This window comes from Coffea eugenioides, chromosome 6 (genome assembly GCF_003713205.1).
Source record: "Coffea eugenioides isolate CCC68of chromosome 6, Ceug_1.0, whole genome shotgun sequence".
NCBI classification, from domain to species: domain Eukaryota; kingdom Viridiplantae; phylum Streptophyta; class Magnoliopsida; order Gentianales; family Rubiaceae; genus Coffea; species Coffea eugenioides.
The window spans coordinates 6,076,418-6,146,705 of record NC_040040.1 but is presented as its reverse complement, the minus strand read 5'-3'; the positions used below and the strand labels follow the sequence as shown (position 1 = coordinate 6,146,705).

General features: G+C 37.8%; 5 protein-coding genes and 1 long non-coding RNA gene across 10 annotated transcripts; 3 read left to right on the top strand and 3 right to left on the bottom strand.

Annotated features, from left to right (window-relative positions):
• Positions 1 to 6,292: 6,292 nt before the first annotated feature.
• On the bottom strand, positions 6,293 to 11,587 carry LOC113775324 (cytokinin riboside 5'-monophosphate phosphoribohydrolase LOG1). Of its 2 annotated transcripts, XM_027320151.1 has the most exons (7): positions 11,148 to 11,587; positions 9,958 to 10,055; positions 9,769 to 9,799; positions 8,869 to 8,968; positions 7,324 to 7,394; positions 7,071 to 7,214; positions 6,293 to 6,706 (listed from the first exon to the last, which is right to left on the bottom strand). In XM_027320151.1, exons 1-7 carry the CDS (start codon positions 11,265 to 11,267, stop codon positions 6,614 to 6,616), a joined length of 657 nt encoding a protein of 218 aa, XP_027175952.1. In that variant the 5' UTR covers positions 11,268 to 11,587; the 3' UTR covers positions 6,293 to 6,613. The 2 variants fall into 2 exon arrangements, with proteins under 2 accessions (XP_027175952.1, XP_027175953.1); XM_027320152.1 differs by lacking the exons at positions 9,769 to 9,799; positions 9,958 to 10,055; positions 11,148 to 11,587 and adding an exon at positions 9,264 to 9,495.
• Positions 11,588 to 26,741: 15,154 nt separating this feature from the next.
• On the bottom strand, positions 26,742 to 29,702 carry LOC113772982 (29 kDa ribonucleoprotein A, chloroplastic). Its single transcript, XM_027317495.1, has 5 exons — positions 29,153 to 29,702; positions 28,664 to 28,765; positions 28,044 to 28,346; positions 27,320 to 27,425; positions 26,742 to 27,105 (listed from the first exon to the last, which is right to left on the bottom strand). The coding sequence occupies exons 1-4, from the start codon at positions 29,561 to 29,563 to the stop codon at positions 27,363 to 27,365; spliced, it is 879 nt and encodes a 292-aa protein (XP_027173296.1). The 5' UTR covers positions 29,564 to 29,702; the 3' UTR covers positions 26,742 to 27,105; positions 27,320 to 27,362.
• A 612-nt stretch (positions 29,703 to 30,314) lies between these two features.
• On the bottom strand, positions 30,315 to 34,651 carry LOC113772827 (synaptotagmin-3-like). Of its 2 annotated transcripts, none has more exons than XM_027317306.1 (12): positions 34,538 to 34,651; positions 33,887 to 33,988; positions 33,732 to 33,782; positions 33,459 to 33,582; positions 33,024 to 33,142; positions 32,726 to 32,827; positions 32,556 to 32,630; positions 31,988 to 32,064; positions 31,487 to 31,736; positions 30,930 to 31,295; positions 30,529 to 30,657; positions 30,315 to 30,443 (listed from the first exon to the last, which is right to left on the bottom strand). In XM_027317306.1, the coding sequence occupies exons 1-12, from the start codon at positions 34,649 to 34,651 to the stop codon at positions 30,315 to 30,317; spliced, it is 1,638 nt and encodes a 545-aa protein (XP_027173107.1). The 2 variants fall into 2 exon arrangements, with proteins under 2 accessions (XP_027173107.1, XP_027173106.1); XM_027317305.1 differs by having other exon boundaries at positions 33,887 to 34,006; positions 34,547 to 34,651.
• Positions 34,652 to 42,096: 7,445 nt separating this feature from the next.
• LOC113776145 (ethylene-insensitive protein 2) lies at positions 42,097 to 49,431 on the top strand. 3 transcript variants are annotated; one of them, XM_027321241.1, is made up of 9 exons: positions 42,097 to 42,332; positions 43,274 to 43,417; positions 43,807 to 44,120; positions 44,768 to 44,854; positions 44,938 to 45,048; positions 45,139 to 45,351; positions 45,551 to 45,736; positions 45,835 to 48,516; positions 48,846 to 49,431. In XM_027321241.1, the coding sequence occupies exons 3-9, from the start codon at positions 43,845 to 43,847 to the stop codon at positions 49,224 to 49,226; spliced, it is 3,936 nt and encodes a 1,311-aa protein (XP_027177042.1). In that variant the 5' UTR covers positions 42,097 to 42,332; positions 43,274 to 43,417; positions 43,807 to 43,844; the 3' UTR covers positions 49,227 to 49,431. The 3 variants fall into 3 exon arrangements, with proteins under 3 accessions (XP_027177042.1, XP_027177041.1, XP_027177043.1); XM_027321240.1 differs by having other exon boundaries at positions 43,274 to 44,120; XM_027321242.1 differs by lacking the exon at positions 42,097 to 42,332 and adding an exon at positions 42,374 to 42,543 and having other exon boundaries at positions 43,274 to 44,120.
• Positions 49,432 to 50,469: 1,038 nt separating this feature from the next.
• On the top strand, positions 50,470 to 51,740 carry LOC113773032. The gene is made up of 2 exons (XR_003468740.1): positions 50,470 to 50,809; positions 51,038 to 51,740. It is a non-coding gene; the product is annotated as an uncharacterized LOC113773032 (long non-coding RNA).
• A 5,274-nt stretch (positions 51,741 to 57,014) lies between these two features.
• Positions 57,015 to 60,595, top strand: LOC113773031 (phenylalanine ammonia-lyase). The gene is made up of 2 exons (XM_027317549.1): positions 57,015 to 57,661; positions 58,710 to 60,595. Exons 1-2 carry the CDS (start codon positions 57,276 to 57,278, stop codon positions 60,457 to 60,459), a joined length of 2,136 nt encoding a protein of 711 aa, XP_027173350.1. The 5' UTR covers positions 57,015 to 57,275; the 3' UTR covers positions 60,460 to 60,595.
• The last annotated feature ends 9,693 nt before the right edge of the window (positions 60,596 to 70,288 follow it).

Genomic DNA, 70,288 nt, shown 5'->3' with positions numbered 1-70,288 from the left:
TGCGATACCAACCGTCATCGCTAAAAAGCCGCAATCAGTCTAGTTTGGTACAACCGTTGTCCGTTGTCGCTGTATAATTACATTCTTATTGTACAAATATATTTATATTAAACAAAAAAAAAACAAATGTTATAGTAATCAAAATTTTTATAAACACAAATGTCATTTTGTCGAATAGTGTAAGTAATCAAAATGTCCAAGCGAAGCATACAAAATTATTTAATTTTTTAAAAATAATACTGTAACATTTTTATGATGTGATTTAAATAAAATATATATTTCGAATAATGGCCTGTTGTTTGTCGAATAAGCAGATGAGACGGTAAGGGATACAAAAGACAGAGTGCGCGCGACGGAGGGGAGTAGCAGCAGAATGGTGGTAGTCTGGTTTTGTTAGTCCACCAATAAGCACAGGCTGAGTTGACGGCTACAAGACAAGGAGGAGGAGGATGATGGCGGTGGGGGTGTTGGGCAGTTGGCAATTGCCGTATTGTCAGGCAGTGGCAGTAGAATGGGAGCGGAGTGCAAACGACGTTGACATCCTTTTTACTTTGGAATCCGTGGTAGGCTAGAGAGGTGGTTAGTTACTGGGCTGCTGCTTCTGCAGAGTGCGCAGAGAGGGAGAGTGGCTCCCATAATCGGTAAATAATAAGGCGTGTGGGTCATCTGATGGCCGGACGTGAGTGGTGGTGATGTCTGGTCCCTTCTTGCCGTGCCCTTGCTTCCAATCTCTGTCGCTTTGCTCCGCCGTTTCTCCCACCACAACCCATCTCTACTCTTGGATTTTTTGGATCGAGATTCATACATACTGAACTCTGGGCCTTTTTTCAATTAGGGAAGCTTTGGATCCGTCCAGGAACTCAGTGGTGGGTTTTGTCTATAGGCTCCATTCTTCTCGGCCCAGACGATCCAAGCCCATCACAAATTGGGGATTTAACATCATCATATGGGGGATTCAAAATACTTATTGGATTTCCACTTCTGGGCATTTGCAGTTTGTACTCTTGGTCCCGTTTAGGCACAAGATACATATTGGATTTACCGCATTGAATGTGCAAAAAACCTATTCCAGCTTCTTTTTCTTTTTTTTTTTTTTAAAAAAATTTTGGGTAAGTATCAAAAGGAAAATAAAAAGAAAAAGAAAAAGAAACCTGTTTACTGCATTGAATATCTGAATGTATCAAAAAAGAACCTATTCACAAACAAAAGCCGTACAAAATCCAGTTTAGTAAAAACACTACTGCTGATCCGATGGATTTATCATTTATTTACTTCTTGCTCTTCAAGTGTTGATTTTGTTGGATGCGTTTAGACTGTGGAGGATTTCGATTATTAGAAAATCAAACCTCAAAAGCATTTGATTCTGCTTTTTTCTCGTAGCCAATGCAAATTGCAAACCCTCCCCCAACCCCGCTTCTCCTTCTTCCCCCAACAAAAGCAGAAAAGAAAAAAAGAAAAAAAAAATGCACCTTGAAGATCACAATCTACAATTACTTGCTTAAGATGTGCACGAGGATTGATGGCTTAGTTACTCTGAGTTGATTGATGGCTTATGTACTTTGAGTTTTCAACAATAACATTGCCAACAAAATAAGGGAAAGAAAGCTGATGATGGGACTGTAAAAGATTTGCCCGCTCGCGAAAGATTTGATTGGATCGCTCTTGAGTTTGTTTGTTTACAGAGTTTAATTTTTGGATATATTCCATGATTTGCATCAACTCAAAGCTAATTCTGTTTAATCCTTAATTTCCACATCACATTTTAGCAAGCTGCAAGAATATATATATATATATATATATATATATAATTACAAGGGAAGATTTTGACAAAAAATAATAATAATAATTACAAGGGAAGAAGAATGTAGACCAACTGAGTGGACTTGCCAACTAACAAACGCATTTGAATTATTCCAGACCCGCAATGCACAAAACCAAAAGACGGCCGCGAAATGAACAAAATGCAGTTACAGGTAGGACGAATAATAATATGAAAGTAGTGGATTTGGCCATATCTGTAGTTGCTTTTGGTGGGGCGGGGGAAGGAGAGACCAACATCATCATATTCATAGTGGCTCACAATTCCCAGGTTCACGTGTAGCATTTGGCCCCTCACCAAACAGGTGAGTGAAGAAGGAAAGGCAGTGGGGAAGAAGAGGACTTGTGCCGCTGTCCTATTAATTTGTCGAGCAGGCATCTCTTATGCATTTCGGCCTGCGTTTCAGTCCCTCAAAAGTGATCGACCCGGTTATGAATGATCCACATTGCTGACCTTTCTTCGTTTCTTTTACATAATCATTCCCACGAGTCGATTCTGTATTATGTTTGTCTGTAGAACTGGAGACCAACGTTGTATCCTCTGTTGCCCTAGTGTATTCCCACCTTAACCGCAGACAACTATTTTATCTTTGGTTCGGACATGTCCCTCCCTTGGGTTCCCTCCTTTGCTAAGTTTCAATAGATTCTCTTCTTAAATGATGGTGAAAGGGGGAAAATATTATGGTAATTTAAACCCAAACTCTTGCCTGTTAAAATGTGCTATAAACTACAAAAAACTTTCACTCTGCAAAATACATTTGTACTGGCATGTTATTTGTTGGAATATGAGATGAATGAGACAAGAAACTGGAATGTATAAAAGGTCCTCACTTTAATTAATATGCCTTTCAGCCCTTTTCTCTACGATATTTCTTTAAAATAAATTCTTGTACACTTCCAGATATAATATCTACAATACTCCACAAAGAACGTTCCCTTCTCTTTATCCTCCAGAAATGTTGAGCTCCACACATTCTTGCACAATCTATGGCGATCAATTTCGTAGACAACTAGATCAGCAAATGTTAATTCATAGAAATTTGCTTGTCAGACCGTCAATTCCATTGGAATTGGTGTGTATCAAATGGAATTTGCCTTCCATGCTGTATTGATAAATTCATCACAATCATTTTTTTATTTTTTTTTTTGTAAATTCTGCCCGGAATGAGAAATCTTGTACTACCATACCACAAACCAAAGTACTCGAGCAGAAGACAAAACTAACGTTACCCGATTTTTCTTCGGCTTGGTTGATTGATGATTACGCAATTTTTGGCAAAACTTAAAATGCTGTTTAAACTGGTATAATTATGATTGTGTTGGCTCGACTCGACTTACTTGCTCGTACACTTTCATTTTATAATTCTTTTCTCATAACCCAAAGAGTGAAATGTGGTGGAAGTTTGACTCGGCTCGGCTCTAATTGGCTTCCTCATGCACTTTCATTCTTTTTTTCTATTTTTTGTGGAATTAAAAGGTCTACAGGGGCTGTGTTTGCACGAGAACGAGTATTTGCTACAGAGACTTAAAGATACTTTCGGAATCTTTAAAATCAATTATAGGATCAAAGTTTGAGATCAATTTCATGCAACGGACAAGTGTCACGACATCAGCATTATTATAATGAACTTATCTCCAATTGCGGACTCTTTTTTTTTGTCGAGAGATAAAATCACACACTCCCAATTGGATTAGAAATACTTGAGAGTTAGTAGTTAGAGGACCCAATTAAAAGTAATATAAGGAAATCTACAACAAACCCACGTCCGACCAATTGGTAACTGGACGAGGGTCCAATTGCGGACTCGTTGCCCCTATTATTTACGCTTTCAAATTTAAAAAGTTCGTCAATTAAATTGCGAGAGAATCGGACCACACATCACATGGTCCTTCTTGCACAATCTAATTATTGCTTTGCTTTGCAGAGGAAAAATTTAAATGGGTCAACGTTATTGGCGGCTATACACGGAGGATATCAAGACGTCGAGAGTTACACAAAATGGCCAGACCAGACCGCATCGGAAGATGAGTTGATTAATTATCCACATCTCCTTTTCCATTTCTGGATTCTCCTTCGCATGTTCGAGGACTCTTCCCTTGTCACGATGAAGATGGACATGGAGACCAATTTCTAAATTTTCCTCGCAGACAGAAATCAGAAACTGGGTAAATCCGGAAATCCCATGTCGGAATATAACTCGGGGACAAAAACATCATTGAACCGTCCCTTCAACCACCAAATCACAAAATTGCTTGGGCAAATAAATGGGCATTAGGGGCATATGGATCAGCAAGAGTAGCTGAGCAACCGACTGACCAGACCCATCAGCTAAGCCTACTACGCCCATATATGAATGACATTTACCACAAAAAGGTGTATGAGATACAGTGGCAAGTACGAAGTAGTTTTGGAACAGGGACCAGAGCAAGGCCAAGGCCAAGGCATATTACTAATGCCTATGATTTTGTCACCAGGCGGGCACATGGTTGCTGCCTGTTTCATCCACGGCACCTCCCCCTCCCCACCTCATATGACACGTTTTATCCACCCACCATTTGTCCATCAATGTACGGACGTGTCTTTGATTTCCTTTTCTGCTCAATTTTTATTAGAAAGAACATAAAAGAACAGTGGAGAATAGTGCTGACATGTGGGCGAAAGGAGAACACTCGCTCCCACCCATTGTTACAACAAGACAGGGACCCTTAATTAGTAGCGGAGCCACACACAAGTGTGTTGTGGTGTGGTGTGGTGGGGTAAAAATTATATAATGGTTTTGAAACCTTTTTCGAGATTTTTAAATTTAAACCATATTTGCATCCCCTGAACTTTATAAAATTCCCTCCTCATTCTGCATTGCATTGGCGACACTTTAAAAAGGAATTTTTTTTTTGGCATTCCAAATTGAAGGATGCACATGTTATATTTGTTATATAAATAAATATAAGAGTATGATTTACGTTGAAATTGATCCATCGTTGCACTCTCTCTCTCTCTCTTTGTATTATAAGTTCTCACTGCAGCACTAGCCATATTGTAACAGAGCCACGTTCGACTTTTAATATGCCGAGTGCCCACACCCTTTTGCATATATATATATATATATAAAATAGTAGTCATATAAGAAGAAGAAATCAATATTGTTGTTGTGAGTTTTCTCTCATCATATATAATTTTTTTTTGTCAACACAGGGAGTATTCTAACTTTTTGCTGGACTAATCTCCCTGCGCTTGTGCACCCGACCCTCCAAGAATACACAAGTAAACGGTAGAGAGATGATTCGAACACGCGACCTCAAGACCTAACTAAACTAACCCAAAATCTTCCGAGCCAACTCTAAGAAGCTTTCTCTCACCACATATAATGATCTAGTCTCGCCTGTAGAGAGTAAAATGGGGTTGCCTGTCCTGAATTGGATCAACTTTTGTCTGTTGGCACTAACTTAAACCTTAACAGCAAAACAGGGCATCAGGCCCCTGAAATCGGCTCCAACATGTTTCTAACAAGACAGATTGGTCCCCCACCCCCCTCCTCTCTGGCTCTCTCTCTAGTTTTTTGTGGACTACTGCTAACGCTGGCCCATTTCTTTGGGGATAAGGAGCAATCGAAATGTAAGGTCCCCAACAACGTGTTGTTTGGAATTAATACTACTAGTACTGTAGCTAGCTACTGGTACTAATCCTCCTTTTCTTAAAAACTGCAATGATAATAATAACCTGTCAGAGAACTTGAAGACTGAAAACGTAATTGGAATGTGTGAGGCAATGCTTCTTTTTCCATTTATAGGGGAAGATCATTATTATTGTTCAACCTCGTGGTGAATGTTTGTCTGATAAGGAGGAAGGACGGTGAGTTGTCACCATCTTTTCTTTTTTCCTTTATGAATGTGATCATCGGAGACCTCTCCTCTCGCTGTTACATTGACCACACGCCATGGGTGACTTAGCTGTATCTCTAGTCTGGTACAATGTCTCTGATGATGCTCAAAGGACTTCGTACTTGAAACTGATCAACACTACTGTTATTCATTCATTCATCTCTCTCTCTCTCTCGCACACAATTTTCCAGGTCCCCTCCCTTGACTCATGGAAGCTAGTCTCTTTTTTTCATTTTTTTTTTTTTAAATTTTTTTGTTAACCAGATTTTGACTACATATGATTGATTAGTCATCGGATAAGATGAAACATGGCAGTCGGCGTTCTTTTGTCAACAAAATCCATTAATTCCACATTTTAAAGTCTTTACACCATCAAGTCAAAGCCAAATGGGGCATGGTACGAGCTTAACACCATCAAGTCAAAGAATTAGCAGAAACATGAGATTCAGGGTTTGACATTCATCTTTTTTAGGGTCCTACATTTTTTTTTTTACCCAGACGGTGAAAGATAAACCTCGTTCACACGCTCTAGGTTCAGCCATAGCTACCTATCTATACTCAACCCAACCCAGCCCTTTAATCCTCTAGTGTATGATTACAAGAAACTTTAATTGCTTATATTGCATAGGTAAATGCAGCCCACTATGAACTTTCTTAAAGACAGGAGGATTATACGACAATTCCAGAGTTTTCTTTTCCCTACTTACTAGTTACAACTTGCAATGAAAACTATGCGAAGGGAATAGAAAGATGTCAGCATTGAGGTCACTTTCATCTCAAAATTTACAAAAGAATTCCCCTCGCAACAAAAATTCCAAGAACCCTCCAGTCAGACAGACCCTTTTTTTTTTTTTTAAACTGCTGCCATAAATTTAATAATCTAACAGCTCCCTCGAGTGCAGCAAATCCCAATTTTTCACCTTGAGATATCATAGTTTGGAGGATAGCCAAGCTGCTCCATCTCCCAGCTCAACTTTGAAGCAACTCCCTCGTGGCGAGGAACATATTCCTGAAAAAAATGACGAGAAATTCACATGAACAAAATGTTTGTCAAACTATTGCATTGCCTGCACTAGTTTGGGTTACAAGTAGCAGCTGCCAATTCAGCCCCCAAAATTAAATGGCGTGTGCATGCGCAGTTCCATCTACTTTCATAAAAAATGAACAAATAAAATTTTACATCACTTGTTTTGAAACTTAACTCATAAAGTGAATGCAGAAAACTTGTTGACTAGTTTAATTTCCCAAGGTTTTGCTCTTCTTCTTTTTCAAAATTGTAGAGTGACTGGATTTCATTTTGCTTACACACACGACAATTCAGAAGAAAAGTGCTCAACATTAAAAACTAATGCTTAGCTTTTAAAAACATTTACCTCCAATTTCTTGACCAGCTCCTGAGCTGTTGGTGCAGAAATAATGATATGGCGCGCACTTGGACTGATGAATCCTTCCTCCACAGCTTTGTCGATGAAGGACAACAATGAATTGTAATAACCATCAACATTCAGCAATCCCACCTGCAAAATGTTTACCAGCGTTTACTGTCGGAGGGTTGTCTATTCAGATCCCATACATAACAGCTGAGCATGTTGATTAAATATGTAAGAGTTGAATATCAAAAACTACCGGCTTATCATGGATACCAAGCTGAGCCCAGGTTATCACTTCAAGCAGCTCCTCAAGAGTCCCATAACCACCTGCGTGAATTGACATGGTCCAATGAGCAGTTAGTATAATATACCTTTGCGTGATCGGAATGATGCTAGGATACGCATTGGCAGTTGAGGATCATATAATCATGTCAAGTACAAATTTTAATGAGAAAAGAGATGTATGCGTTGAGCTGAAGACATCAAAAGGTAATTACTTGCAACCAGAAGAAGGTCAAATGCACCTTTGACAAAGAAAAGATAGGGATGATGAATTATCGCTTGCTACTCTAGCGTCTAAAAGTTGACTAATCAATCAGTAGAGTGCGTCCTTGATTTGAGGACTGAATCTGAGTCCCACAGGAAATGAGCATAAGACCATCTACATATTACTACAGGTAGTGAGACAGAGCCACAGAGGAGAGAGCTGTAGCAGGCACAAGCAGTTACGGCAACTGTGCTACTTTCTTCTCCTCTACCTCGCAATGATAATTTGCTAAGGAACATCCGTGAGGTGGCACCAGAGGGCATGACCACAGTAAAAGCTTTGTTTCATGAAGTAAAAGGTCCCACACATTGTGGAGCCCATTGAATGTGAGAGGACTTCTATGGATTCGCAGAGCAAGAGGTACTTAGTTAGATCCAAGACTTGAACACACAAAGTGAAAGTGAGTTTATTTCACAATTAGAAGCTCTAATTTTCAGTGCAAGATGTTGATAGGTCAACAACTAGGGTTTGAAGGGTTGCTCTCTAATCATGTGTCTCGGGGTTCGTGACAAGCTACAGAAAGCAGCAAGTTTGTGATCATTTATTTACACTTGGACAGTGCTTTCATACCATCACAACAGCCTTTACTTAGTCAATATCAGAAACGCATATCCATTTTACCAAAAAAATGCAAAAGATGCAAATCCACAATGGAAAGCTTTCTTTTAGTATTCCATTTCCAATAGGAAACGTATTTCCTGATGAGGAACATAACAGATGGCCTCATAAACGCCTCTATTTTAGCACGTACTTCTATTTTGACAAAATAGTAGCAGTTGAAGAAAATCCCTGAAAAAGAAATAAATAAAGTAAACCTTCCCACCCCTGATGATGCCCCCCTCTTGAGAGAGACAACCAAGACAACGGACACTAAGCCGTATACAAGGCAACTCCTCGTTCTAGTTTCTTAAACCTGTTTCTTGATCCAGGAGTGTTATTCAAGTTAATTTTCAGCAATGAGTGTTCCTCCACAAAAAATATAAAATATAAAAAGGGCACGACCATCAGTATGGAAAGGATTATTAATAAATAGTTTCTTCTCTTTTTCTCCAGTTTAAAGTAAAAATCAAGCAAGGGGTGGTTCAGTAAGTAGGACACTTGATTTACTGTGAAAAGAATCATAACATGAGAGATGTGGTAAATCCAGGGTGCCAAAATTAGAAAAATAAAAGCACCTGGATGCTCTATCTTTTCATTAATCTGCCTTGAGATTTTAGTGCAAATACGAGAGTTTCTGCAAAGTTTTACACCAACCTGGTAAGGCAATAAAAGCGTCTGAGTTCCTAGCCATCTCTGCTTTTCTTTGATGCATGTCTGCCACTGCTTTCACTTCCCCTACTGGTTCACCAGTTAACTGAGAAAAAGGTACCCATTCCCAGGAAGAAAATTATTAATTTCCGAAACTGAAATGAAGAGAGAGAGAGATTAAAGTTTGTACAGGGGTGCTGTGCACTTGTGCAGTCAAGCAATGATGAGGCATGCAGGAATGGTGGACTTAATCCAGAACACTTTAAAGTCTCCAGAGGCCAGAGACAGTAGTCATGCACCACTGGATATAGATAATTTAAGACTTATTTACATACATAAATCGAGAACTTCAGCCACAGAAAGAGACGACGTAAAAAATTTACAGGGAAGCAAATACTCACAGCCAAACAATGTAAACGAGAGACGGGGAGACAAAAGGCAAAATCAGAAAAAATTCTTCGAACCCAAAAACTCATACTACTAGTAGCTGTTTCGAAATGCAAGCTATTATAGTACACCAAAAAGATAAGGCCACGGAGGAGGCAGGGAGAGATAAACTCTACTGAGTAGCCAAAATGAAAAAGAGATATACGTAAAAAATGCCCAGATAAAAGCAACATTCATTTAAATTAACAAGTCTGTAAACTATTATTCTAAAGTCAGTCAAGGAGGAAAGAGAAAGAATGAGAAAAAATTACTACCATCTATCAATGATTACGAGGACCAAAAAAAAAAGAGCAAATAAGAATAGTTAAATCTCACAACAAACTGATTCAAACCATAAAACAGGGGGAGGAATGACAACATAGTAGCACGGTGGGGCTTCTTGTTCACAAGATACTATTCTACTCCTATTAAGAAAAGGGCAAAAGGCTTAAGACTTTATTAAGGCATAGCAGACATTACCTCTCGAGGCATGAGCGTCTTGGGAATAACTCTACAGAGAGACAATAACATGACAAAAATTAGTTTTAGTGAACAAGTAAGCATAAACTCCTCATTGATTATGTCTGTCAATCCTCTGTTTTCTCTTACCCTGTTTTTGAGAGTTGTGAGGGAAATACTACACGAGGAACGGAATGGAAGGAACCTTACCCAAGAACATGCCTACCACCATTATGAACAGCTTGTGAAACCAAACCCATCAGACCTATGCTGCCTCCTCCGTAGACCAAATCAATGTTCCTGGAGACCTTCAAGAACATCCAAAAAGGCACAACCCGTAAACCCCAGAACTTCAAATTTTCATTGGCAGCTATTTCAATACTAAAAATTGGAGACTTAGGTTTATCAAAGCCAGTCCAGGCTTTTGGAACCGTTTCACATGATAGCTCCAGTTTAGTCAAGTTCTTGCCCTTTGCAGAGAATCAAAAGGAACATTTTTTTTTTTTATTTCAGGACCCTCGATGCAAAGGCGGTTTACTTTTTCAATTTTATCTGTTTATTTTACATCTTTAGATACTGTAAATGATGAAAAAGGTTTACTCGAAGGTAAAATATGGGTTCTGTCGAACTCATAAAAAGATAAGGTCAATTCAGTACATTCTTTCCATGGGCTCCTTATCAATAACTATCAAGAACAAGTTAGAGAAAAGGGGTATAGAAAAAGCAAAGAGTGAACGAAAGAAAGAAAGGAAAACCTGTGGACGAAAGTTACAGGACATATTGGAGAACTGAAGGTGCAGATCATAAAACAAATAAAAATCTTATCTTTCCTGTGTAAATAGGAAAGCAAGTCGAAGAAAATACAGCAATGTGTGACCCTCTCCCTGGCGGGAGAGAGAGAGAGTACAAGTGTACAACATGCAAGGCACCGAAAGCCTGAAAGAAAATAAATGAATAAATGAAAAATAAAAACACTCCCAGTAAGACCGCATTTGCATGATGAACTGAAGACAAACCAAAGCTACTCGTCATGGAAGCAGCCAACATCGAATTCCGGAATTCTGGAAAAAGGCCATGAACCAACTTGAAAAGAGAGATAGATACACCAATGCGGAGAAAGTTTTGATTGATATTTCAACCGAAACCCATCTCAAATCACTTGACACAGACACCAGAAAAACTGAAAACGACACTTCCCAGCGGAAAAGGAAAAAGAAGAAGCACGCCGCTTGATAGAAAACGGCACATTGATAAAAAACCCAGGTCAACAAAAAAGAAAGGATTTATGTGTAAAAAGAAAGACCCAATTTTGGAAAATTTTGAGGTGAAGATAGCAAAATCAAAGAAAGCAAAGAAAAGAGCAAAGGAGAAAGGCGACATCTTTGAGAGAAAAGCAATACCAATTCCCTGCCAAGCTCAATAGCAGCGTCTTGGTAGCTAGTCTTCTTGCCTTGGCTACTACCGCAGAAAACACAAATCCTCCGGAACTTTGATTCTTTGGTTTCGCATTCCGTCTCCATTTTCCTCTTCTTTTCTCTCGATATATAAATTACCACCGTCTTTGTCTCTATACAACCTTTTTTTTTTCTTATTTTGTAGGGTATTGGGGTTGGAAAAGGGGTGGGGGGGTGGTGGTGGGGGTGTTCTAATTAGAATAAATGGCCCTAAAACAATAAAATTCCTGTAGCAGTTGGCAAAGGTGTAACACCGGACGTGCGCCGCAGAGGAAGCAATGCACGTATAGGACTCTGCTGCTGCTACCGCTAACACTGACGCTACAAAGGATGGAGTTTTTGAATATGGCGACTGGCGAGCTTTTTGTTTTAAGACGATTTTTGCGTCTGTGTTTCGGCTTTGGTTCTTCTTTTGGGCCTCGCCCTTGGTTGTTTATATAGAGCTGTCTTCGCACGTGACACTGTATTAGCACGCTCTTGTTCGCAACTCTGGTGGGTGTGGGACCATTGTCCTACTAATCCTCCTATTTATTGTTAACATTCACTTGCCAAATTTGAGCAATGCTACTACTAATTGTTTTGGCTTAATATTAACGTGGTCCACACGTTAATTGGTCCTCTCCTATTCGTTTTCTTCTTTTTCTTCTTTTTTTTTTTAAATAAAAAAAATTGCGTTTTTATTTGTAAATTCCTTCTCTGGGATTTAAGTCCTGGACATCCTAAAATACATATGGATAGAATTTTAAATTTGGTATGGGTAGACCCAAAATATCGTCCCTATCTTATCACGGACACCATTTTATGGATGGGTGTGGAGGAAAAATTGCCCAAATCTTAATGACGTTTGTCCTTTTTTACATTTTTCTTCTACTCGTTCAAACGGAAAAGGGAAAAAGGATTAGATGAGGGATGGTCATCGTAAAGTCTACTTGATTTAAATGCCAAAATAATCTGCCTCCTATAAGAGAAAATAAAATCCAAATTACGAACTAATTTTTACACTATTATGTCCTGAAAAAACGCAATTTCGTACTAATACAAGCATCCACTAATTAATAATGGCCCAAAAACATGAAGGACTGCTTTCGTAATACACGTTACAAATTAAGAAAAGCAAAATTTTTTTAAAAAAATTTTGACGGATATTTGGGTGTACAAGATTAGATTATTATCATTTCAATCAAGAATAAACCTTATTCGGTGGACTTCGTGTCTTCCGAAGCTCGTGGTAAAAACAAAAAAGAAATAACAAATGCATTTCTAGGTCAATTTTCCGGAGAAAAAAAAAAAAGAACAATAGAAGAAAGCAAGAACACGAAACTCTAAAAGATATACTTGTTTTCAGAAATCGCCCTTGAGATTTCTAACAATTGCATTGATTTTGCTTGAGATTTGAGAAATTTCACCGACCTCCCCCATCAAAATTTTGAGACCCACTACTTACCTCATTCAGGGTAAAATCACTGCTCTACCCTAACACTTCAAGGTTTATTACAAACTTAATTTGTTTAGGGGAAAAAATCTTTGCAGTAATTAAAAGACAAAAAACTAGTAATAAAATGAGACTTTGTTGAGTTTCAGAGCACAAGTTCACAATAGATATAGACAAGGTGCTTTTTAATCTATACATACAATAAATTGTTAGGCCATATAAGTTGTTCAAACGTTATAATGCAGCTGGAATTGGAAGTTGAACCTCCATGTCCCAAAGTTGAAGTTTTCAGGATATCTTCAGTCATAAAAAATTATGACATTTAGAGAATTTGAAGATTTGGAACTTGATCACAATTATAATGTCGTGAAACAAAGTTGGTACTTAAGTGAATATGTTAGCAATTCTTTTCCTTTTTCTTTAAAGGGTCTATGGCACGTTAAAGAATTTTAATGTTTCTTTTGTCGGAGGTGAAAGGAAAAATATAAGATCAAAGGAATGAAAGAACAAAAGACATAATAATGAAAGATTTTAAAAACCATAAGATTCAAATACAGAATTACAGTGTATTTTTGTCTCACAATGGATCACGGGAGACCGATTTAAAAACAAAATATGAAGGAAAATGGGACGGAGGTCATAAAAGATTGATAAACTTACTAAGGAAAATTTTCAACTGAATTATCAAGCTTGAATAACTTATATGGCCTAATAATTTGTTGCACCAGTGGATTAAAAAAATATTGTCTAAATCAATTATGGAATAAAATTAAAGAAAAAAAATCCATAGGGCATTTGTGAAATAAAATTATCGTCTCACTCATCAAAATACCTTTTTACCTTTTTAATGATACTTTTTATGACTTAGGGTGTGTTTGATAAAATTAAAGTTTGAAATTTGAAGTCTGAATCCATTAAATTATTGAATTGTTAAGTATTAAATTTAATATATTTGAGTGTATATTACATTCAGTGATAAGTGAATAGTTTATCACTTAATTTTGAGAATAAGTTTTGCTTAGAAAATTAATTGCCACTTAATTAATTAAGATGTTTAATTTTTGGTTATCAAAAGATTTGAATCTATTAAATTTAAGTATTGAATTAAATTATCAAACAGGGCCTTAGACTTATATGTTGCCAAAAATTGAAAAGCAAGGGAAATTAGTGAAAATTTTTAAACTTTAAAGGAGGTCAGTGTAATTGTCAAAAAATTCAAAGGGAGCTTTCTGAAATTATCCCAAAATGTTGCAATCGCAAGTTTGACTGCTCTTATTGCTGGGCATTTATATTAAATTATTATAATGCAACTATAAAGTGCAGCCACCGTCACGCATTGTCGTTGATAAGGGTCATCACTGCACAGTCGGTTGAAAAATGACATACTACATTTGAATTTTTTTTTTTTTTTTTTATCATTGGCGCATTTATTTCAATTTTACTGTAGATGCAGATGTTCGAACCCCTGACCTACAGTTAGACCTGCATCTTATACTTCATCGGCTGACCAAACCAACCCAAAGCAAGTTGGTTGACATAATGCATTTGATTGAATCATCGACTCAGACACTCAGCATATGTAGTGCCGAACCAAAAAGACACTACTGCATATAAGCATCCCCTGGGAAACTAATCGGTTGGATGACGTAATTGCTAAACACAGCATCACCCTTTGTTTTTGTTTTTGTCAAATTTTTTCTTTTTTACCCCTTTCTGCTGTCTGATCATTGTTTTAACCTATAAACTAGCAGTAAAGCTATCCCTGCATGCATTCCTTGGTCCCTTTTGTCTCTGCAAGACTGCAACTTGAAAAAAGCTTAGTGCCTTTCTAACTGGAAAAAGGCTTTATTAATGCTTGCGGGATAGTTTATTTTTTTTCCCTTTCTAATTTAATGTAGATGCATGTCAGTAAGGTGTCCAAATTGTATGGGCTTATTGATAAGTAATACTCACGAAGAGGAAAAAATTCAGGATTTTGAGATGGTGGCATAGAGCGTTGTGTGCATTGATGATTGGAATAAACATGTGGGTAATGGCCATTCTCCTTGTACCCAAATCCACCCTTCATTTGCCAGACACACTTGTTGTATTGGGAGGAAACATTTCGTTTTTATTACACGCCCCCCATTCTATTCCCCATATCACTTCACTTAGCATGCTGTCCTCCCACACTGCTATCTGCGCATCGCCCAGGATCAACACCCACCCGCCCACCACACACACAGAGGCTAAAATATTAGTATTATTACCATGAAAGGCATTTCTTGAATTCTTAATTACTGGATGGCCTTGTGGCACCCTGAAATTGTTTAATACTTACCAAATAGCAATACTACGTTCTTTATTGTTGCCAGGAATGCAGGAACTGATCAGTTACTGAAACCCTACCCCTCCATTTTTAATTTTTGATATGATATGAAAAACCAATGTTTATATCTTAACTAGATTTATTCACGAAATAATTATGTATAAGCAAGCATTCTCCAATCCCCAAGTTGGCTAGGCCTTTCCGTCTCTTCTGCCTTTCCATTTCCCTTAGTGTAGGCATCTATCCACTTACAGCTAGCTACACTACGGATACTACTCAGTAATCGGTACTTATTGAGATTATAAACGTGTAATTACTATTTTTACTGCTAGTGTCGAGCATGTACTAATACAATATTTGTGTACCTTGTGCATGCTTGCATGCGCATTTATCGCATGTTTTTGTGTGTGAGTGAACCGGGGGGCATATATGTATGTATGCGTATGTTAGGCTGCAGTTTTTCTTCGGGGGACAGGTTAGCTAGAATATTATATCAATTTCTCCTCTTTTTTGTATTTTTCTTAGGGTGTGCTATAATAAGAGTTTTTTTTTTTTAAAATTTTGCATGGATTCGACTCTGATTATCAACATGCGAGTCAAAACATATCCTCGAACCATATATCATGTATAGAATTCTTACAGATCGTCCATCAATATAGTCCTCATATCAGTAATGGGATCCGAACTTTCGACCTTTTATGCGAAAATGACCCATCTTACCGACTTCTCGAGGGATAAGAGCACCATTAATCTTAACATTTTTCTGCAACTTCAAATGAATTAGTAGTCTTCTAATGCTTCGGCGGACTAGGGCACAATCATGGCCCGGTTAATTTATAAATAATTTCCTCCTTGTTCTGAGAACTTAATAGTACTAGTAGTGATAACGGCACATTCAATGTATGTACAAATTTTATACATTATTTTTTTGTTTTTCACGTAAATCAAAATGATATAAAATTTTATACATTCAATGTATGCCGCTTCTAGGGTTTTATGCATTGTATAGATAGGAGTTTTGAGTATGGGCATCTGATCAGCAGTTCGCATTTTGGATGATAAAACATGTTTTAATTGCAATTTGCATCCTTGAATTATAGCTGATTAGCAGCTTCAACCCCTAAACTTATTAATTTTAGCACTTTATAGCACGAACTTTTCTTACTACATTTTTAATCGAATATCTTTAGTACCCCCAATTTGGATATGTTTTTCTTGTTTATTTAGAAACAGTTTGTAAAGTCTTTAGACAAAAGTGGCTACGTTGTTGTTTTTCAATCAACTTGAGCAATGCGATTTAAATTGATGGTATAAGGTACTTAAGTGCTAAAATTGATGAGGGTTTAAATTGCTCAGCAGTGATAGTTGACGGGTGCAAATTGCAGCTACCCCATACAAGAAAATCAAAGTAGAAATGACCAATAAAAGGAGAACAAAAGGAATAAACTATACTGACGGATTGGGCAGGCATGGCAGGGTCTATTTACAATACTTTTGCACTATACGAAAATCGTTTTGTTTGTTTGTTTGTTTGTTTTCTTTCGTGTCTAAATATTGTATGGTCCAATTCCTGACATTTTCTTACCAAAGTAAGAAGGGCGACAAATATCGTATGGTCCAATTAATTCGGAGCTATAGTCCCAAGGCTACTAGTGAGGCGAACAGCTATATACTACTGTACATAACAAGATTTTAGGATTGCTACTGTATGATGAGACCGTGGTTCTTCGTTTTCAGTGTACCGAGCTAATACATTGAATGCAAGATGGATCGGTATTTTGGTTCAAGGACAATGCACCAGTAGGAGATGAAATGCCGCGAGATGCGAACAAAGTAAATAAGAACAAGCTATCAAGAATTTATTCTGAAACTTCATGCTTGGCTCTGCAGCAAGAGATTGAGCTGAAATCACGACTGCTGGATCTATCACCCTTTTAGTCCTACCAACATCCGACCCATCCTTTAATTTTCCATCATTTCCCAATGGATATGAGGATTGTATATTCGAGTCCCATAATTTTCTGGATCTTCAAAACATAAACAGGGCAAGTGTTAAAATGAAAATTACAATCATTAACTAGTTAATTTATCAGTGAATTAAACTGACTAATGTCGTGTTTTTTTTTTTTAAAAAAAAAAAAAGAAAGAAAGAAAGAAGAAGATCTGATGAGTTCTTAATTTGTGGTATTGTCCTTCTGGCGAGTGTTGTGTTTGTCTTGATAGAGGGAAGAGGATGCTGCAACGAGAACTCCATCCTGGCATAATTTATAAAAACGGAAAAAAAAAAAAACACTTTAAATCACTTATGATGAGCTTTGTAATGATTATCAAGTGAGCAAATTGGAACTCAGTTTTGAAATCAATGTGAAAAAATCGAACTTTTCCTTTTCACTTCCCATATGGGGAGAATTAATTGTGCTTGGAGACCGATTTGTCATCTTCGAGTACGCCAACCAGTTTGGCTGTTATAATTTGTCAAAGCAAAGACCTAACAGAAAATGATTTAAGTCACCACCATTTGCGCGAAAACTTTTATAAGCCAAGGACTTCTTTGTTACTAAGTCGAGTAATAGAGTGACTTGGTAAGAGTGTGAACTAAAATAACAATTGAACTATAATGTTCCCATAATTCTAGGTGGTCTGAATTGTGTAGTTTAAGTTGGGGCAAATATATTCAATTGCCTTGGTTTGATTTGCGACAACATATACACTATCACCGTTGGATCCATAATACATATGAAAAAAATTGAATTTTAAATTGAATTTTTGCATATTTGTCATTCAAATTTGTATAAGACACGATTCAACATTTCCAATTCCCACGATGTGATCTTCTATTTTACGAGCATATTATTTGCACTTCCATTTTTGTTAACCACACTTCTACTATTATTTTAATCGTATAGTTTCATTTATTATATTATATGATAAAACAAATAAAATGGTGGAAGTGCAAATGACAAAAAACATTTTTCATAAATTAACTCAATAAATTAGTTTATGCATTCACGTACCATTGCTCCGAAGTTGCTTGTGCTGCAATTATCTTTCATCACGTCTTTGTGTAGTGATGACTTAATGCTTGTTCTTACTTCTTAAAAGAGTAGTTTTGATGAGAGTGGAGGAATGGGTTAGGTGGTACGAAAGAAGGGAATATAAATAAGAGATATTGGGTTCAAAGCTTCTCGCTTACATTAGAAAAAAAATAAAGGGAAAAAAAAGAGCAGCTTTGATGAAATTTCAAAAAAAAAAAAGGATTTACTTTCGAAGATTTTAAACAAAAAAAAAAAAAAAAAATCAACACATGTTCTGAAAAGCTACTAAATCTGTTAGGACAAGGCATTAATGGTTAACTAAAAATTAATGGTTGCCGCCCTTCTATATCTTATTACCTTTCCAATCTCATAATACTATGCGTCTGTGTGACTGCTCTCTATTTTCACCGCTTGATCCACTGCATTTACTAGTTAAAAGTTTCGATTAGATATAAGGTATAATTTCATATACCTCCCTAAGAATGATATTTTTTGTAACATTTTTAGCTCCCTTTGGAAGAAATACAAGAACGAAATTTTTTTTATTCTAATACTACCCTTATGTGATCCTACTTTATGATGCTTACAACAACAATAAAAAATAAAATAAGATTAAAAAGTGAAAACATGAGCAGTTATAAATGCAATAATGAGTAAATTTTTTAGATATACAACAATTATTGTCCAGTATAACAAATGAGATGTTTTGGAAAGCATACTACATTCCTAGATATATATTTAGTCATTGGATCATTTTTTGATTAATTTTGACTAATTTATAAATTTTTTATAAGTATGATTTATATTATAAACCATACATGTGAAGAGATTATTTTAATTTTAGGGTCCGCTTGTTTAGGGTGAAAATGTTTTCCAGGAAAATATTTTCCTAATTTCCCGTGTTTGGTTGCACAAAAGTTACTGAAAACATTTTCCTATGTAAAATATTTTCCAAAATGCATGCATCCCGCCTGTAGTATGTTCCAAATTTACTGAAAACATCTTATAGTATGTTCTTTTTTTTTTTTTAGTGTAAACAGGAGGACTCGAACCCAAGACATCTTCCTTACACTCCCTCCCCCATACCACCCAACCCAATCCTCCTCCTAGTATATTCAAAATAAAAAAAAATCTCATCCTGCTCATCCTATGCTAATAATTAATTATGTATAATAGGGACATTCTTTTCTAGAGAAACTTTCAGCAGTGAGAATGCAAGATATATGTCACAATAAGCATTGCATGTGATTAATATTTGACACTAAATGGCCAGCAATTTGTTTATTGCTTAAGGAGATATTTTTTATTCATATATACATTTCTCCAAGATTTTTTAAAGTTAAACAATGAGATAAATTTTCTTATTTTGCATGGGAAGAAGTATGTAGTTATAATATATAGAAAGTAAAGATAGAGATAAAAGTGAAAATATTTCAAAAGTTAAACAAACACCAGAAAAATGAAGTAAGAAAATATTTTCAATAAGCTAACCAGACACCTGAAAATGATGAAAGGGAAATGATTTTCATGGAAAATTACTTCCACGGAAAATATTTTCTCAAAGAAAACATTTTACTTCCAACCAAACAGACCCTTAGTACAACTTAAATTACTTATGTATTACAACATATTTTCTAAAAGAATTTTCGACTTCCTTGTAATTCTCCCACAAAAAAAATTTCAAGGTCTTAAATACCTATCAAAATTTATTTCTGGTAATATGACTTGGGTACGCACAACCAATTGCAAATTAAGTCTGCATAATTTTATATATATATATATATATATAATTAAAAGGTAAAGCATTTTATTCTCCAACCAAACCAAAAAAAAAAAGTAAAGCATTTTGAAGAAGATTTGGTTTAGATCACGTTATGTACCCCGGAAAGAAGGCAAAACAAGCTCTAGCTTCTAGGTTGTTTGTTTGCGGATTTTAGCCTTGCCAAAAATCCCCATCACATCATATTCATTAAAATTTCCATACTTTTGGTCTCTACTTTTATGAGTTTTCTTGTCAGTTGCTAAAATCTTGGACAATATCCAGGCGGAGCTGCAGCGCTCCAATCAAAAGCATAAATAAACTACAGTTTGTGAATTATAGCTTCAAAGAAGATATATACCCAATTGACTTCCCACTAGCGGGAGTGCGACGCGCAGCACCAGGCATTTTTGGGAGCATTGCTGGTAAATATTCATCCATTCTTAAGAAAACACAGTAGCCCTAATACCGGTAGCATATAAGTGTGTGCCTTTCTTTTTATTTCCTGCTCTGGATTAACTAACTCCCGCTTCACGTAGGAAACTCAGAGGACTAGCATTTAATTAATTTTAATACTCACTCTGTCCCATTTTGATAATCCTATAGTTTTCTTCACGCAATTTATGAAAGGTAGTTAATTTTATTGAAAAAATAAATTTAGATTGCTATTTTTCTAAAATATCTTTACATTAAATAGAGTACAACTTTATATTAATTATTTATGGAAACTTAAACTGATGGTTTATGAAAATTTGAATTGATGGTCAAGAAAACCTACGTAGAATAAGGGTATTTTAGAGAAATCAAAAGATAACTACATTCTTCAATTAGAAAGCCGACTACAATTTGGGACAGACAAAAAAGGAAAACAGGACTATCAAAATAGAACGAAGGGAATATTTTTAATTTTAGTGATGGCCCCAGAGGTGATAAACCTGATTAGTACGGGATACTTGCATCACGGTTGCTTGCTGGTAGTGTGATATGAGTCTGATGTGATGCAGGGCACTTATATGTGATTTCGAGTCTAAAAGACTAATTTGGATTTTGGATCACTCATTAGCAGTTTTATTGTTAGTCAGTAAAAGCCTAATTTCCAGGGATTGATCAAGCAGTGGTTGGAGAGGGAGAGATTTGAGATAGCTGTGCTTTTTGACCTGACCTCCCCTTTTTCATCCCGGCTGGACCATGTCAAGGAAAAGACTGATTATCCATCGATCGAGCATGGTTGTTCGTTGTTGTTGTGCCTTGACTTGCGACATTCCTTTTACAGGGTCCAAATATTCCTCTAGAACCGGGGGGAAAAAGAAAAAACTGTCACCGGACGCAATCGATTACGGTAAAGAAAAATTTGGGAAACATTCGATCATATGCCAAATTACACCTTCTAGGCTTTATGTGGCGACATAGAAGTTAACAACACACTTGAAACCCAAAAAAAAAAAAAAAAAAAAACAGTACAAGAGTTCTTACATATCTAGTAAATGCCTGTTCAGCGTCATCTGTGTTTCTGGATGCATTTGTACGGCGATACAATAAAATACTACTACTAGTAGTATGTAACAAGTGAAATTGGTTGCGGCTTCAAAAGAGAAACTGAAAGACCCCATGCCAAAACCCATGAGATTAGGACAGCTGTTATGTGGATTCTTAATGTCAATGAGAAGTTGCAAGTTCGACTTCTATATGTGGCGCCTTATAAAGGTTTAGGTTACATCTCTACTAAAAAATAAGAGTCGGATCCTACGGGCGCTTCTCGACGGACTCTCGGATCTTACAAATCAAGTCCGGATTAGTTTCGCTGAAGGTGAAAAAAAAAAGAAAAGAAAAAAAGACCATGCCGATACCAATTGAGAAAATTGGTCATAGGTGAAGCTGAGCAGGGGAATTTAGTCCGTTGACCGTTGGTTTATTGCGCCAAAATCCTGTTGCTCTCTTGTAATTCTCGTTGCGATCGATGATTAAAGACATGCATGATAATTGCAAACTCCAATCCAAACTGATCTGGTCAGGACGGTTACCAGAAGGTGTACCTCGCCTCCAGGCTTTTCCTTCCACCAAAAAAACAAAAGAAACAGTGAATGGTGAAAGGAACAGGGAGTTTTCTTTCTTTTCCCTCTGCTCAGAGTAATGCTAGTTTCTGGAGTATATAGGTTAGGTCATGAGGTGCAATTATCCAATCTGACCCCGTTTTGACTTAATGACACTACCCGGAGGATGTGAACTCTAAAACACTCTAGGGATTTTAATACTTCATAGCCATCTGTTTTGACAGTTAAACTACCTGATTAACCAAATCCTAATCAACCAACCGATAAAGACAACTTGAAGCAGTAGGAAACTCCCACAAGATTCTAGGACCCCACCAACCCCAATTCATTCGATCATGTAATGTACCTCCCCTACCGCCATCTAATTTCTTAATCAGGAATCTGACAGTTAATACCGTTAAAATCTCGAAACTGCAACTTAATTGTCCTGATTTCGCGAGAGGACGCATAGGGTATATGCCTGCGCATCAAGGCAAATTGGAACGCTCCTATTCTTTCTCCTGGCCAAATTTAACCTATCTTTTATTATTATTTTTTTTAAAGGTGGTTGGTTACGCGTTTTTGTGGGGAGCCCAGGCCATGACGGACCCGTAATACAACCAAAGCAACTATTTAGCTCTTGGTTGGTAATCCTCATTACGTCGTCCTTTTCCAACCAACTCTTGGATAAAATGTTTTTCCAATAAGTATTATATATATATATATATATAAAAGAGAAAGAAAAAAAAAGAGAGGGATGATGTGATGGATTAGGGGAAATCTGTTGGTTTAATATGAGCTCATATGGAATCTTTTATCGTTTGGAAAAAAAAATATGAGCTCATATGGGCATCGTTGGAAAAGTAGTTCTGCTGTCTCGTGAGGTGTGAGTGGTCTAATAAGATGACAGACACTAGTGGGACTGACAGAGACATTCCAATGGTTACTATCCTGCAGACGGAATGAATGGTGATGCTTTTGTTGAAGAGTCGGCATTCAGAAGAAACCGGACACGAGACACTGTTGGGATTCGAGTATGGAGAAAATTTTGATGAAAGTAAAAGTTTATGGTAACACACAAGCGATACAGCCAACTATTTTGCCTTGATTAACGGCCAGAAAAAGGTTCTCTTTCGTTCTGATTTCCAGAATTAGAATTCAAAGTAGTGCCTAATTAGCCATTTGGCGCTACTCTTTCTGTCTTCTTGGTTGCATTGCATTGCATGTCTGCTAAATATGGCGCTACCTTTTGGTCCAAAATGACGGCAGAGGAATTTGCATTTGCATTTGCATTTGCATGCATGCGGATCAAGCATTGCGAATGTGGATGGCGTTCCACTTCCCTCCCTTTTGCTTTTAAATTTCTCAATAATTAGGGATCGAAAGAAAGGCAAAGGCTGCATGGCCATGATATATAGTACTAATATACATACATATATAATAATAAAAAGAAATCCCACTGTCGGGCTTCATTAAACTACCAGTAAAGTGACACGAGCGCCTTTTCAAATACCAACAAGCTGCTTGCTGGGGTTATCGGAATCCACGACATGTTAGTATTTATTTCGACCTGTTCTTGCTGTTCCATTAATTAATAGGTAGTTCAATCACCCCCACCGCATCATTCTTAGTGGGAGTATGTTTTCAGTTGATCGTGGAGGAGACCGGGAATTCCCCGCCCGCCCTCGGATTCCCTCCTTCTTCAACCGGAAGCATCTTCACTCGTTAGGTTACCATATGATCAATTCGCAAGTTAATTGCAAGGCAAAGCTACGCTATCATCATTTCTCACTACTTGCATCTATTCTTGGCACGAAGAAACGATGAAGTAAAATCATTGCCGTCAACAAAAAATTACTAATACTTTTAGCTTTTTGTAAGCCACATTCGAAAATGACATAAATTGCAATGCTCTGACTACTTAAATTACAAATTCAAAATGGTTCATTTTCACTCTTGACTTTGGACATGGAATATTGCGTTTTTTGGTCCCTCACAATTATAAAAAAAAAAAAAGTCTCCTTTTAGTCCCTCACATACGCAATGGAAATGGAGCTACCAACGTGGTCCCGAAGTATATATTATTTTGGTCCAATATCCTATTTTTCAACCATTTTTCAACTAGGCATCTGCTGATACCAGCAGCACCAGACGCTGACCAATCCGAATTTGGGGACGATTGATTGTTTTCCTTTTCACTTACAAGAGTCGAATCCAAAATCCTTCAAGCGACGGTCCTTCGAATCTCTCTAACCACGGGGCAAAACTCCCACGGAAAAGAAAAGGGAAAAGGAAAAAGGAAAAAGAAATGGGAAGCACACTTAAGTCTCGGTCAGCAAAAAGTCAAAGTGGGCCGCGTGGGCTGACGAGGTGACAACGTTTCACCACCGAAAGAGCACGTACCATGTAACATGACAAGGAGCCCAAAGGTCCCATGCCTAACCAACTGTGACATCGCAGAAGAAGCAAAATTGAATGGATTAAGCAACGCAGAAGAAGAGGAGTGGGGAGAGGCTTCAGGATGAAAAGAAAAGAAACATGGCGGTTTCTGACTAGGTTTTGGGGGCCCACAATTGTTTCACTCTTTTTCTGATCTTGTCGCCCTTTTTACTAGCTATTTTATGTCTCGCGCTCATCACTTTGTCTACCCCGATCCGCTTCCACTTTCCCAAATTCCACTCTCAAGTTTTCCTTCTTCCATCCATGCACCCACCAGCCCTTCTTTTTTTTTTTTTTTTTCTTAAATTCATTTTTGAACACAACCCCCCAAAAAAAAAATCTTAGCTAGCAGTGAGTAGTGATTAATTTCCTTCTCATGCAAAGATCCCAGGACCTTTATAATATTAAGATTCTCTTTCTCCTCTCTTTTATTTAAGTAGTATTGAGCTAATAGCTCCAAAAAAAAAGAAGAAGAAAGTACTCAAAAGTGAAAGTAAGAGAAAGGTAGATACAAAAAGAAAGAATTAATGGAAGAGAGACCATTGGGGTTGCGTTCTTAAATTAAGTATTAGCCGGCCGGAAGACAAAAAACGTTGCGTGATTAAAGTGAAGCAATTAAAGCCTACAAATCTGTGGTGTGAAACTTTCAAGCGATCTCTCCTCTTCTCCAATCGTTAAAACACGCTTTCTTGACCGGAGGAAAAAGGCGAAACAATTTTCTGCTGCCAGGTGAAACATTTCCTTGCGTGTGAAGTTTGGAACATTTTGATTCAGCCAGACACACAGAAACGACAAACAGCTGCTAACATAAATTAAGGTGTCGGCTGTAGACCACAATTAAGCGAAGTTTACAGCACGAATAAAAGTTGTTGCATCTCCAGTTTTAGGCAAAGTACGTACGCAGTCGCAGTCATACATATACATATATACATATATATATATATACATTGATGATATGGGCCAAAAGTGACAAATAAGGTCAAAAACAAGTAGTAGCAGGGGGGTCGTCACGTCAGTAGACTTTGCCGGCCGGGATGGGATCTAGTATGGCAGTAGTAGTACAGTAGTATTCATTTTAAGAATGGTCTATAGATAGATAGAGAGAAGAAGAAGAGAAACCACAATAATAATAATAATAATGATTCTAACATGAAGGAGCATCATTGGCAGAGGCATCCCAGTCCCAACCACTCCTATGCAACAAGTTACAATGTGTCCTGCTTAATTACTACCATAAACAATACTTACTTACTCTGTCGCTCGCTTTTCAAGTCAAAGGCAATGATCATTAAAATTCCAAGAGAATGATTAAGGTCACTCACCAGTCACCAGTCCGTCCGTCCGTCCGTCTTTTATAGTAATCTTGATTTTAAGCCACTTTTATGGAGTATTCATATTAATCAAACGGAACAACAGCCATTCTCCACATGCCATTTACCTACTCATTCCCCTTCCACGAATAATCATTGCCCAATGAAGCCACCACCCCTCCACAATTAATTAATGTCTCAATTCTTGGAATAATTAATTTGACCTCCTCCGCTCAAAACTGCAAACCCCGCAAATATTACTCTCTTTTTCCACTATCAATAATTTCCAGTGTCAAAACATTCACTAAAATTAATTTATTCCCTATGCAATTTTTGATGAGAAAATGTTGGGGATAGACATAAACTGCACTTGGCAGACAAAAGTGAAACTTCTCTAGTGTGGACTCTCTGGAGTCCGGACTGGCGCATTGGCTCGTGTTATATTAGGCTCCCATCTCAGGGTATTACAGGGCCAAATCAATAACATCATCCATTACCGGCCCAGCCCATGTTCACCTACTTCATTTTTTTTTTGGGGACTTCGCTTTAAGTGGGAACAAAAGGAGAGAAAAGAACAAATTCGGAGAGAGAGAGAGAGAGAGGTCTCACCTATTTCAGAAGACTGAGTTTAAAGTTGAAACATAGAAGAAAAGAATTCGACAGATTTCTTTAATTTCGAATAGCCTTTTTTGTTTTACGGAGTTAGATAGATTTGTTTGCTAAAGCCTTTTAGCTTTGACAATTTTAGATGTGCCCATAAGCAAACGTAAAGATAGAGCGATAAAATATGTATGCATTATGATACGAACAATTCCTCCCTTCCCTTTAACTTGTGATCATCTTTTCGTTTCTTTTCTTTCCTAAAACCCGCATGAAACGTGAAGTAATTTAGAGCACCCGGAACGGGCACAGTGCTTTTGTCTCCGACCAGGGCCCATGGAAAGGGAGTCGGATACGGAACTACCAACGTGCAGACCTGCCCAATTAATCCGAATAATTCAGGAACCCAGTTTGCCCTGGATTCTACTCTATTGGTTCTCGGGCCCATAACCGGGTCTGGGTGATGCCTTCCTTCTGGAGCTTTAGGCCCAGTTTCAAATGTGACCAGTTTCAGCCACTGCATTACTCAACAAACTCGAACGCCCGGCGGGTGCTCGATTTCATCCTTTGCAATTTTTGTTGCCCTGTTTGCGTTGGCTTGAAAACAGACGACTCTTAAACAAAAAGTTTCTTCAAAACAAGACCAACAACATACTTAGTAATAGATAAATCTTTTTTAGCCACAGATTAGGCTCAGAGCTAAGTCAAGATGAGTATACATTTAAGGTCATCTGATTGATTATGCATACCAATATCAATAGAATGCAAATGATCCAACAATTTCATGATTTTCTCCCCCAAAAAAGAATAGGCAGGCGACCAAGTCATGCTCTTGGTTCAGATGCATCGACAAAACTCCAAGTGTGGGATTTTAGCATCTGGATGCGAGCATTAACCATCTATACTGCAACTTTGGTGCAAAGTGAAGCAGGTTGTTCAAAATCTTTGCATATTCGTGAGCCCTTCAGAATCACTTCAGCTACTTAGACGACTGTTACAGAAATTACAGGCATTTAACGTCAAATATCAAAAACAGTACTACTTGTCATACTAGCCAAATTAAGCCATAAACATAAGAAGCATAACAATACAAAAGAATTTCTTAATTTCTGGTGAAGCTGATTAGCCGAGCATGTTTAAAAAGCGAGCTTTTAATCCCAGTATCTAAAGGCAGCAGCAAAACGTCTTAATGTTAAAACATTTACCTTTACTTGAGAGAAGCAAAAACATGACCAAACAAGAAGTCACTTAAAAGTCTCGCCTAGGCCGAGCTTCAGCAGGGCTTACACGGATTGTCCTTCCATTCAGGTCCTGCAATTCACAGCTCAAAATGAGATGATGCAGCAAGAAACAAATTTAAAGCAACCAGATCAAACGCACTAGCATGGTCATGCCTGTTGGCAACCACATGTTATGTAGTATTTCAATCCTATGCAATGAACTAAATAAGCAAAGGACAAAAACCAGCAGAGTAGGATATGCAAATAATAACAAGGACAATATCCATAAGAGTGTTATCAAGGCAGATTACTTGCTTAATGTGCTCCATTCTTGGAAAAAGCCAAACACTGTGAGTCTTAGCATCAGTAACAGCTTGGTACTCTTTAATCCTTAAGTTTAACACAGAAAATTAAGGTTCAAAAAAAATCAAAAGAGACAAAAAAAAAAAAAAAGGAACGTCACAGCTCCAGTATGATTACAGTAAGGTGTTTGATAGTTCAGAATGGTGAAAAGATAATACTAACATCCTCTTTCCAGAAAAAAGTACAGTAAGAGGTGACAAACGGACCAGTAGCCAGTCCAAAATATAGTTCTGATTCAGGGGCCGTAGAAGTGTAAAAGATATAGGGTTACCTAGAAGAATAAATTGATATGCACTACATACAGCAACAAAAGATATAATGCAGTTGTTATAGAACAATAACTTACAACGCCATTCAAAGATTCAATTGCGTTTGTGACCTCATCAGCAGAACTGTAAGTTACAAAACCGAAACCCCTTGATCTGCCACTGTCTCTGTCATAAACCACCTTGGCTTCCATGACCTTTCCTTGCTCACTGAACAAGGTTTCCAGAGCCAAATTATCAACGCCCCATGCAAGGTTTCCTACATAGACTCTATTGGTGTTATCAATACTTGCCCCGCCTCTGGCTCCTCTAAAAGAGCCCGCCTCCCTCCTAGAAGGTGGTGGTGGCCCGCTATTCACCCTCAATGCCCTCCCCTCAAGTTCCTGAAAATTTGTCAGACTTGTGAATGAGTGGCATAACCGAAACAGCCAGAAACCATATGAAAATCAACACAGCTTCATGCTATTTAAAGACTACATGATGGAACTTGACATGAAAATGTCTAAGACGGAACAAACTCCAAACAGTGCTTTAGTTCAATTTCAACGCGGGTGACTTCATTTTCTGGAACACGCAAAATGTTACAATTTGCCTCATAATAGCCACAACAGCTATTAAAGGATTAAGAGAAGCACCAAAGCCAAAAGGAAACAAAAGCAAACAAAGACATGCATGAATAGTTAAAAGAGTGAGAAATTACATAGCCATTGAATTGATGTTCAGCAGCTTCAACTTCCTCAGTTGTGGACATGGTCACGAAACCAAACCCTCTACTCCTTCCAGTAACCTTGTCATAGATAACCTGCAAACCCAAGCTTGCCAGTCAGCAAGAGCAAAGCAATTCTAATTTTCTTGCACCAATTCAACCATGAACCACCCACATAATGACGTAAACAAAAAGGGATAGCGTCAGATATACTACCAGTTTCTTAAACTGCCATTACTTCAATTTACCTAAGTAAGATATGAGTAAATAAAACTGTAATAAACTCTCATAAACCCAGACAAGGTTCAAAAGTGCAACCTTTGAAATTGCAACTAAGCATAGCAAATAAAATACACTAAACAGAAAAGGGCCAATTCCTATGACTCCCGAAAGAAATTACACTAAAATAAAAGGGGCCAATTACTCTCACTCCAAGATTTTAGTCAAACTACAAAAGATAAGCGAGAAATAGAACGAATGTACCTCAACCATCTCAACATTTCCAGCACGTTCGAACAAGCCAGCAAGAGCAGCGCTGTCGACGCTGAAAGGCAAGTTGCCAACAAAGAGTTTAAGGTCAGGGGAGAAACTGGGCTCCTCCTCGGGACTGGAACCTCCATCGCCGAGAACCTCGTCTTCTAATTCTTCCTCCCCATCTATAACTCCGATTTCGTCCAAGTCAGAGGAAACGGCCGCTTTGCGGGACCAAGGCAAGGAAAGCTCTCGCGGGTGCAAAGAAGAGAAAGCATTGAGGGATAAGCAGCGGGTGAGAGACGGAGGAGGAGGAGACAGAAAAGATAGGGAATTAAGATGGGTGCCATTGGGTTTTGATAGAGAAAGGGTAGTTTGTGGGGTGAATGAAAGAAAGTGAAGCGAAGAGGCAGAGGCAGCCATGATATGAATCAGTAGTGAGTGAGTGATGAGTAGCAGAGTATCTGCTGGTTTTGAAGGGTTTGAGGGATACGCAGAGTAGATAAGGTTTTCCTTCTGCTCGACTTCCGCCTCCTCTCTGATTTTGTTTAAAAAAAAAAAAAAACAATGGAGAGACAGATATTTGGGGATAGATATATATATATATATATATATATATATATATGAGACAGATATTTGGGGATATATATATATATATATATATATATACACGAGGGCATTTCTGTCTTCAAAGGACGCTGTCCCTTTAGACCTAATCTCGTATGCACCACTAGTTCTCTCCTTGGGCCGTTTTCAGTTCTCATGAATCTTTGTTGCTGTTATTTCCTTCTATGTCTTGGGCCAACTTAAAGGGCTACCCTCATACTTTCGCGAAACAAAGAAAAAGAAAAAAAAAGATTGATTTTTGGATAAATATATCCATTACGTTTAACCATTTGCTCAGAACTACGTGATATATACAGATGATCCAACCGACATAAGCTCCATCAACGTATGAGGCAGAGTCCAGACAAAACAATCATTACACACAAATGGAACATTTCATGTCAGAAATTAAGCAAAACACGATCAAAGTACTAGTACCTTTTGTAATTGAGTATTGCCTTCTTCATATCCTTTCTTACATGTATGTACAATTGAAGAATGCAAAATTGGGCACAAAGTAGTTCAAATCTGTACTTTAGTACTGACACTACGATGGAGGCAGCAAATATCAGATAACCTTCCATTGAATCTCAAGGTGTATTTTACCATCCTGGGAATTGATAAGATGGTACTTTTCATTGATTCGCCCATTATGCACCACATCAGCAAGATTGATATCAACATGCCCCAGTGATTCCTATGCATCCCCAGACAAAAGTTATGCTTGCATTTCTCGTTTTATAAACTCGGTTGTAAATGTAGGGCTGATTGATGAACCATACCTTTGACCTGAAACCAATGCCTCTTCGCTTACTCAGGACTTCAATATGGATCTGATCCGTGGATGGAGCCTCCTCCAGCACAAACTGAAATTCCTCATTCCAAGTGGGATTCCGGTTTTTGCTGATCGACTAGAGAAAATTGACACCATATTACATCGAAACTCAGCACCCAAGAAACCAATGCCAAACCATGTCTTTCATACCATTATAACAAAATGTGGGATCTAATCAACCAACAAGTTGATCGCCAAAAGGGATTTTAATTAAGGGATTCAAACCTCGCACCTTGCTCTCAAAAAATTTTAGAGTGTGTCAGAATACCCCATTGGCCTAAATGGGTGATAATGCGACAATATAAATGTTACTGATCGACAAAAAAAAAAGAGTAAGCAATCAACTACCTTAGTTTTTTTCTTCTCTCCTTTGAACAGGACTACAGCGTAAGGATTATTGTGGTTTTTGCCCTCAACGTCCTCGGCACCAATTGCCGTCACCAATAGCAAACCAGCACCTGACAAGTTGTCTGCAGGGGCTTCTTTAGTACTTCCATTTCTAGCATAATCCGGGACTCCCCTGAACTTTTTACTGTCTTCCAGGAAAGGCACAAAGGTAATCTCCAACATGATTTGACCTCGGGGCTTCTTGTCATGGGAATCACTACTGTTATTTGTGCTATTGAGCAGATCAAGTGTAAGCTCTTCCTTCTCGTATGGCGTCAGCTGCTTCAGCGGAACAACTTGCATTCCCAAATTGTCATGTGCCCCCACCTGCAAAGCAAAGGTTGGTCCAATGACATGTTAATTTTTTGTGATCTATCGTAATTGCAATATTGAGATAAAAACAGCGAAGTCGAAGACTGAAAAACTTGTAGTTTGAAGACCATAAAGTTTAATGACTAACTATCATCAACGAAGTTCTAAGAGCACGTTGAATATTATCAGGGAACGAGCTTTATAACCTTCTCCCAGTCATAGAGGCGTAACTCGAGAACTTGAGTATAGGGGTCCTTCACTGAGAGCTTGAATTCTTCATTCCATTCGGGGTTCAGATTATTCATCTTGACGGAAGTCTTCCTGGCAGGAATCGTGTCTCCACTAAGACTAAGTTGAACGTAAGGATCAGATGATCCGAGAAAGTCCTTTTTCAAGAGTTTGTATGCCCTCAAAACCTTCACACGCAATATCCCAACAGGCTTCTTCACTCTTGCTCTAAGACGACAAAAAGCAGAAAGCAACGTCTTAGTCTTATCCTGTAAACATGAATGAATTAATCTAGGTTTAAGCTATTGACGTGAAGAAATGAATGCTCCTTGAAGGCAAAAACAAAAATATGGCACGGAACCGTGATCACGGAAATTGCTCATGCATGGTAATGACAGGTAATTCAGCCAAGAAGCTGAAAGGCATTCCCAGTAATATCCGAGGCAAAATAATCATTCTTTAGTAGCTTCACTACTTACTTTGAGTTGTCAAGTATAGGTATTTCGAGCGTTTGGGGCCAGAGATAAAGCTTAGCAGCTTCTTTGCTTATAAGTTCCTGCAACCAATGGAAAGACCAAATGCTACATCAAATTCTCTACTGCAAGTATGAAAAATATCAACGTGCACGTTTATGCCTAGAAAAAAAAAGAGAACAGAAGATACAAGGTGCAGGCCAAGATTTGTTAATTCATACATGTGGTTGACTTAAGAAGATTGTGGATTATCTATTAGTTATCTACAAGACTGACTGGGTACAGAACTGTCAGGGAAAGGTGTAATAACCTCGGGCATTTTTTTCCAGGAACTATATGAGGAAGATAACCCTTAAATCGTGAATCGTTCATTTTTTTAAATCTCCTTTTCTTGTGGATGACTCTGAGCCATACCTTTTCCAGACAACTATTCCAAGTTCTGCATCGCTTAACATTCGATTCTTCATAAGAATTTCACTTCTGCTTCAGTTGTTAACATAATTGTTGCTAACCACGGATAAGGTTTTAACTTTCTGGGCTACTTGATATAATGGAAAGGCAGATGACGACCCACCTGCACGAACTGGTATAACCCAGGGATGGCCATCAGATCCCCTCCCATGACCTTCAGCCCGAAGTCTATCTTTGGCTACAGAAAATGGAGAGTATACTGATTAAAGCTCTTCCACATCCATAAAGTAATGTCCAAGCTTTTTATTAATATGCGAAATTCTTTTTTCTTACCTTCTGCATCAATGACACTACTACACTTGAAAAACATGGGAATGTTGGGACAATAGGTCTCAAAATTATCCTTGGTGCTGCTGATATTTGTAAATCAATCAACTGCAATAAGCATAACAAAAAATATGATGTATTTGAGCTTGTTCATATAATTCATCTGTCTTTTTTTTTCGTGTGTGCTGCTCCTGGATGCCTTTTTTTTGCAGTAAAATATGATGCTTAATAAGAAGCCAAAAATGCATGACCTTTGGCTATCTTCTTTTCGGATGAAACAAAAATTAAGCAGCATGACATATACCTGAACAGTGACTTTCGCAGATAAGAGTTTCGCAGCCAGAATCATGTTCGGATTCCCAGCCCATCTCAGGGCAAGCTCAAAAAATAGCTGACTCTCATTCGATTCGTAGACCTTAATACCTGCCAAGTGCCAAGTTGATGGACAAACTTTGAGATTCATAGAAACAAAGCAGTTCATATTGATCATGCCTTTTCCATTGACATTTCTTTAACCCACTTTTGTATTTTTCCAAGTCATACTCCCATTTCCAGTACTGTTATTTTTTAAAACAAATTATGATCTGCCTCGTTTACTGGGTAATTCTTTGCACTTTCTTCTGTAAACCTTTTATCTGAGATTTGTCATGATTGGTCTGGACCTGAATTTGTCCAGACTAGGATCAAGGACCCTTAACCAGAAAATAGGCATAGGCATACAAGTGTTATACTTACGTACCATCAATCAAGGGAGGGAGAGTTCCAAGGCTAAGGATCTCAAACTCCAAAGAGTCCAACTTAAATCTGCCAGTGTACTCAGCAAGATAAAGTTTCATTGCGCTTTTGATGGCCCCACAAATTGCCTGCAGAGGAAAGGAGATTATGTTTATAAAACTTTTTGGCCTACAACTGTATTGTAGACTTCACTATTTCAAACAAAAAGAACATGAGACTCTGCTTTAAGATCACGCAGTATAATCTGAAGCGTACGAGACATCATAAGTTCGATCACCTTATCGAGGTAAGGCCACATATGACGTACAAACTTGTTCAACCAGTCCACCTACAACATAATGTCGATATCTTCAGTACAAACTACAAAGAGGGATAGTTACAATCTACCTCAACTCAGACAAAATAGTTTTATTTGTTATTCTCGATACCCACTCGCTCATAGTCTGGTTTCATAACCCACAGTGGAAGTTCAGGTAGTAGATCAACTAAGGAGTTGGAGTCTATCTCCTCAAGTGGCGCCCTACTGACAGGATCCTGCAAATTTATATTCAACTAGCTGATTCAGTTCCAAATTCCTACTCAAATACATAGCAAAAATATTTGAACAACATCTGCACTGACTACAGGTGAAATGTTCTTGCAAATATCCGTTAGTCCCTGGCATTATCTATTGCTCCAGGACCATTGTATAGTTATAGCAGTGCTCTTCTAACAATTAAAGGGTATTCTTTCTGCATGCCTAAAAAGCCAAGACTGGAAAATCAGTTGCAGAAGCTGACACAAGCAAAAGAAGAAAAACAAGAATTTTTTTGACATGCATAAATGCAAAAAAGATGCCAATTTAGATACAATCGGGAAAAAGGAAGCAGCAGGGGAACTGGTCTAGTTGAATTATCAGTAGCTTCAAAGCCAAGTGCCAATCCAGCTATTGGTGGACCACAAATTAACAAGGCATTGATTGGTTCTGCAAAAAATGTTCCTCGAAACATTTTGCTAGCCACTCCTGAAGGCTTTGGAGGCTATGTACAGTGCAAAAGAATGTGAAAACAGATGTCTATTACGCATGAATCGATGTATGATCACCTTGATAACATCTTGTGGCTCAAAGTAGATAAATATGAGATAACCCAGAACAAGGCCTATTGGAACTCCAATGCCAAAGCCTATGATTCCCACCAAAGTCCCAAGGAGTCCCATTTCCTTTCTTCAACCAACAATAATCGATTAGCTCCTAACTCATCAAGAATTTGCAATTAATTAACTAATCAGGCCATTCAGGTGACAAAAAGGTTGAAGCCAACCTAGAGAGAGTTTAGTTAGGAAATTGTTACGTGGAGAATGAATCCGCTATTCTGTAGTAGTTTTGACTTTTGATCGTGAATGACGAATGACCGAGTCGCAGAATTACTGGTCCACGTGGCAGAATATGCCGGAAACTATCAATTTGGCAGAATTTGGAAGTTTTGACTTTTAACATTCAATTTTTTTTTTGGAAAAAAAGAAAGGAGTTTGCCTAAAGCAATGATTTTTTAAGTTTGACTTTTAAAGAAAAACATATACTTTGAGTTTGAGCATTCACACTCTCCGAAAAAAATTGAACATCCACGCTTGTGTAGACCCTTAGCGTGTGTTTTTGGGTGTGTGTATAAGTACTTAAATTTAATGATTTCAGGTTTTAATATATTCATACATATTTGACATCTAAAAATAAAACATCTTAATTAATTAATGAAATTTGAATTGTCCAAGCAAATCTTACTCCAACCAAAAAAATAAGTGATAAACTGTTACTGATCATTTAATGCAGAATACATGCAGATGTTAAAATTTTAATATTTAACAATATAATAACTCAACAATTTCATATTTCATATTTCAAATTTCAGTTTTATCAAATGTATCATAATTGGAAATATCTAAAGGTGTGTTTAAGATAAAGTACATGCAAAAATAAGGGTATCTAAGTAAGAGGAGTGAAGGGATAGATTAAGTGGTACGGGAAGAGAGGGTATGTAAGTGAGGGACCTTGGATTTGAGACCTTCCACTTATCAAAAAAAAAAAGATAAAAAGTATTAAAATTACGAAAATAATTAACACTGAAAATTATCAGAAGAGTCAAACATGCTTGTATGATAACGTCTTCTTTGACCTAAAGTAGCATCGACCTTACCTTTAGATAGTTTTTGTTTTACAGGAAAAGTGTGGGAAAGTAAAAGAAAGTTATTTATTTTTTCTTTCATGCATGTTTGGTTGGCAAGAATGTTGAAAAAATTTCATGCATTTTTCTACAATTTCCTGTATTTTGTGCCCTACAAATTTTGCAGGATTTTGAAGTAAAATAGTTAGTTATTCACAGAAGTTTTAATAACTCCAATTAATTTTTATTAACTTCTTGACATAAGTTTCAATAACTGCTACTAACTGTTATTATTATTATTGATAGTACGATCACGGGATTTGTTGGCGGAACCTGTCGGCCCGCAGGGGGCAATACTAACTAATATTAACTTCCTATATTCTGTCAATATTTTTCTTAGTAACCAAACGTATATCGAAAACTTATTTTCATTTTCTTTTACCTCTCTTTCATTCACTTTACTTTCCCGTAAAACTTTCCTACTATTCAAACATTGCCTTAGTAGAAATAGGTATGCAAATATAGCGCGAGCATGTACATTTGGGTGAGGTCGTAGTTCATTTTTTTTGTCATTTCCTAGCTGAAAAAAGTAGCCAAGAAAAAAAAGAAAGAAAATAAAAAAGGAGAGAGAACAAAAAGGGCAAATTATCTGGTTGGCCCTCAAAAAATATTTGGTTAGCACGCTTTTAGCCCTCCAATTATTATTTGCATAGTTTTAGCCCTCCAACTTCTAAAGGCGTACACTTTCCACACCACTTCTAACGTTTTTGTCATAACTAGCAGGACTCATAAAAATTTGAGTTCAGATTCAGAATCTACTCAAAAAATAGAATCTAAAAGTATGCTTTCATTTAAATTTGATAACACTAAAATAGTGATCAACTATTGATCAACAATGATCAATGGTCGTTGATCAGTATGCAGTAGTTGCAACGGTATTAGATGTGATTGGAGGATTGAAAGTGATAAAATTTATGTCATTTTGAGGTAGATTTCGTTGGGAGTAATAGTTAAAATTGACAAACGGTTTAAAAATATATATATGTTTTTAGATATAAGAGGGCTAAAAGTACGCGAATAATAGTTAAAGAGCTGAAAGTGGACAAGATTAATAGTTGGAGGCCCGGGCAGGTATCTTGTCCGAACGGAAAATCCACTCCACTCCAGACTTGCTCATCGACGAGTGTTGTGCTTTCATACAACCCGGTCATGGAGCCCAACACGTTGATCAAAGCCCCCTCTTCTCAGCCAGCAGTTTTAAGCCCAAATTTTAAAATACGCGGACTCTGACGAGTAAACCGACATTGACAAGAAAATACGCAGACCTTGAAGCAATTATTAGTATATATATATATATATATCGCCATAGAATAGTAACTAACAGTGTACCACTAAACTCCAACATTTGGCTTCCACGACCATAAAAAGAGCCAAAAAGAAGGAAGATAACTGAGGAGGACATTTGCTGGCTTGGTTTGGCCAACTACAGTGAAATGATAGAATACAACGTGCGTCTTAGGTAGAAAACTAGTAGGTACAATGAACCGTTTCTGAGCTCGATAAAACAAATAAGTGGTTTATTTACGAAACCCCAAATATCACAGTATTCCAGTAAACTAAACTAACATAAACAAAAAAATAATTCTCAGGAGCACAGGGAATTGAGCTGTGTGTGTTGGCCATATGGGTATCTCTCCCAACCGCCGAAAGAGATGGGACTCTGGTGGAACTTTTATTTTTATCCAACGCTACTGTTACTGTTAACCAAAATGGTAAAAACAGAAAAGATGAAAACAGCAGTCACTTGTTCTTTCTTTTCTATATATACTACTAATAGGATTGTGCCAGCCGAAGTTCAACGAATGTGAACATATATATATATATATTTTTTTTTTCTTTGGCGGGTGCTTTTGGTGTTTAGTACTAGTGTGCTACTTTTTTGATGTGCTATGGGGGAGTAAATATATGCTACCACAAATGTTTGTAACCACTAATAATTGCAGCTGACAATAATAGTATAGCAACATAAATGTCAACACTAAAACCATAAATAGTTACTCCCACTAATTTGCTCCCACTTTTATAACAATAATAAAAGGGAAGAAAAAAAACACCCTTCAAAAGGTGTGAGTGATGATCTCCAGTCGTAAGAAGCTCTTCCTGATCTGATGCATTGAATAAGTAGAACAGCCAACTTTTTGATTCAACCATGTGCAGACTGCGGAATACCAGAAAGTTGTGCAAGTAGTAAAAGTTAGTCCTGCTGTTCCAAGACTTTTGAAAACTACTCTTACTCTCACTTATATTTGACACGTAACTGGCCCCTTCCCAACCCCACCACATACGCACACGCAATCAGATGAAAAACTGGTTCAGGATTTAGAACGTAGGCAAAAAAAAAAAAAAAAGAGTTTGTTGTTTCTTCTTTAGAACATGCTATTGAGTTCACTGTAGATCTTCGCGAATTCAGATTTCAGAGTTTAGAAACGTTATTGGCAGTGAAAGCATGTGTGTGTTTGTCCAAGCTAATTGCGCAAAATTTTTTTGATAGATAAGAGCTTGTTAAAGTAAAGTACCGCTACTCACTTACCATTGTCGTCCATATGTTAAACTCGATTTGATACTGAAATCACGAGATCAAGAAAACCATTACTTCCGCTGTGCTCTAAGAGAAGCCCGCAATTAGTCGAACTCCGTGATATTTTTTTTTATAAAAATTTGTTTCCCAAACCATCAAAGCATATCAAGGGTCGACTGCCATCGATAATGAATCTCTTCTGATTGCCAAGTTTTCTAACCAAAGTAATAAGTCAACCCAGAAGTTCGGAATTATTTTAAATGTTAAACAATGGAAGTCAACCGTTCGTAAATATGTAATGCATTTTTTTTTTATAAAAACAAAAAAAAAAATTCTCCATATATTCAAGATGTTTATCCCAAAAGTTAAAAAGAGAACAAAGGGAAGGGACAAGCTTTGAAGATATCGGGTGGGGCCCCGCCTCAGTATGAAATGTGAGGTGGGCAACTGTAAAGTTCCCAACCACTGCCCGTGGATTTGCGTTGTATTGTCGTTATAAAGCTTTTTCCCTTTTCCTTTTTCCCCCTGAAACCAAGAATATGCGATCAGTGCAAAAATTCTTACTAACAAAATCTTTTAAAAAAAAAAATCCTAAAACTTTTAGGGTGACGGTAGTTTTATTGAAGATTAAACTTTATCCCTTAAGAACTCGTGAAGCTTCTGTGTCTTTCGGGAGGCTAAACGCCGACTTTAAAGGGTAATAATTCTCAAATCCCATGATGCTCGGCCAATAGTTTGGGAAATATATATTCCTTCTACTATATGGGAAAACAGATTCCATCATCCGCGAACACTCTTGAGGACCAAATTCAATCAATAACGAGGAAAAGAAGTTCTATAACCAAAAGAACCATATTTAGACTTTGTACTTAGCACAAATTTTGATGTTGATGGGCGTCCAAACTTCCCAAACTCTGGCTGTTGTTGTTACAAAGCTTCTGTCACTGTACTATACTAAATGCTGTGCAGATAATTATTAACCCCCCAATCCGGGTGGCGGGGTCCCGTTCCGTTGACAAGAGGAAACCACAGGCTATACTATAAATTATATTTATACTACACCACCATGGATGGAAGTCAATCCCTTCCTCTTACTGGAAGATATTGAATATATAAGATGCATTGATTGATTTCATTTTGTTCTCCAAACTCCAAACCCTCTGCTACTGCCTTATCTTGTGATACAGTGCCGGTAGTAGTATTAATTTATACCAAGAGCCATACCGTCATATCTCCTTACCCGTCTCTTTCGCGTAGTGGTCCAAAGACCAAACTAATAGTATAGTACTCTTAGTTTGGATAGGAAATTATTTGGAATAATTACTGTAATACTTTTTATGATGTGATGTATGTAAGATAAAAAAAAGAACAGTTCTTTTCGAATGTTGCTTTCAGTGTTTTGGTAAAATAATGTAGCTGCCTGAAATACTTATAATAAAAAAGGTAGAAAGATTTGCTATTCGTTTGGAGTCAATTTGTGTGCGTGGAGATTCTAATATCTGATCAACTAAACCGATTGTCAAACTTAAGTTTGATTAAGACTGAGACTGAAAAATGCTTCGGTAGAATACTTTTAGTTAAAACAGAGAAAGGAGATGACTGAGGGAACTAGATGGAACTGGAACGATGCTTTACACTTTCCTAGTTCTTGCGTTTGTTTGGCAAGATATAGAGAAGACTTAGGTCGGCTTTTGCATGTTTAGAGGCAATATCTGAGACAGAGAACTATTAATAATACATAGTTATCGAAGGAAGGAAAAAGGGAACATGCAAAAGAATGGCATGTCAAATTTGTTGGATAGATTAATAATGTGCAAGTCAAACGCAAAGGGGGAAAAAAAAACAAATGAAAAATCAATAAAGTAATGAAACGGCTAACGAAGATTATCACTACAAACCTCTTCAACATTTAGAAATTTCCCATGTTTGATAACAGAAATACTTTTAACATTTAATGTATTAAACATTTCTTAATTCACGCGTTGAATTTTAAGTGAAAATTTTTCACTAAATCTTCTAAATTGATTATACATATTATACCTATCACGCACATAATATGCTCTCGTACCATTTTTGCAAATGGTATACGATTACTTCATATACACACAAGCATGCACGCGTACTCTCTTACTTATAAATACACACACTTGAACGTTATCTCTGAATTGTTTCATTATTTTCTCTCTTTCACACACGCATTTTTCTTTTCTTTTATCCTCTCCAAATATACAAATAAAAGTAATATTTTTTATAGATAGAAACATAATATTTGTATGATATTTCAATTCAGCACTTAATTTTCATATTTTAGAATTCAAATTTTAAACTTCAATTCTATCAAATGGGTCCATGTTTTGATTTTGTAGAGTTTGCACACTGGAATTCCTATTCACAAAAGAAATGAGCGCGAGGAAACTTTCTTTTGAAGTAAAAATAAAGAAAAGGAATATAGTGGTTAACTTTTTTATTTGAAGCTTTAAAATTTATTTAAATATGGACTTCATTAATTGAAAGGAAATAAATACATTTAATGAATTTCTATTTGGTCCATCGTTCTTTTCCATTAACGTATGGCTGGTATTTTTGTTTCTTCCCATTTATGTGTAGGAAAACATAATGCATTTATATTACTCCATTTTGCCTTCTTTTTTGCTATGTAATAATTAATATAATTCCCTCTTAATTCCTAAATCCAATGATGGATACTGCTGAAATGTGGACTGAATGCATATTTGGTATACAATTTTTTTTAGGCAAGCCATCCAAAATAGAAATAAAAAACCTACTACAAAAAAAAATAGTAAAGAAAGTTTCAACTTGCCGAACACGATAGCAAAAAGGAGTGATAATAACTGCATGAATAAATCTTATATACACTGTCACCGTTTGATTCATGACATGCGTGTAAAAGTTGAATTTTAAATTCAAATTTTGCATAGTTATCATTCATCCAACGCTGATAGTGTATATCTTATCAGTGTAGGAAAGATTAATCATAACTACACCACATAAAATCTTAGCAAACATAACTCTTAAGACGTTTGATGCAACGATCATTAAAAAAAAAATTAAGAAGTTCCTATAAAATAGCCATCTAGATGTCACTTATACTATTAGTTAACAGTATAAAACTTAATCGCATTATAAAGTTTCCCAAATTTTAAACTCTTAAAGATTACATAGCGTTTAAGGACTAGTTTGGGAGTTTAGGAAAGAAAAGAAAAGAATTGCAAGCTTGATGAGTTAGAAAGGGAAGACATTTTGAAGTCATACGGGTATATTATAATGGATAATTATGGTAATTTAAATCCTTTTAATATTCACTTTCATTTTTCTTTCCACTTTAGGAGAGACAGTTTTGTTGAGATTTTATCCTTTTGTTTTCCATTTGAAGCTCACAAACAGGGGAAATCCTCAACGTTATCTTCTTACCTGTATTTCCATCTCCTGAATAAGGGAATTTATTTATTTATTTATTTTCTCCCCATTCTCTCAACCCAAACCGTAAATGAGAAAAGGGCATTTCGACCTCTATAACAAACACAGCCTAACCCCCATATTTCCCGGCACCCGAAATTAGATCCAGATGGGGGACAGAGAGGGCGTTTTCTTTTTAATATATACTGCTTCACGACGCTTTACTGTAGCTTTCAGTTCAAATAAAGTTACCTTTATTTTTCTGTTCTCAAAAAAAAAAAAAAACCCCAGGAAATTTTCTTTCTTTATTTTTTGTTTTCATTTTTCTCCCTTTTACTCTCTTTCCAAGATAGCGTCCACCAGTACTTAAAAAACATATGCTGGCAGACTCTCTCTCACTCTCTGTGCACACACACTCACACACACAAATTAACAGCTACTAATAACATGGATGTGCACACACTCACCGAGTTTGGATACCCATAATAATAATAATAATAATCTATAAGTATTACCCACAAATATATATATGTGTGTGTATATATATATACATATATCTATATTTATTTGTAGTGTTGTATCTAGATGCATGTAGCTCACTTTCCTGTAGTAAAATTTTAATCAACGCGTGGCCTGTTGAAAGCCTCTGATCTTTGCTCTGAAACAGAGGAGGAGAGAGATAGAGAGAAAAAGGGCAAGAGAAAGAGAGAAAAAGGCTTACCAGGTGGAGGAGGAGGATGAGAAGGTAAAAGATTTACAAAACCCTAAAAAGTCATGTACTACATCTTTGCCACTTGTCAAATCAGTTTCTGACACCCGTACGTAATTGCGTATACATATCCATATACGCCTGTGCATACGTGTGTCTAATTTCTGCTCTGTCTTGTTGGATTAATTACTGGGAGATACGTCAAATGGTTCATTTTCTTTACTATCTAGATTTCAGATCCATAGCAGTAAGTATCAATTTACGTCTAATTAATGATTTTCCAAATGTTTGTTGGGGATTGAATGTTGCGCCTCGAGGATTAGGGTTTTGATTCTGCAATTGGTGGTTGCTTTAATTTTGATTGTGCTTTTAAGACCTGCTTGCTGTTTTTGGTGCTTTTATTGCGGGCTTGTTTTTGTTGAATGGAATCTTGTAGGCACTTGCAGTATTAGATTAATTAAATTTATGTTTTTTTTTGTCGAAGAAAAAATGAATTGATTTGCTTTTTTTTTTTTTTTTTTTTTTTTCAAATTGTTGCTCTCGCATTTCATGCATGACTTGAAATTCATTAGGCGAATGTTTCTAACTCAGCGCACTGATTATTACTATATTATATGCGCATACCCTTTTATCTACAAACACCAAAAGCTGTGTTCTTTTGTCTGTAGTCTTTTTGTTTAAGTTTTGCAAATTATCTCTTTTACTTTAATGGCCTCTTCTCATGTAATCTTATGGAATTTTTTCTTCTGGGTTTTGAATGTCATTGCCAATTTATGCAAGGAATTGGAAAGTTGTGGTACTTGAGATGGATTAATTTCACACAGTTATCTGTAATTTTCAACTATGCTAGGTATCAATGTTTATGGTAAACCCAGTTTTTAGGGTGTCGATCATTTTGACCTTCTTTTGACATGCAAGATGGAAAATTATCTGCGTCATGGATCAGGGTTGCTATTTAATGCATTCTACTTTATCAGGTTTACGTCAGGAGTTTTGGCAAGGAGGGCATTTTGGACAAAAGTCTTTTTGCAGCATGCCAGATTTCAAACGGTGGTATTTAATTTCACGGTGGATCTAACTGGTTAGCCGGAGTTTCGGGGGACACAACCATCTCTGATCTGGTAGAGAATTTTCTTCAAAGAAAATGAAGTGTATGAAATCAATTTAATTGGGAAGGGTTGTGAGTGCTACTAGCTTCAAAGTCAAATTTTTTGGTTCATCAGTTGTAATCTGACTGGTTGTTCCTATTGGCTTGATCAAGTTTACAGGTGTTATGCCAGATTCTTTTTAAAATTCATGGCTGTCAGATTTGTGTTTGTTCTTCATAGTCTGGAGTGATGATGAAGGAATTAGGTTTTTTTTTCTGTCTGAGCCAAGTTAGTAACATTGATCATACAAGTTGCTTGTGCTATTCTGCATGACTGCTGGGGTTGATTGGCATCTCCTCAGATTACTTTTGTGAAGACTGGCTATGTAAATAGTACTTTAATAGAATCTGTTGCTTCTCCAGCTATCTCGATGCGCAATTAACAATCAGAATCTTGTGTAATGAACTCTTTTGGAGGAAAAAAAAAGATGGAATTTGACACTTTGACGGACAACCGTCAGCCTAGCACTCTTCAGCGGCTATTTCCAGCTGTTGTACCAGTAGTTTTTATTGCAATCAGCTATGTTGATCCTGGAAAGTGGGCTGCAGCTGTGGAGGGTGGCGCACACTTTGGGGTTGATTTGGTGTTTCCAGTACTTATTTTCAATTTTGCTGCCATTCTTTGTCAATACCTATCAGCTCGTATAGCGGTGGTTACTGGTAGAGATCTCGCCCAGGTACTTACTGATCCTTTTTGCAGTCTAATTCCCAATTTATGGATATGGTACTGGTGACTCGCATATACATGTTCTTATCTTCTTTCCTGTTATATTTTGTCTCATGGGAACTTTTTTGTACTAGAAGTTGATACTGTTGTGTCCACTGCAGGACCTAAGTTATGGTTTTGTTGCTTGTCTATAGTGATTGCACCATCTGAATGACCCTTTACATCTTGTAGTTGGGGCAGTAAACTTTTTGAATGTTACACTAGGAAAACCTTTTAGTATCTGTTAATGTATACCATTCTCATCCAACCATGAACTTTTGTCATGCAAGGTCTTCAGAAGTTGTATTCCCTTCTTTAGACTCACTTGGTTTTGTGAAGGTCGTTGATCCGGTTTCCTTGTTCAGTCAACGAAATAAGCACAATGCTTACAGCCCAAAGTTATATGGAGCCCTGCCGATTGAGATATATATTAGCCTATTAGACTAGCCAAGAGTGTATTTCACATATTCACCTCTCTGTGTTTTTCGCCATAGCTCCCTATTTCTCGACCTCCGTTAAAAGTTTTATGATATCATTATTATATCCTATACATTTCTTTTGAATCATCCCATTCCTCCTTTGACTGACTGATTGACGAGGCTTCTTTGGTGTTCCAAGATTTGCAGTGAGGAATATGACAAAATCACCTGTATGCTATTAGGAGTTCAAGCTGAGATCTCAATTATTGCATTGGACCTAATGATGGTAATTTTTAAGATTTCATGACTTATTTAGAAACTGTGGCTTTGACCATTTCGTATTCATAACAGTTTCTATTTTTATTGCAGGTTTTGGGAACTGCACATGGGCTTAATGTTCTGTTCGGAATTGACCTTTTCACGGGTGTCTTTCTGACTGCTCTTAATGCTGCCTTATTTCCACTTCTTGCTACAGTCCTTGTAGGTCTTGTTGCCTGTGTGTTTTCAGCATATCATTCTTATCGTCCATCTTATTCTGAGTATTGTCATTCTTGTTTCTATGATTCCCAGGAAAACAGCAGAGCAAAATATCTATCCATATGCATCTCAATATTTGTCTTAGTGTCATATATTTTTGGAGTATTGGTTAGTCAACCGGCAAGTCCACTCCCCTTGGGTGGGACAGTGACAAGGTTAAGTGGGGAAAGCGCCTTTGCTTTGATGAGTCTTCTTGGAGCAAGCATTATGCCTCACAACTTTTACCTGCATTCTTCAGTTGTGCAGGTCTCCTCTCCCTCTTCCTCTCCACTCCCTCCCTCTCTCTCTCTCTCTCTCTCTCTCTGCATGCGTGTGTGTGAGAGAGAGATAATACGTGCATATGCACTCTGTGATGTCTGTGATGCATGGCCATCATCCGGTGGTCTTTTCTTTTTTGGAAATGTTTTGTGTATCTGCTTATTGTTATGTTTTACCATCCTTGCAGCTGGATCAGGGGCCAAACAATGTTCCCAAGGAAACCTTGTATCATGACCACTTTTTTGCCATTTTTTGCATTTTCAGTGGCATTTTCCTGGTCAATTACGTGCTTATGAACTCAGCTGCAAATGTGTTCTATAGTACCGGTCTTTTGTTGCTTACTTTTCAGGATGCACTGTCCCTGTTGGATCAGGTTGATTCTCTCATCTCCTCAGTTTCATTTATTAATAACACGCATTATGCATGTCAATACTGGGACTACATTTAAAGTTTGGCTTACTATTGATGCAGGCATTTAGGAGTTCAATTGCATCATTTTGTTTGATAATGTTAATGTTCCTTTTGAGTCAAGTGACTGCATTGACCTGGAATCTTTCTGGACAAGTTGTTGTGCGCGAACTTTTTAAAATGGATATTCCTGGATGGCTTCATCATGCCACAATCAGAATTATTGCAATCATTCCAGCCCTTTACTGTGTGTGGAATTCAGGAGCTGAAGGTATATACCAATTGCTGATATTCACACAGGTTGTGGTCTCTCTTATGCTTCCATCTTCTGTTATCCCTCTCTTCCGAGTAGCCTCCTCCAGACAATTAATGGGTATCCATAAAATTTCTCAACGGGAGGAATTTTTAGCTCTGATCACATTTATTGGTATGCTTGGTCTTAAGATTATATTTTTTATAGAGCTAGTATTCGGTGATAGTGATTGGGTGAGTAACTTGAGGTGGAATATCGGGAGTAGTGTGCCAGTTGCTTATGTTACTCTTCTTCTTGCTGCTTCTGTCTCCTTCTTTCTGATGCTTTGGTTAGCAGCCACTCCATTGAAATCAGCCACCTCCAGAACAGATGCTCAGGCATTGGACTTGGATATGCATCCTACTGTGCTAGAGTCCGGTACAGAAGGAGAGCAAAATGATGTCCTTGTACCGAAATATCAGATAGATAAGCCTACAGGCAAGCAAGAACCACCAGTGACTTTCGAGAAATCCTTGGGTTCGAGTCGTAATCTCAGTTTGCCAGAGACAATTTTTGATTCTGAGAATGTCCTTCCTTTGACAACTATTGAGGAGAATAAATCTGAAGTTACAATTCCAAGTCCCGGCTGTTCTCAGGAGGCATCTCCAATTGTGCTTGACAGGAATTTGGATGCACCTATACATGGTGATATTTCTGATGGTCAGTCACAGAATTCTCAGGCCTTGAAAACTGATACAACAGACCTGGCGGAAAAGACACTGCAAGTAGAGAGGGACATACAGACTGTGAAGGATGATGGAGAATCTTGGGAGCTTGAAGAACCAACCAAAGAGGTTCCCGAGATGAACCAGTCATTGACATCTGAGGGTTCAGGATCATTTAGAAGTCTCAGTGGAAAAAGCGATGATGTTGGAAGTGGCACAGGTAGTCTCTCGAGATTAGGAGGTCTAGGCCGTGCAGCAAGGCGCCAATTTGCTGCTGCTCTTGATGAGTTCTGGGGACAAATGTTTGATTTACATGGACAAGCCACAAAAGAAGCAAAGGCTAAGAAACTGGATCTGTTACTGGGGTTAGATCTCAAGTTAGATGCAAAGTCTTCATCAGCATCTGTCAAGTCGGACAGCAGTAGGGCTGATTTTACTGGATGTTTTCCATCTTTGAGTGGACAGGGATCTGATTCTTTGATCAGTTCAAGTTTATATAACTCTCCAAGACAGCAGATGGGGCAAAGTCTGATTGAGCCTTCCTTTGGGGTTCAGAGGGGTTCCTCTCCCTTGTTGTCATCGCCTGTGCAACTTTTAGGTGCATATGTGCGGAACTCCAGTCGCAACACTCATGACTCTGGTGAAAGGCGATATTCTAGCATGCATATTCCTGCATCCTCAGATGGCTATGACCAACAGCCGGTTACTGTTCATGGGCATGAGCTTGCCTCTTATCTCAATTGGATAGCAAAGGAAACAGGTTCCGGGATATTGAATGGTCAAATGGAGTCACCAGCACCAATATCCACGTCCTCTATGTCGTCATCTTTCAGAGAGTCATTTGCTCGTCCTGTAGGAAAGAGACCCCAGAATGGGATGAGTATCTCAAGGCCGCCTGGTTTTCACAACGTCTCTGTTTCTAGGAATAATTTTTTGCAGTCAGAGAGATCAATGTACGACGTTACTTCCCCAAAACCTACTGAAAACCCAAATAGTTCAATCAATTTGAAGAAATTTTACAGCTTGCCCGATATATCTGGTTTTCGAGTACCCTATCAAGAGTCTACATTATCAGATAAGAGTGGTAAATGGGATAATTCAATGGTAAATGCGCAGTCAGTTGGGTCAACCTATGATAGAACCTCTTTGACTGTTTCGTCACGGACAGAAGCTCCTCCAGGATTTCATGGACGTTCTCCCTCAAAAGTTTGTAGAGAGCCTTTTTCTTTACAATTCAGCTCAAGATCAAGCACTGGGTCTCTTTGGTCTAGACAGCCTTATGAACAGTTTGGTGTGGCTGATAGAACTCATGCTGAAGGTGAACAGGTGAAAGGTTCATATGCTCAAGAGTCTGCCTCTGCAATTGATTTTGAAGCAAGGCTTCTTCAGTCCTTCAGACATAGTGTCGTGAAACTTCTGAAACTGGAAGGATCTGATTGGTTGTTTAGACAGAATGGTGGGGCTGATGAGGATCTTATTGACCGTGTAGCTGCAAGGGAAAAATTCCTGTATGAAGCTGAGACCGTGCCGATGAATTGGCCAAGTAATGTTGGTGAAGCTCAATTTTACTCTGATAGGAAGTCTGGTTCTGCAGTTAAAAGTGATGACACAGATTATACCAAGTTCTCAGTAACATCAGTTCCACACTGTGGAGAGGATTGTGTTTATAAGGTAGATCTGATAATTAGTTTTGGCGTATGGTGCATTCATCGGATATTTGAGCTGTTGCTTATGGAAAGCAGGCCAGAGCTTTGGGGAAAATATACTTACGTACTGAATCGCCTCCAGGTATGAATTGTGTGTGTGTGTGTGTGAGAGAGAGAGAGAGAGAGCACATTTTTCTCTGCTTCTATGGATCTCTGTCTTTTGCAGTTTACTTTGCAAATGCTATAAATAGCTTGTTGATAAAAACTAATCTTGCTATTTGCTTGAAGAACTTGTAGCAGTTACTAAAATTTTTCTTGTCATTCTCTCCGGCCCTTCCCTTGTACTATTTTGCTGGAAACTCGTTGCTTGTCATTTATTTGGTGACCTGATTTTCCCTAGAAGTTCTTTTTACTTGGTTGCATCTAATCATGAGCTGATAAAGTGATTGTGATGCATTCTATTTGCAACAGGGGATTGTTGTTCTGGCATTTTTTAGGCCTCGTACGCCAATGACTCCCTGCTTTTGCCTTCAACTCCCAGCTGGATGGCAGCAGAAATCAAGTCCACCAATTTCGAATGGAAGCTTGCCCCCACCTGCAAAACAGAGCAGGGGGAAATGCACGACTGCAGCATCACTTTTGGACATAATAAAGGATATTGAAGTTGCCATCTCTTGTCGGAAGGGACGAACAGGGACTGCAGCTGGTGATGTTGCTTTCCCTAAAGGGAAAGAAAATTTGGCATCAGTTCTCAAACGGTACAAACGTCACTTATCAAATAAGCCAATTGGATCCCAGGATGGTGGATCTGGTTCACGCAAGGTGTCATCATCCTTATATTATGGTTTATAGCCCTTGTTTTCAGTTCATGGCAACTTGGTGTATGATATTTAGGTTGCTCAATTCGAAATGCCTCTATCCTTAAACATGAGTGGTCCTTGGTTGCTGTGAACTTTTTCTTGCGCTCCCTCCTCCCTCCATGTGCATTTGTATCTTTGATGATGCTGCTTCGGTTTTTCTTGCAAGTCAATGTATACATAGGATAAAGTGTGTTAAATGCGTTATTGCAGCAATGAAAGAAGGGTAGAGAAAAAGGTGAGAGATAATTGTTGCAAATGCAGTTCCCACCCACCAGCACGAGGCACAGGAAATGACAAATCGGGAAAAATGTAAAAATAGATTAGTCTTTTTTAGACTTGTAGCCTGAGCCTGCGTTGTTTTTCTTTTTTCTTTTTTTTTTTTTTTCCGGAGAGGCGGATGTGTTAGTTTTATATATATTTTTTAACAATTCAGAAGATGTAAATATTTTGAACTCAGCATCCTTTCCACAAATCGAGCAGTATTTAGGGAGACAGGCTTGTTGAAGCTCGAACAGCTCGAGAGTTCCAATGTGTTTCATTTCAACTCGCGTCAAGGTTGGTTGAAGGGTGCACTGTTCGTTCTCTCCAGCTTGGTTTGGGGTATACACACCTGTGCTACACGTAGGGAATGGTGGGTGGATCAAGGATTGGGCCGGGCATGGGCTAAAATGCTTCAGTATTTAAGGCAAGCACTGGCCCAACTTGTAATCGTCCAAGGATTGAGTCGGGCCAGGATTGTGCTAAAATGCTTCACAACGATAGTACTGTAACTTAATTTGTTAGAATGAATTACAGTTGGCAATAGGATTATGAATTAGGACATCAAAAATGGGTTGGAGGGCTTTGGAGTCCAAACACAAGTCCTTCATCTCCTGGTGGCCAACTGGGGGACTGGCCTACAGAAAACAAAAGTTTTGATGAATTAGACAGCGGCACTTCTTTGTGGAATAACATGACAAAGTGATGTCAGAAGAGGAGGCATTTCTAGGGGTTAGTTTTCTTGAAAAGCTTGGGTTACCTATTATTCTTAAGCCAAAAACAAAAACTACTCCTCTAGGGAACTCAAAACACATTTATTATTGCAACCGCGACATCAAGTTGCCCGTTCTCCTCCCACCGTCGCGAGAGGCAAACTTGGATTTATGCGTTTCGTCATCTGCCACGGCCATGACCTGCCAACGTTTTCTTTCAACAAAAACAATTGCAGCCGTCAAAATATAGGTATTGCAACTACCGACAACACTGCCTGCTAGTAGTTCTTATTCTTATATAGTAGTACTATTTTGCTTTTTATGAAATCTCTCCTTTTTAGCTTCTTGTACATATTCTTATATTTTGCTTTTTATGAAATCATTTTCCTTACAAATTAGCCATCCATCTCATCTACGTGTTGCCCGATTTAGGGCCCTGGACATATTGACTGACCCTTGCGCTAACGAATTTCTCACCTTATCATTTTTATCTTTCCCGCGGGCGCTGAATTCTGAGTAGAAGGGAGGTCGTCAATCTTTTTGAGGTGTCTGGCTGTGTTGGCGCAGCCACAGAGAGAGAGAGAGAGAGATAGAGAGAGAGAAGGTACGTACGTTCTTGAATTTCAGCTGGGTATCTATCTAGTATTATTCTATTTGTCCTTGTACTGCTCTCCCTTTCGGTCTTTTCCTTTTGTGCTTTTGAGTTTTAGTTCAATAGTTACGGTCTTTTTGGTGTGCTTGAACTTTAATTGGGGAAGCGTATGGGGAATTAGCGTAATTGCGCACTTTGGAGGGCTAAATCGCCTTCGTTTGGTGACTTTAACCGATGCAGGACAGGACAAAAAAAGAATAGTTGTAGCACAATTTCAGCTAGGAGGAATCCGGAGCAAAAGATGGGTTACGTGATAGTGATCTCTTTGCCTCTGATTCTGCTATTCTTGATTGCTGCCATCGCCTGCTATCTACTTGGTAGGGCAAGCGGCCGAGGAGAGGCTGCTGGTAGGCCTCCCCGGTATTATGGGCCTCCAGCGCCTCCAATTGCAGCTCAAATCCCTCCTCCGGAGAAGTAATAGTTTCATTTCCTGGATATAGTGGTACTAATCTTGTATGTTCTCATGTGTATCATTCTTCTGTAATTATTTTGTTCTTTTTTTGGGTTGGTGGTAAATATGTGTGCATCTGCTTCAACATCCAATATGTTGATAGAGTTAAAATTTACTAATTAGTCAATAAGCACGCCATGGATGGTTTCTATAAATTAATGCCTGAAAAGTGCATCTCATGGACGACTGAAAAGGAAGTTCAAAATGCAATCCTCCTGGCAACATAGGAGTTCTCAAGAAAACAGCAGATGGCCAGAATGATTATTGCAGGGGTTAGCCACTACCAAACTTCCATGTTATGAGTGGTCTAAGAAGCAACAAACTTGGAAAGCATCTAATCTAATCGAAGTGATTTTAGTCCGTCTATGTTTTGCCACCTTCTATAGTTGTTATTTTGGCTGTGAAAAGATTAAACCATCTTCCATTTCCCGATTCTGATCCTTCGAAGTATCTACTTGTTCCCGACCAAATATTTTGTTTGTGATACATACATCGCCGAGTAAGAATTGATTACTAGGGGAATTGATAGTACATGAAGCTGGTAATTCCAATTGATTCATTTACGTTTAGAATGGAAGATTGTTCAAGCTAACTACATCTAAATGCCTGGTTTTTGTGCATCCACACCATTTTTTTTTTTTTTTTGGTCAATCGTCGAATTCTAGATTACTTCTACTCCTACTCTACTTATTTATCTACGGGTCAAGTGCAGCTAGACGGAGCGATTTTCACCTCTAGATTAAAAAGGTGCACTACAGCACGCTTTGGGATGATTTTCACCTCTAAACCAAAAGGGTGCGCTGTAACACATCACATCTTTGATTTTATTACAGGTGCAGAGGTTTGAACCTGATTTGCAGTCAAATCTGCACCTTATGCTTCATCCTGTGGCTTTAGTATGGGTTGCTCCGCCCGGCTTCTGCGCATCTAGACTTTGATCCACACAATAACTAAGAATGTCTCTGTCTGGTACAAAAGGTGCCATTTATGACCTGAATTGACCCTTAAAAGAAGACGACCAGGATGTCCTCAACATCCTTTCTTGAACTACTGGATCGGAGTGGTGGATGCCGGATGGTAGTGGCAGTGTGGACGCTGGTGCATCACAATTTTAGCCGAGAGGACCAGGTAAACAATTGCTTAGAGTTAGGGATGGGGCCTCCAAAAGCAAAAGGTTGTTTGGAAATTTTGAGAGCCAACAAGGCGACAGAGTCATAAATAAAGCAATTCACAATTTCTTTTGCTGAGATGGAAGGAGAGGAGACTTCTTTTGTCTGTTTCCTACTACAGCAACTTCACAGGCACCCCCACCATGGCCATATCTGATGTCACCGAAGTCTCATTCCACTGGAGTATTTGACAACAATACCATGTTAGTTGCCCGTCTCGGCAACTTTCACTCTTTTCCCTACGATACTTACTACTGAGTACTACAACTTTGCTCGTGAATTTCGTTTTACATACCAACTCTTCTTTTTTCGTTTCACATGTGAATCGGTCATGAGCTAAGTACATTTCAACCCCATCACACCAACGAAGCACCTTCTCTCTTTTTATTTTAAATAAATAAAGTGATTAATATATAAATAATCTACACTAATAGATTCCTCTCACCTAATTGACTCGGATGAATAAGTTGTGTTCCACTTTAGGCCTAATGAAAACTTAAACAAATAGTACAGCCAACTAATTCTAATTTTGTTGATCACCACATGTCTTTGTGAGTAAAAGGTCAAGATTTCAAATATTATTCTTCATCAAAAGTTACCACTTAACGTAACTTCTCTTAAATTTATATGGATATTTCTTGCGCTCGTATGGTCCAATGATGATTTAGTTTCAGTCGATTTTTCGTGATCTTACCCTTCTAGTATATGTTAGAGTATGAGTAAGTGTAAACGCGATAATGGATTAAAAAAAAAAAAAGAAAACTTAAATTAATTTAATACTAGCACTACTAAGTTAATCCAAGGAAATGGTTGTTGCGCGCTTGCTGCAGTGCCGATACAGAGCACGGGTAAATGTCACCCTCTCCTTTTCTTAAAGGTATCAAAGCGCAGATTCGGGGGCTGAGGAAGCACTACTAGTATAATTTATCTACTGACTGAAGATTTTGATACAGGGGGCCGGCCGGAGGAGGGGATTGGAATAGAAGTTACTCACACATACTACTATTATTATTGCTCTATGTTTGTCTTGTCAGAGAGATTACTGTTTCCTAGATCTTCTTAATGAGGCAAATAATGACAGTGATCAGCAATTTACTGTGCAAAAATTAAATTATGGAGGTTCCTTTTGTGTTTACGACCAGCTAGTACGTGAACGTGATGATGATGAGCACTTAGAAATGAATGGGCCGGGAGATTAACCACCACCACCGTCACTAATCACTATGCAGCTCGTTCGTTCTGTGAAAGGGATAGGTATTTATTTGGTAGAGTTTGCCACTTTAAGAGAGAGAGAGGGATGATGATGATGATGATGATGATGATGATGATGATAAGAATTGAAGCCAGCTCTTCCGCAGGATTGATTGAAAGCAAGAAAATGATACAGCCGGTGAAGTCTACATGCAATGATCAACATCATCCACCAACTCTCTCTTTATCTCCATCTCTGTAACTCCGTCGTTAGCTAATGAAATAGATGGTGCCCCCGGGGTTAGATCACCCGGTCTGCGGCTGGAAAACCACTCGCAAGGTCGTGTGATCGAATCTCACCTAACGCCTGGGTGCGGTTGGGGTGGCGCTGTACTCCAGGCGCAGGGGATTAGTCGGACCGCCTTCGGGTCTTGACCAGGACACCCCTGTGTTGACAAAAAAAAAAAAATAATAATGAAATAGATGGAGATAACACATTTTAAAATACATCTCAAATACACTTAACAAACATATATAGAAATTAACTAAAAAAAAGAAAAGAAAAAGAAAACCCACCCCCCTTTTTTTTCTTTTACTTGCTAATTCATTACCAAAAATCATATTAGGATGAATAAAAAATTAAAGAAATTTTGTGTAGGAATTGTCAAATGGTGCCTGTTATGTTGATTTTAGGTGATGAGACAGATAATTTGAGAAGTTCTCTTGCTGCTGCGATGTGAATCCCAGAATCCTATGCTGTCAAAGCGTCAACTGTCAACTAACCTTTGTATGTTTGTTCCTTAGTGTCTTGACTGTCTTCCAACCTTACTAAAAAAAAAAAAAAAAAAAAAAAAACAGAAACATGGAGGGAAATTTCAAAAACAGCCACCGTATTAAGTACGTTACGTCTTTTATAGCCTATTGGTGATTCCTAACTTTAAGGAACTCGTTTGGTATACTATTACTAATGATGATTATACACGTCATCCTCTTTGACCGCGGAGCGGAGATTGAGTCTGAACTCGTTCCCCGCAGCATCTCACCAACTGCCACTGCATTATCTAATTGAATTTCCTGAAATGATTGAACCGCAACTACAATACCATTGAAAAGAAATAATTTTTTTTATCTGCGCAATATCTAAAATCAATTTTAGGAACATGACTTCAGACAGTATCTAATTAGATTTTCTGGCCTAATTTTCCGTCTTTATCATTCCTAATAATTGGTCGTAATTTCCTAAAGACGTGTGGAAAAATGTTTTTTTTTTTTAAAAAAAAACTATCCACAAATTAGAGCAGCCACCCGAGTCCAAGGTGCCTAACACTTGAACCAAGGGCACTCGCGATCGTACGGTCTTTTTTGAACTTTCGTTCAATCATGCACATAATTGCGATTGCATTTGTTTGCAGCCTCACTCCCTGCTCCTAAGGACATCCACGATGCTATTACACCTTGTGAAGTGTAATCCATATGCCACGTCAGCATTTCACTTTCTCCTCTTTTATTACACTTTCACTCACAATGGATTACACTCCACAAGGTGTAATAGCATGGGTCCACAATTAAATCAAATATTTATTTTAATAATGCATAACTCATATCCCATAAATAAATAAAGTAATTTTTAAAAATAATTTTGTTATTTTTAAAAAATAAGGAACTAACTTTCATTAAATTTTTTACATTTTGAAATTTTTTATTTTCTAAAAATGATATTATTAATTTTTAAGTTTGAATAATATATCTTTTTCTATCTTTCAAAAATAATATATTGTTAATTTTTCAAAAATAATTATGCAGGAAATTAAACAAATATTTGATATCTCAAATGCGAAGATATCATAATAATCCATACTTAATTAATAATTCGGAATGTAATTAGTTGAACTCCATAACATAATATTACATAATTTAAATCAAATAAAATACAAATAATATTGAAGCTAAAATTGGATGTAACCGTTGGTGGCTAGAATTATTTTACATTTAGTCTGGGTCCCACCTTCTAATGGATTACACGCATTATATCCATGATGCGTGTAATCTCCATTGGAGCCGTGTCATGGAGCGGTGTAATGGGGGACCATTACGCCTGCGTTGTGGATGCCCTAAGTAGTACTGACTAGTCTAAAGACACGTTCTATGCACGGCAATCAAGAATGTTACGAAAAAATAAATAAATAATTATGAGAATATATAATACATAAAAATTTAATAAACAATGGTTAAACCTAAAAAATGTCAAGCAATTTTTAGCTATCCCTTCTTGCTTCTGCCTTTATAAATTCCATCCCTTCGTTGCTGAAAAAAATTTAAAACAAAAAATAATTTTTAGCTACTGTCGTCTACAGTACAAACATGCATTACAAAAAAAAGCTGGTATAACACATAAAACATGTCATATTAAATTATAATAGATCTAAGACCAAATCATATTTGCTAGATGCCAATTCATTTCTCAACCATCATGTCCAACATTCAAAAATTTCAAATGGCCCAAAAAGAAATTCTAGAAATGGCCCAAAAATTTCAAAAACTTTTGGTATTAAAATTAATAATAAATCAAAAAGAAATGGCCATTCCACTATTCAAAAATTTCATAATTTCTAAATAAACTATTTTAACATTTTCTTTTCTATCTTATAAATCTAAATCCATAATAAAATACTATCAAAAGTATCATATCATAGTGATAAAAATTATTATTATAGTTGTTCATAAAATAGTAGGCATGGACATGAAAAATTTAACACATTTTTCTTAAATTATATTAGATAATCTTATAATTATATAGAAAAATAAATTAAAACCCATTACACAAGGGTATTTTTGGATATTCATTTAAAAATTTGATCAAGTCAATATTATTTTAAGATTTATTATTAAAACTATCAAATCAAATAAGGTAGGTAAAATTTTTCAAATTTTAAGAGAGCTCAATAAAATTATTAGAAACCTCACCTCGCCTCCTCAGGAGGTTTCTGAAATTTTCCCTATTTTATAACTGCATGAATTAAGTATATCATGTGAAAGAGAATAAAATCAAAAGATGGGTAGGTGTAATGACTATTTCAGGGAAACTGCCAGAAAGCTCAAGGAAGGTATCTGAAAATTGTCAAATCTTTTCACCAGGCTACCAACCACAAATCAGTGAAAAGCCCATGTACCATGCCATTCCCACGTATACCCCTACCAACCGTCCAATTTATGACCGATCAATGGTCCTGATTCATATTCAACCAAGCCTGCTTAGCAACGACTGCCACCATCCCCCGCCCTTCTCTCTCTCTCCCTTGTGCTCTCAAGTCTCACCTACCAATTCTTGCATCTATATATTTCGGTGGCCTTTCGCAACTATAGCCCAGGAACTTCCTGCCCACCAGCATTAGCAGTTGTTCCTCTCGCAATACAAAGTAGTAGTATAGCATTACTAGTTAGTAGTCACCACTGCTACTGCTTCAGTTCCTTTTATCACTTGCTTTACATGAATTAAGTCGATACTCTTCCTTGAATACCTAGCGATTAGTTTCGTGGTGACCTATCTAGCACGTCTAGCCATTTTTCTGTTTGGGTGGCATCAATCCTGAACAGAGAAAGCTGCAAGATGGAAAATGGTCATGACGAAGGCGTGAAAGTCTCGGAGTTTTGCTTGAAATCGGATCCTCTGAACTGGGGAGTGGCAGCTGAGTCACTGATGGGAAGTCATTTGGACGAAGTGAAGCGCATGGTAGCTGAGTTTAGGAAGCCGGTGGTAAAGCTCGGCGGTGAGAGCTTGACCGTTGCTCAGGTGGCCGCGATTGCCGCCAAAGGTGATCAGGGTGTGAAGGTGGAGCTGGCGGAGGACGCAAGGGCTGGGGTGAAGGCAAGCAGCGACTGGGTGATGGAGAGTATGAACAAAGGCACTGATAGTTACGGAGTTACCACTGGGTTTGGTGCCACTTCACACAGGCGGACCAATCAAGGCGGTGCCCTTCAGAAGGAGCTTATTAGGTAAATTAGCTTTAGCTTCATCCTTAAATTTTGCCTCTGCATTTTTACCACTTTCAAGTTCTTTTTTGTTTTTTGCGTTAATGGTGGCCACAATTTTACTGTGCTGGGATCGGGCTCATGAATTTAACCTGGATGATAAACTACCTGTTTGAATTTGTTTCTGAAAAACTCCACTATTTCCCCCCCAAAAAAAAAAAAAAAAAAAAAAGAAGAAGACTATCAACCACCTTTATATTTCATTTGCACTATTTCCTTTCTAATAAAGTTGTCACAATATTTTTTTTCTAAAAATACTCCAAAACAAACAATCCGAACTGAGATAGTCAAAGCAAGGTTTAAACTAGAATTTTGCGAATGATTTTTTTTTTTAAATAAAGGATTTTTTGTGTTCCGAAATCAATATAATTAAAGCAGAGCAAGGGAGAAAACAATTCTCCTGCATGCGTATTTTCGCCTGCTCAAATTCATTTGACCTTGTTTGGTAATAAAACTATGGGGATCACAGAACTCTTACACGCAGATATTTCTGAAAAGCAAAATTCGTTGCCTCTTCTAGTACAATTAAGGGACGTTAGGTTCATCTCTATCAAAATCATGCCAACTTACAACCAGTGCATGCGTGCACTCAAAACGAAGAACATATACTAAAGATGAGCACCCATATCACTATGAGGAATTGCCATTATCTAATCTTGATATTTTGATTTTTGGCTCCACCGACATTTCTGTCTTTGGAAAAAGAAAAAAAAAAAGATAAAGAAAAAGTGGAGAAGTGGAAGATTATGTATGTATTAGGAGGCATATTGGAAGCCCCAAAAAAAAAAATATTCAAAAGCAAAATTGATGAAATTAACAAAGGCTACTACAATATTTTACCTTTTCACTTGTCCCTATTTTATCTATTTACTTTAGTCTATGGTTGCCCGTTCATCCATCCGAAACAAATGGAATACTTTTGTCAAAACGAACGAATCTGTAGAGTCGGGTGCAGGGGATTAGAAAGGAGAATGATCCTGACATATGCATGGATTATTGTGTAAATTGACAGATTTCTGAACGCGGGAATCTTCGGAAACGGCACGGAAACTTGCCACATGCTGCCACACTCGGCGACAAGGGCAGCGATGCTTGTAAGAATCAACACCCTTCTTCAAGGTTATTCTGGGATCAGATTCGAAATCTTGGAAGCCATCACCACTTTCCTTAACCACAACATCACCCCATGCTTGCCTCTTCGCGGTACAATCACTGCCTCTGGTGATCTTGTCCCCTTGTCCTACATTGCCGGTTTACTAACCGGCCGCCCCAACTCCAAGGCCGTTGGGCCCAACGGAGAAGCTTTCAATGCCGAAGAAGCATTTCGCCTTGCTGGCCTCAGCGGTGGCTTTTTCCTGCTGCAGCCTAAAGAAGGCCTTGCTCTTGTTAACGGAACAGCAGTTGGTTCTGGCTTGGCCTCTATTGTTCTATTTGAGGCTAACGTGCTTGCTGTCTTATCTGTAGTGCTGTCAGCAATCTTTGCTGAAGTGATGAATGGCAAGCCTGAGTTCACCGATCATTTGACGCATAAGTTGAAGCATCATCCGGGCCAAATTGAGGCCGCGGCTATCATGGAGCATATCTTGGATGGAAGCTCTTATGTCAAGGCTGCTCAAAAGTTGCATGAGTTGGATCCCCTGCAAAAGCCAAAGCAGGACCGATACGCTCTCAGGACGTCTCCGCAGTGGCTGGGTCCACAAATCGAAGTTATTCGTGCAGCAACAAAAATGATTGAGAGGGAGATCAATTCAGTTAATGATAACCCTCTCATTGATGTGTCCAGGAACAAGGCCTTACATGGTGGCAACTTCCAGGGTACCCCTATTGGAGTGAGCATGGACAACGCACGACTGGCCATTGCATCTATTGGCAAACTGATGTTTGCTCAATTTTCCGAGCTTGTTAATGATTACTACAACAATGGGTTGCCGTCCAATCTCTCTGGAGGAAGGAATCCAAGTTTGGACTATGGATTCAAGGGAGCTGAGATTGCTATGGCTGCATACTGTTCTGAACTCCAGTATTTGGGCAATCCAGTGACCAACCATGTCCAGAGTGCCGAGCAACACAACCAAGACGTCAACTCCTTGGGATTAATCTCTTCGAGAAAAACGGCAGAAGCCATTGATATCTTGAAGCTTATGTCATCCACTTATTTGGTGGCACTTTGTCAAGCAATCGATTTGAGGTTTTTGGAAGAAAACTTGAAAAATGCTGTTAAGAATATTGTCAGCCAAGTGGCAAAGCGAACTCTGACAATGGGTGCTAATGGAGAACTGCATCCTTCACGGTTTTGTGAGAAGGATTTGCTCAGAGTGGTGGACCGCGAATACGCCTTTGCCTATGTGGATGACCCTTGCAGCGCTACCTATCCATTAATGCAAAAGTTAAGGCAAGTGCTCGTGGATCATGCGTTGAAGAATGGTGATCAGGAGAAGAACGTCAACACCTCCATCTTCCAAAAGATTGCTGCATTTGAAGATGAACTGAAGGCTGTCCTACCAAAAGAAGTGGAGAGTGCCAGAAGCGCTGTGGAGAGTGGAAATCCAGCAATCCCTAATCGGATAAGGGAGTGCAGATCTTACCCATTGTACAAGTTCGTTCGAGAAGTGTTGGGGACAGGACTGCTGACTGGAGAGAAAGCTCAGTCACCTGGTGAGGTGTTCGACCAGGTGTTCACAGCAATGAGCAAGGGGCAGATTGTAGATCCTTTGTTGGAATGTCTCCAAGAATGGAATGGTGCTCCTCTCCCAATCTGTTGATTTACTTTCATCCATTCAAACATTTGTTTATCAAATCCTTCAATGTAATTTTTATGTATTTTAAATTCAATGATATGTCAGTAACACCCATGTATTGCTCAAGGTTTCTTAAAATGTGAACAAAAATTTCAACATCGTCCCTGTTCTCCATTTAATGAGTTGATTGATTTTCGGCTAGCTGATTGCCAATGAAGGCAATCCTACATTACATCCATTTTCTGAGAGAGCTGTGAGCGAAGGTGGCCAGACTACTAATTTAGTAGTTTTAGAACCATGCTTAATACAGTTAAAACTATATTAAGGATGGTTACTAGCTAAGAAATTGCAAAATCAGGCATGCAATTACAGTACCTTTTTCAGACTGATTACGAGACTGGCTGCTATTACTTGAGGATGTAAAATAGCTTGCAGCTTTCTTGTTGAAGCGTTTGAAGATGCAAAATTGAAAGCTTAGACCCATACCCTCCTCATCTTGGTTCAAAGGCGTGATCACGTGGAAACTATTTTGATCCCAACTTTATTAGCTTTCCGGTACATAATACTGAAAGCCTAAAAACCACCGGAGGAGGAACCACTGAACTGTCATTTGGTCTCTGGAAAGGCACCGAAACGAGAGGCTTTAAACGCGGCGTTTTTTATACTCTCTCCGTCCCACTTTGATAGTCCTATTTTCCTTTTTCGTCTGTCCCAAATTATAGTCCACTTTCCAATTGAAAAATGTAGTTGTATTTTAATTTTCCTAAAATACCTTTATTCAATGTAAGTTATTGTTACTATAAACTTACACGTTTAATGCATTTAGATTTTCCAAACTTATTTATATCAGGAGGGAAACAAACTATGTCATCATTAGCTACAAACCATGAGTGAACATTTTCAAAACTATCCATATTTCCACAATTTTTCTAACGAAATTCCAACAAAAGATTATGATTTCAAATTCTCATAAAGTTGTACTCTAATTAATGTGAAAGTATTTTAGAAAAATAGCTACCTAAATTGATTGTTCCAACAAAGTTAACTACTTTTTCTTAAATTGAGTGAAAAAAAAATCAAGACTATCAAAGTGGGACGGAGGGAGTATTATTTATGGCTCCAATCTCTGGAAATTGTAAACCAACTACTGACCAAAAAATAAAGGATTCTGTACAAATTGTTAACCAAAAGTTGACCTCAAAAAAAAAATTCTAGTATCAATTGTTATAAAACTAGTTATAAAACTCGGTCAATTGTTATTTGTTCGCTTAGAATTTTTTTTTTTTGAAGAAAAAGAGTTTTCATTGCTTTAAGTCGACTACAGCAGCGTACAGGACTTCCTTCGGAAAATTTGCAAACGAAATATAACTCCCCTCAATGGATAAAGATTAACTTAAGACATGAGATGAGCAGGGACGTTATTATTGCTCTTTATATGGGACACCTTTACATACTCAAATTCCAAAATGAATGGAAGACACCAAAATTCTTAGCAAACTGTAAACGCTTTTAGGAAGGTTAAAGCATTCCACCTACCCAGGATTGAGAGCTCGGGGAATCTTCTCAACCATTGTTGCCTGAGCCTCTACTTGTTCCCATTGGTTCCTTACTACAAAACATATTCCAATTACAGCTTCGAAAAATGTACCATACATATTGATCTTGTAAATGCTCTCCTCATGCGCTAACCATCTGTTATGCCTTCAATCTTCCTGACCTTCTCTCTGCCACGTAGATTCCAATACCACCTCTGCTTATGCACTAATTTGTGCTGCTGGTTCCTCGGCTTTTTCTTCAAAGGTCCTCTCAATTCTGCATTTCCAGATAAGCCATGTGATTACTGCTGCTAATTCTGCTAACTGCTTCCCCCTTTGAGTAGAGTATGTAGGCAAACCACTCCTTGAAACTGGACACAGATGAGATGTTTGCAATCTGCTTACCTTCTTCCATGCTCCCTGGCCAAATTCGCAATCAAAGAAATGTGTTTTATCATTCATTCACACCGATTGCATCTTGTCACTGCTATTCCCAATCTAGCTTGAAGATTTGTCCAGTAGGCAGTTTTCCAGAGGATGCCCTCTGAAGAGATGAATTCTCGGTGAATGAGCCGAGGTCACCAAGAGACGAGATCACCTGCAAAATTTCAAGTGACCAGGGGCTTTCTTCTCTGGTCTTACTCCGATGCTAAAGTCAGAGAGAGTTCGGGAGTTGAATATACGAGTTAGATTGCGCACCTCATTTGGAAGTGATAGATGAGTATTTATAGTGGATGCGCCTATGGATGGAATGATAAGGTCTACCCACTGTTAGCCATCATGAGGCGATTTAGGGTGGCAGTGTCAGGTGTAAGTTTGATTAGTAAGTTGGCTGATAGTCACATCACTCCATTAGTCACAAATCACTTCAAATAACCAAAATGTCAGTTGTCTTGGGCAAATGAGTAGACGAGATGAAACATATCTCCAAGGTGATCTCATAAATCACCTTGCCGAAAAATACTCCGAACGAGATGTCCCCAGTGGAAAGTGTGAGAACCCGTAAATTTTCGTATTTTCTAGGATTTTATTTTATTTAATTACACGCCTTTTATGCAATTTCTTTATTAGGAAAAAATTTTCTAAATAAGTTTATGAGTAAATAGGGTTTTTAAAAGTATTTTTCTAGTATAAGTTAATTCATGAGCTTTTAAGAGTATATACCGGGTGTGGGACCTACTAGTGCGGTAAGTTCGGTAAAATTCGGCCAGTTAGGTTAAGTTTCGTATACCGGAATTAATTTAGCAGGTGTTAAGAGATAACTAGAGGTTACTAGATGAATTGGTGTGAGAGGGACAAAAGGATAGCCATGCATTAATTAAGGTGACGACAGGATACCAGGATAGCCATGTATTAATTAAGGTGACAAGTGTCACCTCCCTATTTCATCTTGAACTTTGACTAATTGGCCAACTTTACCAAATAATCCCAAAATTCACCAAAAATTTATCATTTCTCTCCCTCTCTTGGCCGACTCTCTCCACAAGAAAAGAAAAGAAAACTCTCAACTCTTTGGCTTCCAATCTTGCTTAATCCTCAAATCTAACCGATTAAACTTGGATTCTCTCCAGAAAAACCCCTAGTTTAGTGGTTGCAAGGTTGGTTATCAAGTGGTTTGGAAGATTAAGGTGCTAAGTTGCTTCCTTTCTTGGGTTGGTAAGGTGAGTAGCCAAGAAATTCTTTCTTGTTCATGATAATGCTAAATTGGTGCCTTGTGGTAGTTGAATAAGTTATTTTTTTGGATGATTTCATGACTTGTGGTGAAGATTCATGGATTTTTATTTTATGCTTGATTTTTCTGATTTCATATGTTTAGTGTTGGTTAGTCATGGATTGTTGGTTAGTTATTGTGTAAAATGGAGTTGATATATGTTGGATATGGTTGATTGTGCAAAAATTCTGGTTTGGGGCAAAATTTCCAGGTTAGGGTTTCAAACAGGCCTGTTCTGTCCGAATTTATTTGAGTAGGTTAGAGGCCGAATTAGCTTAAGGTTAAAACATGAAAGTTGTAGAGAATGATGTTTTATAGTTACCTACAAAATTTCAACCCAATCGGAGCAACGTGGCCTATGAAAAGACTGAAATACCCCTGCTGCCCTGTTTCTGTCCGAAACTGATAATCAGCTTTGGTAATTGGTTAGGTTGACTGGGAATACTACTGATTTAGTTGTTGATGTCTTCTTAACATTTATAGCTTGGTATCTTAGCATTCAGATGGCTTTAGAATCACTTGAATTGGAGTCGTAAGTGCTGAGATATGAGTGAATGAATCAGGACTGCTGGTTGCATTTCATAGTAAACTTCAAACTGAAAAATCTGGGGGTTGTTTTGGTAAATTTGACCTAAATACATTGCAAACTGGATTGAGTGGCTTTCTTCAATATTGTAGCCCTTTCTCTTAGTTTCGAAACGGTGTAAATTATACCTCAATCCGACAAGGATAGCTTCAGTTGTGTTAATTCCGCTAAACAACAGCAAATCTGCCTTTTGTTTCCCAACCCAAACTTCGTTTCCGCATATGTCCTAGTTTGATTTTGCACTTATACGTTCCATAAGATTTTACTCTAGTGATATGTGGATTCGGTTTATGATTCGTATTCGAGCCTTATTGTGGCTCTAATTAAAGGTGTTTGATAACTTGTGATTTGTGGATGTTGAGATTTGGTTGGAAAGTAAAGAAAGACAAGGGAAATGCTGCCAAAATTTTCGCGGAGCTTCTGTACAGTCTCGGAAAATTTGCTATATTTTGATGTAGGAATGTCGGAATTGAGTTCCGTTTGTTGCGTTTTAAAATAGATTCATAGGGCTATAAATCATGTAAATTTCAGACCCTGTTTATGTCTGTACCATTTATGGTGATTTTTCAAAGTTGACTGAAATATTGTACCTGTTCTGTCTTTCACTGGATAAAACAGCAACTTGAGGCTTGAATTTGACTGACTTGCGTTCTGAATCTTATGAGGGTGTTCTCTGGAAAGTTATAGCCCTTTGAATTTATTTTCCAAGGGTATAAATTTTATCTATTTTGGACTTACAAAACTTGAGATATGATTTTTCTTATAGGGTTGTGCAAATTGAAAAATCCTATTTTCCTAGTATTGATCTTACTTTCATTAGTTACTTCCAATTTAGATTTGGTCAGTCATTGTAGGTAGGGTTTTGAGGTTGTTCATGCCTTTAGAACTAATCGTTATCTTTTCACTCCAAAGTCACCTCTTCGCTTTACATTAATGGTTCATTTGGATAGGCACTTGACTTGTAATCGAGTTTTACTTGCGAATTCCACTTATTAGGTCTTGGAGTCCAGTCTTAAGTGTTTGTCTTGATTGTTCTAGAAGGTGCCAACGAGTAAAGTCATACTTGGGAAGGAAACTTTTGAAATTATCCTTGTTTGATCAGGTGAGTGTCCCACTCCCCTGCCTTGTTGCTTAATTGGTCCATCTATACTTGAAATGTGTGACATAGATATTATAAACTCTGTTATTTTGAATGAGACGAGAGTGTATTTTATCACACTCGTTCTCTTGCCTGTGTTGTATAAACTGAAATCTATTACTTGTACTTGTTATGAACTTGAGCTTGTTACCTGCACTTGTTATAATGTCGTTTGGAAGTGTGTCCAACGACCTCCTTGTTAAACCTGAGATCAATCTCATGGGAAGTTAATTAAATCGAGGCATGCAAGGGCTTGGTCGAAGAAATTGACAATCCGTGGGTGTCTGTTTTTATGGAATCTTTGAGTATTGAGACTCTTGATTCCGGTATACTCGAGTATTACCACTTTCATTCTTGTTTGACGTTCGGGCCCGGTAAGGGGATATGATTGGTGAACGGGATTTGACGTTAAAGTGGTGTTCTACTAGTTTGATTTCCTTATTTGAAAGTTGACGGAGGGTCAATGTAGTCGGATCAAGTATTGCAACGGGAATTTGGTTCCTGAGAGCCATCTGTATCGTTTCTATCTAAAATGTTTGGCTCCTCTCCTTATTTGGTACACCTATGTGATTAATTGAGCATGAAGTTCCTTGGTTCTTGCCTGTTATTATTTTGGGTACCTCATTGAGCGTAAAGTCACTCCTTCCCGTTATCTTTGTTTTCCTTACAGGGAACAAACTATGAACTCATGGGTTTGGAAGAAAAGGGTCGAGCTATTGTATATGAAATTTTGTTAAACTCTTTCGCAACCGAAGCCCTAATTGTATTTTAAATAGTAGGAATACTTTGGCTTGTACTTTAGTTAATTTGTTCAAGACTCTATTGTAAATATATGTAAGCAAGTATTTAACCTTGTTTCTTAATTGTATTTGTTTGAGATGCTATGTTTTATAGCTCTGGTGAATATTTATGTCACTGTTGAGAAGATTGGATGGGCGCGGCTTTTGAGCGCGGGAAGAAAGAAAATTTTGGCGGTTACTGTTCATTTTCGTTTCCGTTTTTACTTCGTTGCAGTACTTAATTAAAGCATCATTGTACCTGAAGGTTAGGAATCATGTCTCCAATGTAATAGTCTCCGATGGATTGTTTCTTGGGTTTCTATCGTGCATGCTCTAGGGTTTATGAGATTTGACTCCGTAGTCCTGGCGAGAGTTGAGCAGGCAGTCCGCCGAACCCTTTGGTTCGCCTTAGGGGAAGGTGGGGCCGTCACAGAAAGAGAATGAACGGGATTGATCAAGCTCGAGTAGGCCGAGGTGTCTACACCCTCCATACAAAAATTCTTATCTTTGAGGAAATATTTAAGTGCCAATTTACCATAACGCATTCCAAAAGTTCTTCATTTTACTGTTTGAATAAGATTCTTCTCCTCCCCCTTCCAGCTTTCCCACCCTCCTTGCCAAGTAATCTACTGACGTCACCTCAAAATTTCCACTCTATGTATAAAGCCACACCACCTCATCTTTCGGCCATGCTAGGAGAATTTTTAACAGATGATCCATTTCATAGTTACGCGGAAGAGCCTTCCGAGAATGCAATTTCCAACAGGCAAAAGTATGAGGTGGAAATACTTAAAATATAGGAATACAGAAATAAAATTAGAGTAAACTAGTAGGGTTAGAATAGTTTTTCGTAGCTAAACATTCCTACTTTTGTAATGGAACCAACTTCATCTGTGTATTCTTGAAAGGACCTAAATTATCATCAAAAGATTCTTTAGAACTCTTCCATGCACTAAATTAGGGTTCAAATCTTGTCCATCATATCACAATGAAATATAATATAGTGCACTTATTTGATTTGATGATTCAAACCTCAAGTCCATACAACCCTCTTTGGTTTCTGTAAGTTAGTATAGTAGTACATTTGTTTTGTTTTGTTTGGTGTTTCACTCAAAATCCTCATGCAAGCCTCTTTTCCACATATTATTGATTAGTATATGACTATTATAGACTGTTGCTATTACCACAAAAAAAAAACATCATAGGATTATTTGGCAACGTTTGGTTGACTCACATAAACTAGTTGGCTCAGTCCAATGGCACATTCAATTCCACCATTTTCGTCTTTTCCTTTTTCTTTTACAAAATTCCACGTAACAAAAAAATTTAAGAGACGATCAGAAAAGGAAAGAGAGGACCAGCATCGGAAATTGACAAAGAAGTATGGCTTCCCAGATCGTTAGACGGCTCCTTCGAAGCACCACCCGCCATAACCCTATCATCCCTAAATCTAGAAGCTTCTTCCATCGCAATATCTCCGTCGACTCTACCTCTGAGTCCAATCTCATTCGTGCCACTCTTTTCCCCGACGATGGCATCGACCCCGAAATTGCCGAGTCCTTGAAAGAGGTAGTCTTCCTTCCCCACTTCAATCTGTCTCTCTGTGTTTATTCCCCTGTATAATTATATCTTCTTATTCGTGCCCGTCTTCGTGCGATGTTAAAGTTACCCTGCAAGTGTGGACGCTGGTGCATCACAATTTTAGCGAAGAGGACCAGGTAAACAGTTGCTTAGGGACAGGGCCTCCAAAAGCAAAAGGTTGTTTGGAAATTTTGAGAGCCAACAAGGCGACAGAGTCATAAATAAAGCAATTCACAATTTCTTTTGCTGAGATGGAAGGAGAGGAGACTTCTTTTGTCTGTTTCCTACTACAGCTACTTCACTGGATAGCCATATCTGATGTCACTACCGTCTCATTCCACGCTACCGTTTACTGTGGAGTACTTGACAACAATACATGTGATGAGAATATAAAGATCAAGACTCATTCAAGCACATGAGGAATTGGAAGATTCAAGTAAAGACCAATTGATTGCATGAATACTTGAGTTTAGTATGATTATTTGATTTTTCTCGTTGATTTTGGTTATTCTCGCTTTAGAAAGTCTAGGTAATTAAGCTAGTTTAATTGCGGCCCATTTGTTAGTAAGTGAGGCCCAAAATCTTCCTTAAGTATGTAGGGTAGTTTGGTCAATTTTTGGATTAGGGTTAATGCTTGTAAGGGCTATAAATAGCCCCACTTCCTCTTTGTTTTGGGATCAGTTTTTGGCTATTAAATAAAATTAGTGAGTTTTCACTTTCTCTTTAACAAGAGAGTTTCCCTTGAATATTTGAGAATCTTCTCAAGTGATTCACCCGAACTTATCAATCGAGTATCTCCTTAATTGTGGCGTTCTACTACCTCCAATTTGGTTCGTTAATTCGAGTAGTCGCGGGTTGAAATAATATCAAAATTGTTCGTGACTTCTAGGAATTAGTTGGGTCAAATTTCCGCTGCCTAAGCCATGGTGATTTGGTTGTCTAGATCGGGGTTTCACATCAGTTGGTACCAGAGCTAGTCGACAACCATCAGGTTATATCCTTCCTTGTCGCTTTATTTCGAATCAGAGTCGTTTGTTATTAAATCTGATTTCGTGTGTCAAAAAAAAAAATCATCAGTCGCTAGTTTCCTTGCTTTCCGTTTGTCTTGACTGTCCGCAAATTATCCCTTTGCTGTCCACTTTGTGTCGTCTATTGCTGCTGTGTTTTCTTGTCCTTAATTGCATCTCAGTGTTGTGTGTTTGAGTCTTGAAGTCATCGAGTCAAAAAAAAAAAGAAGAGAAAAGAGGAAAACACACGCAAGAGGCAACCAAAATTCTGGTCGCTAGTTTTTTTTTTCTTTACCTTGGCTGTCCGCAATTTATTTCTCCATTCCTGTCCACGCTGTTTTTCTTGTGTTGTTGCGGTGAGTCTTGTCTTTTAGTTGTGTCATAGTCCGTGAGTTTGTGTCTTGAAGTAATCAAAAAAAAAAAGGGTCAGTAGCTAATCCTTTTTCCTTGTCTCCCTGTTGCTGACCGCAATTTCCAGTTTGTGTGACTCGTGTCTTGCATTAGTTTTCAAGTTGTATCACCACGTTTGTGCCTAGTTGTTGCCTATTGTTGCTCAGACTCGTTGTCCATTGCTGTGATTGGGTCTTGTTTAGAAAACAAGAATATATATATATATATATATAGAACCAGCCGCTAGTCTTATTATTTGTAAAAAAAAAAATTCTGCCTGTCAGTGTTTTTGGTGTCTTTCTTGTGCTGTTTTAATTTCTGAAAATTCTGGAAATTATTTGTGTTATTCTTAGGCTATTTGTTTGTTAGTTACATCGTTTGGGTTTAAAAAAAAAAAAAGAGAAGAAGAAGAAATCTGTTCATTCCTTCTTGCTGAGTTTTGGTAGTTTTCAAAAAAAAATTTGTTCATTCTTTCTTGTTGAGTTTTAGTTGTTACCAAATCTGTTCATGTCGTTTTCTTGAGTTGCTTATCATCTAGGAAAGTATTGGTACCTTACTCTTGAAATTCTTACATCCAATTTGCTGGTTTCTCGAAGATCTTGAACGGATTCCGGACATTCTTGAAATCTGGAAATTAGCCTTGATTTTCTTGAAGTTATTTGCTGGAAATTGTGGTTTGGTCTTGAATTCTTGAAATTTCCTTACACGTGACACTGAAACATACCTGAACTTTGAGCTCTAATTGTTGGGAACCAAGAATTACAACCTGCCCAAACGTTAAAATCACCAAAACAGTCCGCACCAAAGCTGCAACCAAATCTAGGAATTTATGTGTTTAAGTCGAACCCATAGTTCATCTTTTGGGCTGTAAAGGTTGATGGGAAAAGCGACATCTACAGCTATGGAGTGGTGCTTTTGGAGTCCTTTTTAGATTACTTCATGGCTAGATACACACAATCAGAATTCTAAGCAGATTAGAGGTTGCTTAGCCGTTAGGTTCCATTGAGTCCTTGTCCAAATTAAACTCTTACACCCTTGAATCATTCTTTTGCGGTCTAAGTCACTAAACTTCCAGCGTATTCTTGCCTATGTAATTACTGCCTTTTGAGACTTCATTCAGTCTTAA

What these genes read in the sequence shown, in the direction of transcription:
- LOC113775324 (XM_027320151.1), bottom strand. Translation starts at nt 11,267, where the DNA reads ATGGAGACGGAATGCGAAACCAAAGAATCAAAGTTCCGGAGGATTTGT. An exon ending in TTGAGCTTGGCAGGGAATTG is followed by an intron (nt 10,056 to 11,147) that starts GTATTGCTTTTC and finishes ATGTTCTTGAAG; the next exon opens with GTCTCCAGGAACATTGATTT. An exon ending in AGCTGGTCAAGAAATTGGAG is followed by an intron (nt 6,707 to 7,070) that starts GTAAATGTTTTT and finishes CATTTTTTTCAG; the next exon opens with GAATATGTTCCTCGCCACGA.
- LOC113772982 (XM_027317495.1), bottom strand. Translation starts at nt 29,563, where the DNA reads ATGGCTGCCTCTGCCTCTTCGCTTCACTTTCTTTCATTCACCCCACAA. An exon ending in AACATCAATTCAATGGCTAT is followed by an intron (nt 28,347 to 28,663) that starts GTAATTTCTCAC and finishes ACAAATTTTCAG; the next exon opens with GAACTTGAGGGGAGGGCATT. An exon ending in TTGAATCTTTGAATGGCGTT is followed by an intron (nt 27,426 to 28,043) that starts GTAAGTTATTGT and finishes TGTGAATTGCAG; the next exon opens with GACCTGAATGGAAGGACAAT.
- LOC113772827 (XM_027317305.1), bottom strand. Translation starts at nt 34,651, where the DNA reads ATGGGACTCCTTGGGACTTTGGTGGGAATCATAGGCTTTGGCATTGGA. An exon ending in TCTCCCTCCCTTGATTGATG is followed by an intron (nt 33,143 to 33,458) that starts GTACGTAAGTAT and finishes GGCACTTGGCAG; the next exon opens with GTATTAAGGTCTACGAATCG. An exon ending in GAGAGAAGAAAAAAACTAAG is followed by an intron (nt 30,658 to 30,929) that starts GTAGTTGATTGC and finishes AATTTTCTCTAG; the next exon opens with TCGATCAGCAAAAACCGGAA.
- LOC113776145 (XM_027321241.1), top strand. Translation starts at nt 43,845, where the DNA reads ATGAACTCTTTTGGAGGAAAAAAAAAGATGGAATTTGACACTTTGACG. An exon ending in CACTTCTTGCTACAGTCCTT is followed by an intron (nt 45,049 to 45,138) that starts GTAGGTCTTGTT and finishes TATGATTCCCAG; the next exon opens with GAAAACAGCAGAGCAAAATA. An exon ending in ACGTACTGAATCGCCTCCAG is followed by an intron (nt 48,517 to 48,845) that starts GTATGAATTGTG and finishes TATTTGCAACAG; the next exon opens with GGGATTGTTGTTCTGGCATT.
- LOC113773031 (XM_027317549.1), top strand. Translation starts at nt 57,276, where the DNA reads ATGGAAAATGGTCATGACGAAGGCGTGAAAGTCTCGGAGTTTTGCTTG. An exon ending in CTTCAGAAGGAGCTTATTAG is followed by an intron (nt 57,662 to 58,709) that starts GTAAATTAGCTT and finishes GTAAATTGACAG; the next exon opens with ATTTCTGAACGCGGGAATCT.